At 38.6% G+C, this 72089-nt stretch overlaps 1 protein-coding gene across 1 annotated transcript; it reads left to right on the top strand.

Moving 5' to 3' along the window:
- The first annotated feature begins 25553 nt into the window (after positions 1 to 25553).
- LOC135714516 (protein Wnt-5-like) lies at positions 25554 to 58114 on the top strand. The gene is made up of 6 exons (XM_065237893.1): positions 25554 to 25730; positions 47468 to 47717; positions 47779 to 47958; positions 48030 to 48132; positions 48204 to 48371; positions 57841 to 58114. Exons 1-6 carry the CDS (start codon positions 25561 to 25563, stop codon positions 58026 to 58028), a joined length of 1059 nt encoding a protein of 352 aa, XP_065093965.1. The 5' UTR covers positions 25554 to 25560; the 3' UTR covers positions 58029 to 58114.
- Positions 58115 to 72089: the final 13975 nt, after the last annotated feature.

Below are 72089 nucleotides of genomic sequence, written 5' to 3'. Positions count from 1 at the left end.
AGGATGACATAAGAAATTTGCTTTACTGTCCAATCAGCAAAGTTGGAATTTCGTTTGATGACTGCTCCAGTAAAACATAACGAATACAAAAACTCGGTACTCTATTTTACTGAGTTTTAGTCATTATCCGCAAAGCTGTTATTTTACGATAAGTTCAGTACTTACTCTTACCATATTCAGTAGTTTGTCGCAAGAGCTACTGATTGTCAGTTGTTTTATTGAGAATAGCAGTATGTTCGGTAATTTTTGTGATTTACAGTTCGAAAACTTTAAAAAAAATTACCGAACACGGAAGCCGTGATTAAGTGTGTAATTCAACCATTTCCAGACAAGTCCCAGTTGATAGGATTACTTATGATCCTTAAACGATCGCTTACTTCAGAAGGATATTATTATTTAAAAATTCCAACTCCCGTTAAACAAAGATTAAACACTGTACAAAGTGCAAACCAATCTTTGATAGTGGTCAAAATTTGTGTACAAGCCGTTTGTTTTATACAGTTGAACTGTAACTATACTGTCCAAGGCATCGGGTAACTTCGGGGAATTCAAAACACGACCAAACCAAAATCTTGTAAATGGATGGTAATATTAAAGTTTGGTTGGCAATACGTGATAATTCGTTGTTTGTTATTATTTTTTTTTTTTTTTCGTTTTCCACGGTATCAAAAACGGATTGCTGTAATTTATGCTGATCATGCGCCCAAAAAAAGTTCGCGATATTTCACGAAGTTCACCAAGGGAAAAGTTCGCGAGTCATAGTGAGTTTTCACGAACTTTTCCATCACTGGTAGATTGATTTGTTAAATTATTTATGCAAGTTTTAGTTTGATAAATTTTTGTTCAACAATTTGAAAATACTGCTTTGGGGTGAAATTGATTAAGAATAATTGCCAAATATCAAGAGGACATTATGCAGGTATTTGATCAATTGAAAGTCTTTGGAATAATTTCTGATCATTAGAATTTGTTGCAAGAATATCTTAGAAGTATGATTTTACCTACAGAACAATAAGAGATCTCCAGAATAATGATTAATCAATCAGAAGAAAGGCCAGCATATCATAATAGAATTATGCAGGTATTTGATCAATTGAAGGTTTATGGAAGAATTTCTGGACAACCTGCCTTCCCTTTTTTTTGTGATCCAGTGGCAGCACTTGCTTAAACTCTACACTGGACCCTTTTTATTGATAAATTTTGCTTCTATGAGCCTCTATTTTAAATCAACACACAGACGTTCCTAGGGTGGCTATGGTGCCCGTTTGGTCACTGTTGTTTTTGTGCTGATCCAAATAGTTTTGATAATATTCTTTTTTTTTTAAAGGTTGATTTTTGTCCCAGTCTTGTCTTCTGTCGTCACTTATTTTGTCATTTTGTCTTGTGTATTAACCCCCACTTGTCTTGTTTATTGTGTCAAGTTGTGTCTATTGTCCTTCTCCATTTGTTTTTAAACTCGTTCTGTTGCTCAGTCATTACTAATTTCATTGATATATAAAAATAGTAATATCAATTACAGGATAATATGGTTGTTTCTCGATTACTTCTTCAAAGGGAAGCACCAGCTCCTGCAAACAATGCATCCGATCGTCGATCCGGCGCAACCGGCAGCTCGCGCACGCCTACCAACACCTAGGCGAGTAAGAGAGGTGACACAGTCGGAAGAAGTGTTAGTTTGTTTACTAAAATGAACCGCCCATTTTGTTATGGCAAGTTTTGCTATAAGAAATGCTCCTCGTGTTTATTAGCGAAATTCACATCAAAGATTGATTATTTGCGTAGGAATATCAGTTTGGCACGGCATTTGTGACCAGCATACACCTTCCGGTCGTATGAAACAGGTCAAAAACTGTCCAAATCCGCAGATAAAATTTTTTGTTTTGAATTTCTGTATGGCAAAATAGTGAACTTTTCGTGAACATTAACGGCAAAGAACTCACCAACACTGGGAGACCGTGAGTTCCTGCCCACCTGTCATTTCCCATCTCGTACCAACACCACTACCAGTTAGAGGAAATTCTCCCTATCTGATGATAGTGCTAGCATGCGTGGGCGAACCATCAGTTACGCCAAATCGACGACCAAACGCACCGTCTACAAAAGCCGATACGCTCCCTTGAAAAAGTTATCGAGATTTCTACTAATTAATGAATTATAGACAATTACCTCTCATGATCCTTGGCTCCACTATGATTTTAACTTACCACTTTTAGATTATTTATCAAATACCTCTCCGAGTATATAACGCCCCGATGCCTTGTTGATTTCTGATCTCATTTGGATTGGTCCTGAATTTGTTTGATATCCTGTTCGAAGTTATTCTTTTTCTTCTCCTTAGTCAATTGAAATCCCCGTGTCTCACGTCATATGATTCGCCATTCATAAAGATAATGGGTTAAAAGGGAGTAATACATACATAAAGGTAGATTAGTATTAGTTGTACTTGATCCAAACACTAGAAAGAAGATAGATGACTTAGTAGGAAAATAAAACGAATATATAACTAGTGCAATGGATAAGTGTTAGTTCCGGGATCATTTTAGTGTTAGTAGTTATGTTAGTTTTGATCCGTATTCAGTCCTGCCGGCCCCTCCAGCACTATTTGCAGCAATTGTGATAAGATTATGCGACACTGATACTACTACTATGTTAAATGTATGACTTGTCAATTTTCGCAACGCAATGTCTTTCAATAAATCACTCAATCACTTTGATGTCTGAAAATTTGCTCAAAAGGGTTTTGTTGACACATCATACCTTACCTAAAGCACAACAATCCTAATTCTTATTACAAACCTATCAACATATTTAACACATCTTTCCTAAAACTTTACTAGTTTGTAAGCGTCTGGTTGTAGATATGACTTTCGCTATTAACATTACCTGTAATTAACAAATACACTAAATAGGAAGATTTATTATACAACTTCAAAAGCTAGTCGTCTCCCTAAGCGGACCCCCCGCGTCCTATCTCTTATGTTAATTAACTTTCTGAATTCTCTAATTGAAGTTTATTTAATAAATAACTGAAATCTCTACCTACACAATCATAACCCATGCTTTTAAATTTAACGTGTTTCAAGTACTTCTGGCTTTGACATATATTAATTATATCTTTGTTCGTCCCAGGTGACACCTTCAAGTGACTAAAATGCTTCACTATTTTTGCTGAGATTTGTCATTGTCATTGACAGACTTTCGCACGACATTGACAAAATTGTTTTTCACATAGTCAAAAAAACCTTCGTCAAAAGCTCATTCATTTTTGTTTTGTCAATGACAAAGATTCACCTGGTACCTAAAAGTATAATTTCGTGCATTCTGTGTACCATGTACAAAAATGGTGTTTAACATTGTTTCCTGAGTAATACTTCAATGAAAACAACAATGAAAGCTTGTCACGCAAATAGAAGGAGCACCGTTCGCCACTTTCTGAAATATTTCAATAGTATAATTCCCTTGCAAACCCAAATAAATCTATCTGCGTAAAACTAAATAAATTAAGAGTGATTTGCGGCAAAACCCGCCAGTATCACACCCAACGTCAGTGCCTATACGTAAGCGTACTACGACGCGGCTCTCAATCGAAGGAGTAAGAAGTGTGATACTATCACTGCTAGACTAGATCTTTGGTTCTCTCATGCAGTGGTTTATCAGAGAGGGGAAGCTCAGTAATCCCCATTGCCTGCCCATGGCGCCATTCTATCGCGGCATGAGCCAGCAACGCCGGCCATAAACCTACCGTCTCCAACACTCCACTAAAAAGCATGAAATTAAGCCCGCCCACCAGCATCAAGGTGCAAAAACTAGCCAAGGAGAGGGAATTTCTGGACAACCGGCTTTCCTGCAAGAATATCTTAGAGAATTTCTTAGATTCATTTATTAATAATGTTAATATCATTAATATGAAATCTGTAGAATAATTATTAATCAATCAGAAGAATTACCAAAATACCCAAAGAAAATTATGCAGGTATTTGATGAATTGAAGGTTTTTGAAATAATTACTGATCAACTGACTATTTTTTTTTTTTCATTCCACTGCGTCCTAGCAAGAAGTACGGTCGACTTAGTTCGCGCTCCGCTATTTTGGAAGTTTTCTCGCTATTCGCTTGATTTAAATTGTCAGTTTTTTCTCGCTTAGAGTTCCCAGCTAAATAATTAACTAAAAGTGAGTTTTTTACTGAGAAGAAAGTGTGTTTTCGGCATCATCGGAAGGAAAATTGTTTTTACGATTGCCAATTCGCCAACCATTTTGCACACCATCGGTGCGTGGTAACGCATACCTGCACACGGATCATCGTCATCGAGTGTCAGCATCTGCCTCCGCATTTACACCGCTCATCTATCATCGTGTGTTCAGCTGAGTGCCGACCCTCATACAAGCACACACCAACGAAGACCGCCCGCACACGCTGATCGAAGATCATCCACGCTGCGCGTCGCTCCGCTGCTGCCGTTTAAACGCTCGGTGGTAGTAGTATAGGATTATCAGATAAGTTTTTGTTCTTGTTTCTCTCTTTCGCCCACAGTTAAATTTTAAGTTTGTGTTCTGTGTTTGTAGTTTTTTTTGTGTGTATTGTGTCCGAGTGATTACCGTTTCAGTGGTAGAGCGTTTTTCGCTCCCACTTACTTACTTACTTAAGTGTCCTGAGCGCCATCCCTGGCGCAAAGGGCCAACGTGAAAGATCTCCATCCTGGGCGATTGTTTGCTTTCGCCTTGACCTGGGCCCAGGTCAAATTCCGGTCGACTTGCTTAATCTCCTTGTTTAGGCTTCGCCGCCATGAGCCCCTGGGTCTGCCTCTGCTGCGATGTCCGGCTGGATTCCAATCCAGCGCTTGTTTGCAGATTTCATTTCCGCTCTTCCGTAGAGTGTGGCCAACCCACCTCCACTTACGTTCCCGAATTTCTGTCGATATCGGCTTCTGGTGACACCGTCGATGGAGCTCGGCATTCGAAATCCAGTTGTGAGGCCACCAAGCACGAATTATATACCGCAGGCATCGGTTGATGAACACCTGCAGCTTCTGTGTGATCTCCGCTGATACGCACCATGTTTCGCTAGCGTACAGCAGTACAGATTTCACGTTAGAGTTGAAAATTCGGATCTTCGTGCGGAGACTAATCTGATTTGACTTCCAGATGTTTCGTAAACTCGCAAAAGCAGCCCTTGCCTTCTTGATCCGTGCACCTATGTCACTCTTGGTTCCGCCGTCCGACGCTATCTGGCTGCCAAGATATTGGAAACTTTCAACCTTCTCCACTTCCTGACCAGCTACCGTAAAATTGGATGGATTTCCCGTGTTGATATCCAACGATTTAGTCTTGCTGACGTTGATGTTGAGACCTGCCGCTGAGGAGCGTTCGGCGAGATCGTCGAGCTTACTCTGCATGTCAGAACGCCGTTGTGATACTAAAGCAACGTCATCCGCCAAATCTAGGTCGTTTAGATGCTCCATTGTAATAGGCTGCCAGAGCAACCCACGGTTCGGCACACGGTCGATCGCACCAACCATTATCTCGTCGATTACGATGAGGAACAGTAGCGGTGATAGAATACATCCTTGCCTCACTCCAGCGACTACCCGAATAGGGTCAGATAGGGCTCCGTTGTGCAGCACCCTGCACGTGAAAGCCTCATACTGAGCTTCGATGAGGTTGACGATTTTATCCGGAACTCCCTTGCGCCTTAGGGCGCCCCACAGGTTTTCGTGGTTGAGTCGGTCGAAAGCTTTTTCGTAGTCAATGAAAACCAAGTAAAGGGACTCTTGGAATTCGTTGACCTGCTCCAAGATTATGCGGAGCGAGACAATATGGTCCACACAGGATCTTCCAGCACGGAATCCCGCCTGCTGCCGTCGGAGAGTCGCGTCGATCTTCTCCTGTATCCGGTTGAGGATAACTTTGCATAGAACTTTGAGAACACAACACAGTAACATAATGCCACGCCAGTTATCGCATACAGTTGGGTCCCCCTTCTTTGGGACCTTCACTAAGACGCCCTGCATCCAGTCAGCCGGAAAAGTCGCGGTGTCCCAGATATTGCAGAATAGTTGATGCAACATTTGTGCAGATAGCATGGGGTCAGCTTTGAGCATCTCTGCTGATATGCGATCGACCCCGGGAGCCTTGTTGGATTTCATGGTTCGGATAGCAGCTTCGATCTCCGGTAGGGATGGCGCCTCAGAATTGACGCGAGTGATGCGTCGCACTCTTGGCGGTTCATGCCGAGATGTTGATGGCTGGTTGACCGACGAAACTTGTAGAAGCTGTTCGAAGTGTTCAAACCAGCGTTTCAGCTGATCAGTGGGGTCGGTGAGCAACTGACCAGTCGCGTCCTTCACTGGCATCCTAGGATTCATCCTTGCTCCACTCAGGCGTCGTGAGATATCGTAGAGGAGACGGATATCGCCTGTTGCTGCGGCTTTCTCACCTTCATCGGCTGCTTCGCTCCCACTAGTACGGCAAAATGGACATTTTGTCGCAAGACGAAATGGACGTTTTGTCGGAAGATGACACCACTTTGCCACGCGATGGCAAGAAGGGTCGAAAACGTACGTCATCTCTCCCTGGTTCATCGTCTCAGTCTGGCAAAGGACAGGCTCAGATAAACCCCCGATCGCGAGCCTATCCAGATGACTCGACTGGCCCATGGGTTGTCTACTTTCAGCCCAGAAACAAACCTTTGAATGTAATGCAAATTACTAATGATCTGACGAAGCGATACTCGGCCGTGACTGAAATCACGAAGGTTAGGCACAATAAACTTCGTGTCTCCGTCTCTAACCTGAAGCAGGCTAACGAGATTGCTGCCTCCCAGCTCTTCACGCTCGAGTACAGAGTTTACATCCCAGCTCGTGATGTGGAGATCGAAGGTGTGGTCACCGAAGCGAGTCTGACCCCCGAGATCTTGGAGAAGCAGGCGGTTGGCCGTTTCAAGAACCGTTTGCTTCCTCCGGTGAAGATACTGGATGTCCAAAAACTGGGCTCAGTATCTGTCAGCGAGGGTAAAAAGAGTTTTACCCCCACAGACTCGTTCCGTGTGACCTTTTCTGGTTCAGCCCTTCCTCACTACATCGAGCTGGGAAAACTTCGACTACCTGTGCGTTTGTTCGTTCCCCGGGTCATGAACTGCCAAAACTGTAAGCAGTTGGGACATACGGCCTCCCACTGTGGCAGCAAGGCACGCTGTTCCAAATGCGGAGAGAAGCATGGGGATGACACCTGTGCAGCTACCGCACCAAAATGCGTGTACTGTAAGGGAACTCCTCATGGTATCTCGTCATGCCCGGTGTACAAACAACGCGGGGAGAAATTACAACGCTCACTTAAGGAACGTTCCCGGCAGTCTTTTGCAGAAATGCTTAAGACGGCCACGCCATCGACCAACGACAAAAATCCCTTTTCTCTTTTGTCAGATGACGAGACTGACTCTGACTTGGCTGAGGAGGGAACTTCTTTCTGTTTTTCAGCACGGAAACGAAAACGCATCCGTTCGCGGAAAGTTGAGAATGAAGAACCCCAAATCAGCTTGCCCAAATCAAGGAGTGGTGGAAAAAAGGAAGTTTCTACTCCTCCTGGATTCAGAAGAACTGACTATACCCAGGATTTTCCACCTCTCCCGGGGACATCCAAAACCCCTGATGTCCCATTTTTAAGAACAGAAGCCCCTTCTTCATCTGGGTTGTTCTCATTTGATAAAATTGTGGACGATATTCTCAAGTACCTGAATATTTCTGATCCTCTCAAAAGCATTGTTCTGGCAATGCTTCCTACTGTGAAGACCCTCTTGAAGCAATTGACATTGAAGTGGCCCCTCATTGCAGCAATCATTTCCTTCGATGGATAATTTTCCAAACGAGGTCGGGGATTTGATCACTATTTTACAGTGGAATTGTCGAAGTCTTATTCCTAAATTAGACTCTTTTAAGTTTTTAGTTCACAATAATGATTGTGATGCATTTGCTCTTTGTGAAACTTGGCTCTCTTCAGATATAGATCTTCCTTTTTATGATTTTAACATTATTCGACTGGATCGTGAGGATTCGCGTGGAGGAGGGGTACTTTTGGGGATCAAAAAGTGCCATTCTTTCTATAGAGTGAATCTTCCACAATTTACAGGTATTGAAGTTGTCACATGTCAGGCTATTATTAAAGGTAAGAGCCTTTGTATTGCTTCTGTTTATATTCCTCCTAGAGCCGTTGTTAATCGAAAACAACTTTCAGATATATGTTCAGTACTTCCTGCTCCACGGTTGATTATGGGAGATTTTAATTCCCACGGTACAGGCTGGGGGGAACTGTATGATGACAACCGTTCTACTTTTATATATGACCTCTGTGATAACTTCAATATGACAATTCTTAACAATGGAGAAGTAACACGTTTGGCTGGACCATCCTCGAATGGAAGTAAATTAGACCTCACACTTTGCTCTAACTCATTATCGTTGGATTGCACGTGGAATGTGATCCAGGATCCCCACGGTAGTGATCACTTGCCGATCAAAATTTCGATTGCCAGTGGGTTCAATCCGTCGGAATCCGTTAACGTCGCGTACGACCTCACCCGTAATATCGATTGGACAACGTTCAAGACCGCGATAGAGGAAGCCGTGTCGTCGGTAGAAGGGCTTCCACCGTTGGAGGAATATAACTTCCTCTCCAATCTGATCTTGGACAGCGCGCTTCGAGCCCAAACTCGGCCGGTTCCAGGAACGTCTTTGCGTAGGAAACCTCCTTCCCCTTGGTGGGACCACCAATGCACTGAGGTTTATCGTAAAAAGTCCGACGCGTTTAAGCTTTTCCGGAAACGTGGAACACCCGTGTATTTCGAAGCGTACTCGGCTCTTGAACGCGAACTCAAGAGCCTCATCAAAGCCAAGAAACGCGGATACTGGCGGCAATTCGTGGACGGATTATCGCGCGAAACGTCGATGAATACGCTTTGGAACGCGGCGCGAAGGATGCGTAACCGGTCTTCGAACAACGAGAGCGAGGAGTACTCAGATCGTTGGATTCTCAAGTTCGCACGAAAAGTATGTCCTGATTCCGTGCCGGCACAGAAGATTCCTCGCGAAACGACGAATTCTGTAGACGAGATCAGCCAGCCTTTTTCAATGCTGGAACTCTCACTCGCGCTCCTTTCGTGTGGCAATTCGGCTCCGGGGGCTGATAGAATCAAGTTCAACTTGTTGAAGAACCTCCCAGACGTCGCTAAGAGGCGCATGCTGAACTTGTTTTGTCAGTTCCTGGAGCTCAATATTGTTCCGGATGATTGGAGGCAAGTGAGAGTTATAGCCATTAAAAAGCCTGGAAAACCCGCTTCAGATCATAACTCGTATCGTCCCATCGCGATGTTATCGTGCATTCGAAAATTGTTGGAGAAAATGATCCTTTTTCGCTTGGACAAATGGGTTGAGACGAACCACCTACTCTCAGATACTCAATTTGGATTCCGTAGGGGCAAGGGAACGAACGACTGTCTCGCGTTGCTTTCCACTGAAATTCAGTTGGCTTTTGCTAATAAAGAGCAAATGGCTTCTGTATTCTTGGATATCAAGGGGGCTTTTGATTCAGTATCCGTTGAAGTCCTTTCAGACAAACTCCACGCTTGTGGCCTTTCTCCATTAATTAATAACTTTTTGTACAATTTGCTGTCAGAGAAACATATGAGCTTTTCTCATGGAAACTCTACAGCTTCACGATTTAGCTACATGGGTCTCCCCCAGGGCTCATGTTTAAGCCCCCTTTTGTATAATTTCTACGTCAGAGAAATTGACAATTGTCTAAGTGACAACTGCACGCTGAGACAACTTGCAGATGACGGCGTAGTGTCTATGACAGGACCCAAAGGGGTCGACCTGCAAGGACCCTTACAGGATACCTTAGACAATTTGTCTACTTGGGCTATTCAGCTAGGTATCGAATTCTCCACGGAGAAAACTGAGTTGGTCGTTTTTTCTAGGAAGCATAGCCCAGCACAACCAAAGCTTCAACTTTTGGGTAAACCGATCACTCATTCTATGTCCTTCAAATATCTTGGGGTCTGGTTCGATTCAAAATGCACCTGGAGATCCCACATTGAGTATCTGAGACGAAAATGCCAACAAAGGATCAATTTTCTCCGAACAATTACCGGAACGTGGTGGGGAGCCCATCCGCAAGATCTTCTAACGTTGTACCGGACAACGATTTTATCGGTTTTAGAATACGGTAGTTTTTGTTTCCAGTCGGCGGCTAAAACTCACATCATCAAACTGGAACGTATCCAGTATCGTTGTCTTCGTATCGCGTTAGGATGCATGCACTCGACTCATACGATGAGTCTAGAAGTGTTGGCGGGCATGTTGCCACTATCGGATCGGTTCTCGGAATTGTCCCTCAGGCTCCTCACCCGTTGCGAAGTTATGAACCCACTGGTAATCGAAAACTTTGAAAAGCTTCTTGAGCTGAACCCTCAAACTCGTTTTATGTCATTGTACTATGTGTACATAACACAGGATGTCAGCCCTTCACAGCATAATCCTCATCGTGTATGCTTCTCCGACTTCGGCAATTCAGTTAGTTTTGATTTATCTATGACGCGGGAGATTCGTGGGATCCCAGAACATCATCGTTCCATGATTGTTCCGTCAATTTACGCTGCAAAGTTTGGCCAAGTTGATTCCGCAAGATCGTTCTTCACAGATGGATCACTAATAGAGTCGTCCGCTGGTTTTGGTATTTTTAACGAATTTCATAGCGCCTCTCGAATGCTTCAAGCTCCTTGTTCCGTATATGTTGCTGAGCTGGCGGCAATACATTATACGCTAGAAACGATCGCCTCACTTGCACCAGATCATTATTTTATTTTTACGGATAGTCTCAGTTCTGTCGAGGCTATTCGCTCTATGAGGCCGGTAAAGCACTCCTCGTATTTTCTCATGAAAATACGAGAGTTTTTAAGTGCTTTATCTTTAAGATCTTTTGTCATCACCTTTGCATGGGTCCCATCTCATTGCTCGATTCCGGGCAATGAGATGGCTGACTCACTTGCTAAGGTGGGCGCTATGGAAGGCGATATTTACGATCGACAAATCGCCTACGATGAATTTTTCTTCATTTATCGTCAACAGTCACTCGTCAGCTGGCAGAATAAGTGGAGTGAAGGGAGTTTGGGACGATGGCTATATTCGATCATCCCTAAGGTGTCGAAGAGTTCTTGGTTCAAGGGGTTGGATGTGGGTCGAGACTTCATTCGTACGATGTCTCGCCTCATGTCCAATCACTATTCGTTAAACGCTCACTTGTTCCGTGTTGGGCTGAAGGACAGCAATCTCTGTGAATGTGGACAAGGTTACCAGGACGCAGATCACATTATTTGGTCTTGTGCTGAGCATCGCGGAGTCAGATCTGAACTGTACGATTCCCTTCGGGCTCGAGGTAGACAACCTAATGTTCCAGTTCGGGATATTTTGGCTAGACACGATCTGGAGTTTATGAAACTCATATATGTTTACTTTAAGAATATTAACATTAGATTGTAAGTTTTATTAACCTTGTGTTTAGTTTGTATTTTGTACGTGTGGGTTTTTTTTTATGTTTGTTTTCAAGATGAATAGAAATTAGTTCATGTTTTAGGATTAATTAAATATTTGTATCGTAAACCACATTTCAAACCTCCCTCTTCCTTTTCCCATCCAAAAAAAATTGTAAATCCCCATTAACCTCGAGACAACCGCGAGTATCCGGTCCAGCTCCTTTAACTTTAAATATAAGAAATCAATAATGTATAACAAAAATGATAACTCGGCTCTGTAAAGTTTATTCGATTGAGCCTGTACAAATAAAGTAATTAATAAAAAAAAAAAAAAACTGACTATTTTTTTTTTAAAGATTATTTTAGAGGCAAGATTAGTCCTATTTAAAAATTAGTGATCTCCAGAATAATTACTAGTCAACCAAAGAATTTCCAAAATACTCTAAAAATATTATGCAGGTATTTGATAAATTGAAGGTATTAGGAATGATTCCTGATCAACCGATTTTCTTGCAAGAATATCTTAGAGAATTGATTTGATTTTTCGAATAATTAGAATTTTCCAGCATAATTGCTAATCAATCAGAAGAATGGCCAAAATATCATGAGGATATTAAGCAGGTATTTGAAAAATTGAAGGTATTTTGAAAAATGCCTGATCAACCGACTTTCTTGCAAGAATACTTTTTTGAGAAATGATTTGATTTTTTTTATATAATTAGAAATCTCCAGAATAGTTTATAATCAATAGGGAGAATTTCTAAAATATCAAGAAGATATGTTGCGGGTATTTCATTAATTTAAGGTTTTTGGATTAATTCCTGATCAACTGACTTTTTTAAAAGAATATATTAGAGGCAAGATTGGTCCTATTGAAAAATAGTAATCTTCAGAATAATTACTAGTCAATCAGAAGAATTTCCAAAATACCCTGAAAATATTATGCAGGTATTTGATCAGTTGAAGGGCCTTGGAATAATTCTTGATAATCCAACTTTTATGCAAGAATATCTTAGATGCATTATTTAATTTATCGAACATTAGAAATATTTAGAATAAAACATTATCATCCAGAAGAATTGCCAAAATATTAAGAGAACATTATGCAGGTATTTGGCCAATTGAAGGTCTTTGGAATAACTGCATATGTGGACTTCAAAACATACCTGCGAACTTTAGAAATGTTCAACATGCTTCACTCAAATTTTGTGTATTTCTCGAGTTTCGATTTTTTTTTTAAACTTCAGCAAATATCAGAAATATTCAATGATTGTCAGAGATTATATGCAAACCTTTCAGAAACTTATCGTATTCTAGAGAAAAAAAAAGAATACAAGCAGCATTACCGGATAAAAATAAAAAAATATTGTGTGGCTTTGGTAGCTTCACTGAATGTTATTATTTTTCTAAAACTCACGGAAATCCTTCGAAATTTGCAGGAATTTTCTGAAGTTTGTATTTGTTTTCTAAATTTCTAAGATCGTCGTTCTATCGTTCTTAGGAGTTCTTTTAATTCTGCAGATTTTTCTGAAGTTTGCACATTTTCGTATAATGTATTCGTATATTTTCTGTGAAATTTGCCAAATTTCTTAGATGTTCGTAAAACTTGTAAGAAATGCGCGAGCTTCTAAGAAGTTCTTAGAAATATTCTATGAAATTTGCAGAACTACTTTGGATTCTCTCTCTTCCCAAAAACCCTGCCGCTAAAATTCAAAATTATAAATATTTTACCTAGATATCGTTTTTTTTAACAATTTCTATGGTTTGTCTCCCATTTTTCACTAGTCGGCAAAAATATCGATTCAGAACGATCGCGTTTATCCTAGTAGTGTTCGATTTTTTAATTACCCGTGAAACATTTCTGGGACTTTGATGTTTTATGAGAGCTCAGACTTAAAACCGTTATCTGAATTATGAGACTTGGGAAATTGATAACGACAATGCAAAGCATTTTATTTTAATTTTGTGAGCAGGAATGATAAAATAATGTATTATTGAGCCGGTGGGAGGCATTCACTTGCCCATGTCCCCAATATGCCTATGTCCTTACGACATGCATGTGTCGCAAAAGTACAGCTGTATTTAAATTTTAGAAGCACAAGTTAAACAGATACGTCCCTGAATTTTTGGCAGCTGACTCAGCATACATTTATCAATTATTGTATCAGTATTAGGCATATTTGGTGGATTTTACAAAAAGTTAGAAAAATTAAAGAAAAACTACTTTATCTTGAAAAACCTTATTTTCTTGAAATAAAATGATCATAACTTCTTTAAATTTTGCTCATTTTTAGTCGTAGTAAGGATCATTCATATGCCACTAATTTTACTAAAATTCGTCCACTAGATAAAAAGTTGAAAATCGAGCGTTTTACTAAAATACAGGCTCTTCCAATAAAGAACAAAACTATGGCAATAAATCAAAAAACATCTGTGCAACATCACATCACCAGCCATGGTTTAAAAGGATATTTATTCACCATGTTTCCAAAAATTGTCCTCTAGGGTGTAGGTACGATCAATTTTGAGATACACTGTAAGAGGCGCGGATGCTAGCCTCTTGACACCAGCATGCAGAAAGAGCTGTGCTGCACACTCCTCCATCTAAATAGCACCGCAGCTTAGCTACGAGTGCTATGAAATAAAAGGGGTATCGACTTATAAAGCCATACCTACTTCTCTCCCTTCCGCTCTCAGGATTAGAAGATTCGCTGTTTCTTTTTGTGTGTTCTTTTGGAACTGAGTAATATTCAATACCGCAATCGTGCACCTATTAGACTGCAACAGCCGAACGTACGAACGAATAGTCTTACCAGTTTGTTTCGTACTTTCAACATTCTTTTCAATTTTGATATTTTTTAATCGAATTCCTCTCAAAAAAGCTTTGATAGATAAGACTTTAATCTTTCATTTGGTATGTTGAAATCAAGAAAACACATTATTTAAGATTGATAAAATATAGCTATCCAAACTTGGCTATGATAAAAAAAATTGGTGGGGTTGTGTACAAGACACGGCCACATAGAACATAGAATGTTGAATAACTCACTTAGCAGTCGACCCTAGGTTTAATGGGGATTTTTCATAATTTTGGGAGCCCTATCTACCCTAAAAATATATAAAGCCCGGAACCAAACACCCTGTATTTGTGTTAATTTTTCCTTAATTTGTTTTCCGTCCATCTTGTATTCCGTACTGAATACCAATGCTACCGACGCCAGAGAAGCAGCTCCCACACTTGGACCCTACCTATCGACCCATGGACCGGGATCAACGGCTTTACTTCCCTTCCGAATGAAGGCGTGATCAGAGATTTTATGCCTCAGAAAATCCCGACGGCGCCGACTGGGATTGAGCCCAGGTCCTTTGGAATAAGAGGAAGTCACGCTAACCACTACACCACCGGTGCCGCTATATATAAAAGTTTGTTTACATTGTTTCTGCCTTAGAAATTCAGTTTTTTAACAGGTTTTCAATACCTGTGTGTCATACCATGTTCTGTTCATCACATTATTATAATATTTAAAAAAAAAATTAAAAAAGTCCATGTTAATAATCCGTCCGGAATTTGGTGCATTACGGTACTGTCTTCAAAGGCTCATTAACAAATGTCGAAGTCTTCAAAGAATACAGTTTAAGTTTGAAGTAGTTTTAATTAGGACATAATAGCTAGAAAAAAAAAGAATCCAAAGAATCAATTTAGGTTATAGTTAGGGTAGGTGTACCAGTTATGGCTATGCGTTCATAATATGGTGTGTTACAATTATAGCCTCTGGAATTAATAATTGGAACACACCATAATAGGAACATATAGCCATAACTGGTGCATATACCCTATACATTTTACAGCCAAGAAAGAGAGGAAAAATCTGACATAAATAAATCGAAGAATTAGTTGCGGTTCGTTAAAAAGTAAATGAAAAAGTTATTCTTGTTGCAGGAAGAAACACTGAGAAAAGGACTGGTGAGTGAGAAGGCGTTCCATCTATTAGGTTGACCGAGGAAACTCATTCTTGTCAGAGAATCTTTGTGTTAAATACAGTTCAAATTTCGTTACGAAATGTATGGTTGGATAATAAGCTTCCATATAGGTGGCATACCGACAGAACGAGTGTCGAGAAAAATAATAAAGCATAATTTATGACACATTCACGCTGGTAGAGATCGTATCGCAACATCAAAGGGAAAATATTTTATCGGAATGCCGACATTGTGATGCGGTAGTATTTTTATGCCCTGTGGCATTTTCTCCTTGTTCACACATAATCATGTTTGACCACCGATCAGCCCCAGTTTGTGTCAATCTGGTATATATGGCGGCATTGAATTAATCGTTTTCAATTATGCAAATCAGTGGCGGAAGGAGCAGTGATCTCTATGTTGACCGTGTTAGGCTAATTATTTATTAAATTTGCTATATGATGGTTGCAGGTATCCCTATTTGGCTAATAGATGCTCGTATTTGTCAAGAATTGGAAGTAAAATCAGACGAATAGAATATCAAAGCTTATTATTTGGCAATCGAATGCTAAACGATTTTATATTTATCAAGGTGGGAGATTGTTAATGTATTTGTTGAGTGCTCTTTACATAACATGAGTAAGTGTTCCAGTTATGACATTTGTGCTACATTAATTGGATTCAGAGGTTTTTGGTTTAAACCAAATTTGAAATATGTGTTCATGATATAATTTCCGTTGACGTATATTGGCCTCCCTTAGCTCAGTTCGTGAAGGTGCAGGGCGCAGCTATAAAGTTAAGTCTTGACCATGCTGCAGGCGGCTGGGTTTGATTCCCGGTCCGGTTTAGGAATGTTCCGGGTTAGAAAATATCTTGATTTTCCTGGACATAGAGCATCATTGTACTTGCTACACAATATACTACTGCAAAAATTGTACAGGCTTAAAAAGCTCTCAATTAACAAATGTTGAGCTTTGAGGCTCTTTGGAAAAATCATAAAGTAACATAAACCAGACTTTTAAGCACCAAAAGTTTAAAAGCGTCTTCTATTATTAAAAATATTAAACTTTAGTTTGGATCCAAAAAGCTTACTTTTTTATGAGGATACAAATATGCTGTGTGACGTTTCATCTTGCCCAATACATGAAAATTTTCATCTATTTTCCCCTAAAACATGTAAATGCATATATAAAATAACCATTCGTGGACTTTATCAAACCTTGATGATAAGACCCAATCTAAAATAAATTTAATTGGTCAAATGATTATAGGATTACCTCAATTGGTTTACCGCGTAATATCTGTGGGCAGCCATGGGAATTATTTACGTTCATTTTGTACATTTATTTGCCTCTAACTTTTTATGATGTATGAAGATTTTGCAATTTTTGATATTAGCTACAACTTTTGAATATAACTCAAATCTGTTTCTCTTATAGAGTGGGCAGAACTTGTTATTGTTTGTCAGTGAATGTTATTTACATTCTCTAAAAAACAATGGAGCGTTCTGTTCGGTCTTGTTCATTATGAGATACAGATTTGAGTTATTCATAAATGTTTTAGTTAATTACAAAACCTACAGAAGCTTCATAAATCATCTTACAAAATTATATTGTTGAAAAAAGTCAGAGGTTGATGAATGTACACGCTATTTTACAACTACCCAAATTCGGATAGAATCCCAAAAATAGGTAAACTATGTTGGGAGTTACAAGTTGACAAACGAACAAAGTCGATCAGATTCATGTAAATGTTGTCCACTTGTCAACTTATCACTCCCAACACAGTTTACCCATTTTTGGGTAGGTTCAGTTTTGTCCGATCTGGCTGGATATAGAGCAAATTAAAATACACACTCAGAAAAAAATCTAAACTAACTAGTTTAAAACTTTCACTAAATCGCTATTTGTCTAACTAGGTGACCCATAGCTCGGTATAAAAAGGGAGAATACGAACCTAGTATAAACTTGCTTATACATAGATAGCATAAAGTTAAATTATTTCATATATGCGTAAACGAGCATCCCTTAGCTCAGTCGGTAAAGGCGCAGCTACCATGCTGGAGGTGGCTGGGTTCGATTCCGGGTCCGGTCTAGAATTTTTTCGGGTTGGAAAATTTCTCGACCTGCCTGGGAAATAGGGTATGATTGTACTTGCCACACAATTATACTAATGTAGAAATGGTACAGGCATCGGAAGCTATCAATAAATATCTGTGGAAGTGCATCTAGAACACTAAGTTGAGAGCACGCAATAAGCTAATATGTGATAAGCAATACGTTAGGATGAAGAAGATGATGCGCAAACGTTAGTTATCTGGGTTTTGATATTGCTGTTGCTGTCCTGTTTTATTTTTTTTATATCAGTATCAAACAGAATGGTAAAAATTAGTTAAGAGTAATTAATACTTTATTTTCTCCGTAAAACCTGCCAAAGTAGAATGAATTCACCTGCTTAGCGTTTGTCGATATTGATGGATTCATTGCCAGGTTTCAATTTACCCGCATTTCAACTATTACCGGTATACCTTAACAAAATTTAATGACTTATTTCAACAAACAATATAGAAGGGAACCAGGAACATGATAGTAATGATGATGATGATGGTCCCACCTCTAACCCCTACAAAGGTTTGAGCTGGACGAGTTATCTTCAATATAATTAAATATAAACATTTTAACCAGGTTTGCAAACAAAATCGAGCTGGTTACAATTACAAATATAAATGTCCTGTTAAATATGCTATAGGCATCAACCAAAAACATTCAAAGGTGTGACTAGTTATCAAGAGTCCAAGTGTAGTCCTCGAAAATACTTCCATTTACACGTGACCTGGGATTTACACGTTTAAGCTTCCGCAGTGCCAGGACTATATCCAAGGAAACCCTTGGAAACCCAACCCTTTACTAATTCAAGGCTTTTGCCACAATTTCCACGTATTAGTCATTTATAACTGTATTCCGCCCGCGAAGCTCGCACCATTGAAGACTACTCAAAGCTATTTTTACTATTACTACTACAAAATCAAAAACTAAAAATCCATCATCACCATCGCGGAAAACAATGTAGTTTTTTGTATATGCTACACAAATTACTAAAATGTCTTTATGACAGTCTCAATACAAAATAATCCGTTAGAGATAAGTTTGTCAAGATACATGATTTATCCATTAATAAAAATTTAACTGCTCAATAAACAGCTTTTACATGTGAAATGCAGCGTCTCTTAAATTAAGTTTAGTTGCACGCTTGATGTGTCTGGGCATCGAATTGAAAACATTTATACCTTTGAAAAATAATGAATTTCGTGAAGCATTATTCAAAAGATGTGGTGTTCTTACTTCATCTACGTTTCTAGTGTTATATCTATGAAAATCAATGCTGTAAGCATTTTACTGTTTTGGTGCTTTATAAACTTACGAATAGCATACGAAATATACATCGCTCCACCGCTATTTGGTTATAAACTGGTTATGTTTGGATTATGTTTATATTTTACACTTGACAGCTTCCCTGGTATGTATGATATTCTGGAATACATTAAGTATCATAAATTATACTAGAGATGAACCAGCCTAAGGCTGAAAGTCTCGTTAATAAAGGAAAAAAAATCATAAATTAAGGGTGAATGTGAAAAAAACCGATTATTGAATAGTTAAGCCATCAAACAACTGTTCGTCTTACCCAGAATACTCCTACTAATTGCCTCTGCCTGTCGATTTCTCCGGAGACAATATAGCTTTTTATCTTTCTTGTTATTTCTGAGGTGATATAACAGCAACGCAAGTTATAAAAGATTCATAGCCTCTTGGTAATTTACAAAGGACCCGTTTCATCAATGTCATCACGTTATGAAAGGATCTCCGTCGCTTGGCTGACATGGCGACCTATATCAATCTCAACCAAAAGGAATATTAATAGAAAGTGTCGTGTTTGTACGCATATAGTTTTCTATCTTAAAGTAAATTGTCTATGTCTATGAATACGCTGAACCTCTAAAATGTGAGACGTTACTCTCGTCCTTACTACTAAACCGTTTGCATCTTTAAAGCTGTTTCTAAAAATTGGATGAATAAGAAAATTGGAATAATTTGTTGTTGCAACTTGTGATAATTGATTCAACCCTTTACTGCATAAGCCCGATTTTTTATGATGCGAATTGAAGATTTTGGGTAAAAATTAAATCTAATTTTTCAACAAATGTTTTGCCAATAGTGGGAAAAATAAACCATTTATTGACCATTTGTATAGGGTAAATGACGGCTTCGGCAATACCTTATTCTATTATCGTCAGGGGGTAAACAACATCCTTGAGAGCTCAATTTTGACATCTGAATACACTGTGTTTCAGAGCATCTATTGGCCAAATTTGAGTGCTCTAAGACTTTGTTTAACCCCGGACGATAATAGTTTAAGGTATTGCCGAGGCCGACATTTTCCCTAATTGTATTGTTCCCAAAAGATATTGCTGAATAAAAAAAACTGTTCTAGATTTGCCAGACCCGTGTGAAATTTCTCCCGATAAACTTTGTTGAAGCTCTGCAAATTTTGCAGAAAATCAGAAAAGCGTTGGAAAAATCGCAAAAATACAGCAAAGTTTCTATTACTTCAGGAATCTTCGATGGCGATGGCGAACACAATAGTTTTTTAAGTGCTACAATAATTATTAAAAAGACGATGTGACAGCATGGTGCCCAAGGACAAGAGCTCCGTCCAATTGAAAAATATTGGTCCATCGTCAAGCGAAACCTGAAGAAGATCAAAAAAAACTGTTGGAAGCGAGAATCAGGTTAAGGTAATCTAGCGTTCTGCGGCGATCTAAGTGGACGAGGTGACTGTATAGAATCTGATAGCAGCAGTTAAACGAAAGGCCCGGCAATTCGGATTCGGTCTACCGGAAGCTTAGCTGAATCTTTTTTTCAGTATTTTATAATTATAATTGAATTTAAAAAAATTAAAAAATACGATTTAAAAAAAATCAATCAATTTACAATTGAGGAATTCCACGAAGGTTCGCAAATCGATCCTGACCGATCATTTCCAATTACGCTGAAACTTTGCACAGTTGTTTCTTTTTAGTAAAGATGCCAATTTATGTTATCAGTTCTTCAAATTGAATCACGACTACTTTTTGAAAAGAGCCTGTGTAAAAATAGTACTAATGAGTTTAAAAATATATATTGCCAAAACGCTTTGTTCGATTGATTTGGTGTTCTCAGCAAAGTTGTAGATATTATTTTGGCAATTGTGTAAAAAATAAACACTGTAAAACATTTCGTTTGTTTCAATGAAAAAAAAATAAATTTATTATTAAAAACGTTAATTTCTCAAAAAGTACATTTTTGAATTTTCGTTTTAAGCCTCATTGAAGCTCATAATGTTTGCTACTAACTGGCAAAGTTTGGTGATGGTAAACTCAAAAACAAAAAATTATGGTTTTTTGAAAATTTCACGATTTTTACATTTTCATTAAAAACACATGTTTTTAACCGTGTATATTTATTCAAGAATCGCATTTTAACTTTGCACAACTTTCCCGAAGACACCATAGCAATCAAGCAAGCCGTTTTTGCAATGTATTAAAAGGTTTATTTTATAAGCGCTTTTCTACACAGGCCCTATTGGAAAAGTAGTCGGGGTTCGCTATTACAATTTGTAATAGTGAATCCCGACTACTTTTTTATTTTAAAATTTCAACTTAAATCCACAAAATACATTTTTCTGCTATTTTTTACTTTTTTTTTTATTCGGAAACCTTATGGACAGATGATACATAATTTATTTTCACTTACTTTCTATTTTTATTTACATCACTTCTTAAATACATCGAATATTTTGGCATCATTATCATTACAGTTTGAGTAACGTTTGGCTTTAATTTTATTTTCTGAAACAGGAATGAAAGAAGGAAACTTTTGAGTTCCTTGAATTATTTTTGCATTATTATATTGCTCGTTGAGGTGTGAAGCCATACTTTCGTATTCCTCTGTTGCGGCAAAACTAAATGATAATTTTGTTAATTCTTCTTCTTTTCGATTATTTGCCCAATTATAAAGCTCACTTGCATTTTTTTTTTTTGATGTTCACGTTCTTTGGCCAAACTTGCTCTAGTAGCCATGCGTTTTATTGTACCTCCAATAGCGTCACAAGGACCTTTCCCATGTGATGTTGCAAAGAAATGCCATTCGGCTTCAATTCCATACATTGATTTAAATTTACAAAAGCAAGCAAAAATTTTCCGGTTCTTGTACTGTGACGTGGCTCCATCGGACATAAAATAAATCTTGTTGATATTTTTACTTTGGTTAATGCGTAAAAAAAACTTATCATTTTAGAAATAAATAAGTTAACAGCCACTGAGTCATGCCTTAACTCTTCAGAAATTATAATAAAACTTTAATGTTTAACTTGCATATTTTCTCTAAAATATATAACAAATGGATGAATGGTAGCTTGTTGGACATTCTAGTGATGAGACTGAACTTCATCCTGTAACACAAAGCTGTAGTTTTCGGAAAAATCGCAAGTAACTAAAAATTCACCTTCTTGCAAATTATTTCGTGTAGTTTTCAAAAAATTAGATTGCTGTGTTTTTATGAAATCATGTGGTATCAAACTTGTCAATTTCAAGCAGAAAAATTAAACAAACTCGTCTGCAGGCTTTACAATAGTTTCTAAATCACATCTATCCGTGGTAACCCACTGTTCAAATGAAAGCTGATCAATGCATTTTTCCTCTAATTGTTTTAATAAAATGTTTTCTAATGCGGAAGAGTCTGGACAATCTTCACAACACCGTAGGTAGCAATATGTTGTCTTGTTTTCACAAAGTAGGCTGTCAGTGAACGTTTTTACATCATTTTAATGGTTAAGTTTTTCCAAACTGTGTAAAATTAGATTGATGTTTTCATGCGTTGTGCACACGCAAACATTGTGGGTTCCAGAGCTGGTTAAAAGTTTACATTGCTTAGGGCGGAGTTTTGCAAATGAAGAGAATCCAATTTTTACATTGCAGTGAATTTCATTGAATTGTTTATAAGCTTCTCTCAAAGTCATCATTAGTAATCTTTTTTGAATGGCTTGTCGTTTTCCTTCTTTCTGCACAGACACATAATCTTTTTGACCAGGCATTGCCCGGCTTATATCATCTTTAAAAAAATTATGACTGCCCATTTTATTTCATCACTTAAGGCTGTGCCATATTTTGCGGTTTTTGACGAATGACCTTCCTTTATCAACTTAGCCTCTGTTGCAATATATCTACTAGCATTAAATTGATCCATAACTTTTTGTCTTCTTCTTCTTCGCTTAAAATTATTGCATATGGCATATTAGCTTATTGCGTGCTCTCAACTTAGTGTTCTAGATGCACTTCCACAGTTATTAATTGAGAGCTTTCGATGCCTGTACCATTTTTGCATTGGTATAATTGTGTGGCAAATCCAATCATACTTATATGCCCAGGGGAGTCGAGAAATTTTCCAACCCGAAAAATTCCTAGACCGGACCGGGAATTGAACCCAGCCACCTCCAGCATGGTCTTGCTTTGTAGCTGCGCCTTTACCGACTGAGCTAAGGGAGGCCCATAACTTTTTGTGTTGACCATGAATAAGGCAATAACGATAAAATTAATTATTTTTCACTTCTTGCAGTGGATGCATTGGAAAACTCTTCCTTCATGTTTTGTAAAACTTCTTTGAGTTCATTCACTTCGTCAGCCTCAGGCTCGAAGTTGAAAAGATTTTTTCTAATACCTTCGTTGATTTCACAGTGCTTCTTTTCTACTTTTCCAATAGGGCCTGTGTAGAAAAGCGCTTATAAAATAAACATTTTAATACATTGCAAAAACGGCTTGCTTGACTGCTATGGTGTCTTGAAAAAAGTTGTGCAAAATTTAAATGCGATTCTTGAAAAAATATACACGGTTGAAAAACATGTATTTTTAATAAAAATGTAAAAATCGTGAAATTTTCAAGAAATCCTAACTTTTTTGTTTTTGAGTTTACCATCACCAAACTTTGCCAGTTTGTAGCAAACATTATGAGCTTCAATAAGGTTTAAAACGAAAATTTTCAAAAATGTACTTTTGAGAAATTAACTTTTTTAATAAGAAATATAATTTTTTCCATTGAAGCAAACGAAATTTTTTACAGTGTATATTTTCAACATTATTGCCAAAATAATATCCACAACTTTGCTGAAGACACCAAATCAATCCAACAAACCGTTTAAGCAATATATATTTTAAAACTCATTAGTATTATTTTTACACAGGCCCTGTTAGAAAAGTAGTCGTGATTCAATTTGAAGTACTGATTACACAAATTGGCATCTTTACTAAAAAAGAACAACTGTGCAAATTTTCATCAAATCGGAGCCGACAAATTAAAAAAAAATTAAAAAATTCGTCAATCTGTAGAAAATTGCTCAATTGTTTTACTAAATTTTGATCGTTACACCCTTTAGTGGCAAAACTGCTAAAAAACTGACATTAAGTTTATGAACTTTTGCCCATTGCTTTAACGAACTTTTGCCAGTTCGTTTTAAACACTCTTCCGAAAAAAAAATGTTCTTGCTACGAATTTACTCAAAATCCATCAAAGTTCAATAAGAAAAACTTGTAAACCTTGAATGAAGGATCCTATATTTGGAATTAGTTTGATTTCAAATGCTTGGAGTTTTGATAATTTTTTTTTTTTTTTCAACTAAAGTCGAACTTTTGGCACACCAAGTAGAGAGCATATGTTTTTTTTTTCCTTGATTTGTTTTCGGTCGATCTTGTTTTCCTTGTAACAATGCTACCGACGCCAGGGAGGCAGCTCCCACACCTGGACCCTACCTATCGACCCATCAACTCATGAACCGGGGACCAACGGCTTTACTTCCCCCAAAGATGATCACTTCCTCTTTCAATTCGATCACACAAATATCGAGGCAATAAACCATTAACTCCTTTAAAATTGAACACCATACAAAAGTAACCTATTCTTTGCTTCACCAACTCAACAACCATTGTTAAGCATCCAGCATTAAAGTTGAGATAGTGAATATATTACATCGCAAAATAAAACGCATTATTTTACTCTGCAAGTAATCTCTATATTTGTGATTCACTGACTAAAATAAATTGATGAAATTATGTTTGTTTTGTATAGGGTTTTTGATCTAATTTCCGTCTTACTAAGCACAACGCTCACTTTACCTCTCTTTTCTGAACGAGTTTTAACTAAAAATGGAATATTTCTGTCAAAGATGACTTTTAAATTTATTCACCTTTCCATACAAACCGTTGGATTTGACAAAGAGTCACATATTGTTGAGATATTGTATACAATATAATACTGCTTCTTGATTCTAAATTCGTTCTACGAGTTTCAATTCCGTTCAAACGCATTGAAACGCCATTAGATTTTCTTCGTCCTACGGATAAACGTAGAAAAAGGGGATTAGCTAGGAGCGCTTCTTTTGTTTTGAGATCAATGAGCGTAAATATTCATACAATGCGCTCTAACAAGATTTATGTTGTAGCTAATGAACTAACGCATCGGAACAAACCTATTTTTGATTTGTGCACGGTGAAATCATTGATATTATTGATCTTTTCTGATCGATAGAACGGAAATGGGCGATTACGACGAAGTAGCGCTCTACCCTAGCTGTATTTTACTGGCAATAGATCATACATCTTGGCAGTTTTAGTGATGACATTGTCAATGTGAAAGTGGAACTTAAGTTTGTCATCAATAATCACGCCAAGAAATTTAATCTCCCGAACGCGATCAATAATCTCATAATCAATTTCAAGCTCGAAAAAATGTAAATGTATATAAAAATGTACGGTGATGTTAACGGACAGTTGCTGTGCTAAGTAATTTAAAAATAATTATTTTTGTAACTATAATATAATGTATCTAATAACTATTATTTTTAGCACCTACTTGTGCCGGTATACATATACCCTTATTCTTAGTATGTGCGTATGTATACCGATATAATTTAATCCAACCAACTATCTGTGTAATATTTTTTTTATTCATTAAATCCGCAAAATTTATGTTTCATTACAGGTTCACCGGAGATGGCATTCGTCCATGCATTAGCAGCGGCTGCAGCTGCCAGTTTTATCGCCCGTGCCTGCCGTGATGGGCAGTTAGCATCGTGTGGGTGCTCTCGAAGCTCTCGACCCTCTCAGCTTCATGAAGATTGGACTTGGGGTGGCTGCGGAGATGACATGGAATTTGGCTACAAGTAAGTGCTAGTGGACGATAGCCAACTTTTCTGAATTTAATGTAATAATTTATGAGGACAATTTTCATCACTGATACGGAAATGTATATCAAAGCGATGTTGCGCTCTACCAGAAACACGATACACGGTAAAAACAAAGGGTTATCAAGCGGATCTATGAGAGAAAACTCAAGTTTGACTAAAAGGGGACTACGCAGCAAAAACTTACATGTAGCACACTGATGTATTGTGTGGCCTTAGTTGAAACATACTGCAAAAAAACATTAATTTTAAATCAAAATATTTGATAATATGTACATTCATTTGCATTGAATGTTACATGCATGTGTGTTTTTAAATGAAAGTCTAATATTCAATATAAATTGTTTTAATTTTCAACGAACAACGACAATTTTTTTTTAATAACGTGCAAATTTAATTCGATGAATTTCAAATCGTTATTAATGATTGTCACCCCAAAACCAGCGGCAAATAAAAAACAATAAAAACAAAACTTGAGCATGGGATTCGAACACTGATCCTTGGCGTTGTAGACTTATTACTTACTAACTAGACCAACTCCGCTTGATGAGAGTTTTATTATAAGTATCTATCATGTTCTTGCCAATGGCATGAAAATTATACTCTCGGACAACACCCCTTCGATCCGTCATAAAGACGTTTTGTAAGCAGCAAAGCGTACATTTTATTGCCAGGGTGTTATTTAAGAGATATGATATTCAACGCCTTATAAGACAACCTGCACCTTTTCAGTTGTATTAATTTATGAGATATCATAAAAAAGTATTTTCACCTTTCTTTATAACAAACCTCCGAAATTCTCATAAGAAACTGTCAATCACTGCGTGAAGAGACAGTTCGACTCAATGGCGTCGTCAATGTCCACGCCAATCTGGAAAGTACAGAATCTAAGATTTATTTTGTATACGACAAGTTTTAGAGTGAATTTAAAACAGTAAGATCCACGTTTAAAGAACATTTAAAGATAAAATAAAAGTAAAACTATTTTGGAAAAATTTTAAATCTAGGAAGTATGAATAAAACATCTTGAAACCTCATATAAAACGTGGGATGTTTTCTGCATCACAACAAGCCGTTCTAATTCTTTTTAAAAAAATGTTTTATTGGGAGAGATGATCTGCAAACCTTTTTTTTACAACTTTTATAACAGATGATACAATAATGTATTATTGAATTATTAGAGACGGTAGGTGGCTTTCACTAGCCCCTGCTCCCCCATGCCCATTTACAGCACTGGTTCTTTCGACATAGTATCCGAGAACCGGCACAGATGATGTGCGGTGATCGAAAGCAAAGAATGTATCTCAGCCTTTACAATAATATTCTAGCCAATTTCCGTGCGCGTATTGGACTGCAACAGCCGAACGATTGGGTGCCCATTATACTGATGCAAAATTTGAAATTTTCGCTCCACAGTGTTCAATCGGTTCCTATTTGGTTCTTAATTTGCCTTCCAAATTTTGAACTCATTTAGTAAGAAACTGACTTGGCACAAACCATTTGAAGTTTATATGGAAATTACTATGGAAAAACCAAATTTTGTGGTCACAACTATCTAATAATTCACCCTATTACTCTGCTCTTAAAATTGATAACTGTACTTGTAGTAAATTTTCACAGCTATAACTTTGTTCAAGACCATTTTCTGATAAAATGTTAGGATCAAAAGTTATTAATGATTCAAGTCACTATTGTCTGATGATAATGTTCAATCAACTGCTCAGCAGGCAACATTGGTGTTTCGGCGCGTAGTATAGAGCTAAAACATCATGGCTACTATGTCACACTGCAGAATACAGTGTTGTCCACAAAACAGTTGCTTGATCATGCCATAATATTATCAATCTTTTAAACAATTAATAACTATGAAGAGTTTTGATTGTGTTGGTGATTTCCTTTAAATTCCGTTATAATTGCTTATCTTAAAGCCAAGTACTCAACACCACTGAAGAATCCATCTTTTACCTACGAGTTATATACTAATCAACAGGTACTAAAAATCAGCAGGTATCCACTTCCATGTCACAATTTACCTAAATTCAGTATCCAACAGGTAGGGACATGCTACGATGTGTGCAATGTTGATGGATTATGTTTAAATATTTCTAAACTTTCAGCTACGTCTAGTTTCCAAGGTGAAGATTCACTCCGCAGGATATTAATGTTATCCTTTGTCAAATTGTGCCCCTTTGTAACGATATGTTCTGCAACCTTGGATTTAAATTCATTATGAAGTCCTGTATCCATATCTTTGTTAGCCTGACGAACACTTAAATGTTCTTCATTTGACCAGTTTTTTTAGTAATTTCAACATACTTTTCAATTTTAATGTAACTTTAATGGCCTGCTTCCACTAACCTGCACAAAAAATTATCCCTGGAATCCTGAAGCCACCAGATGCTATAATGATACAAGAAGAGGCCAAAAGGCAAGGCACACAAAACCTGTCAAATCTACTTGCAGATAGTCACAATCAACGATTCTACGAATCGCGAGCGTTCACTTAGAGTGAACGCTCACGAATCATAAAATCGCTGACTGTGACACTCTGAAATCGAAATTGATAGGCCTAATGTGTCAAACACCCGCCCTTCAATCTCCTCCCGTATCCAACAAGTACAAACCCCCATTACATCTTCTTATTATTTGCATTTCAAGTTTATTGTTCAGTGCATATTAGATTATTGCGTGATCTCAACTTAGTGTTCTAAATGCACTTCCACAGTTATTAATTGAGAGCTTTCGATGCCAATACTAATGCATGAATTTGTATATATCGATACTCTATGCCCAGGGAAGTCGAGAAAATTTCCAACCCGAAAGAAGCTATGAGTCCCCCATTACAACATCCAACGAATTCAAAATCCTGAACATCACTCCTCTATAGCAAGTGAGTGGAATCAACCCTGCACGCAACCTTTCTTCACGATACACTTTTTCTACCTATTTTTCTATTACGCCTGTGGACATGGGTTAGCTTCGAAACATCTAACCAAACTGAGAAATCTATCAGATAAAAAAAAAACAAAAACTTTAAACAGTTTAAAGGTAATTACAAGTAAAATAATTGATTATTTTACGCAAACACGAGCAAGTAATATTAAAATTTCTTGTATCGTATGCTAATGCTAATTAACTGTAACAAAAACAATATGCTAAAATAAACTAAAATTATAATAAAATGGTATGCAAAATTTACTAGAAGATCATTACTTTATTGGTGAGAAGTTTCTAATAAACTCTCCCAGTTCCTCTGAATAAAGAACAAATTTGATACATACTATAATCAAAATTGCTCAGTTTGCATGAAGCAGTGGATTTCATCAACGAAGTTTTATCAACAACCCAGAATTAATCGTTTGAGGCATACTGAAGCAGTATGAAGGTGATATGTGTCACTATCGGAAATCATCATCGTTGCAAACATAAAGAGATTAAACATAACCCTTTGGTTCAGTACCGTCATGTCCATGGGGAGGGCATTTTTTAAAAAGACTTCGATTATTCATTCTGGAATTATGCCTTTGACTATCATTAATTTAAGCAATGCATATGTTGGAAAGAACAAACATACATATTCCAAACAGTATCGATACAACGTAATTTAAAAAAGTTACAGGCATTTTTAAGTGTCCGTTTTATAAACTAAACAGTCCTTACCTTAAACATCCACCTGTGTTTTATCTAGTTCATTTATTTGGAAGGCTCAATCGCGTTGGCTTTACGGAGCCAGTAATTAATTTTTCATTGTTTTTAACAAAATTCACTTAATTCTATGTCTAGTAGGAGTTGGGCCGAATACTCGCGGTTTACCCGAGGTATTACTTAAAGAGGGGTACATTGTCGAAAGATAAGAAAAGGGGATCCCAGACAACCAGAAGTCGTATAACAATGTACACACAGTATCGTAAATTGCTACAGTTTAAGTCAAAATCGCATATAAGAATGGCATACCTCGCATTATGTTTAAGTTAAATCGTATAGAATGCAAATTTCCTACCGATATGCGATGACTCATTTTTCCGTCGTACTGTATCACAAATTAAATCGGATTACATCGTATGACTTTTCAAAATGAATTTGTTATTACAGATTAAATCGTATATGATGTTAAATCAACTCGTTTAAAATTAAATTAAAATATGCACGTATATGACCTCCACTTTTGTAAGCCATTTATTTGCATTCTATACGAATTGTTTGTTTGTATATATGTTTGTATATCACAAAAACAACTTTGAATATACGTGCATTCTGGTTGTCTGGGATGAGCTTGGGGGTAGGGTTTCTCATCAGAGCGATGTCGCCAGTATAAATGGTACACACCAAATCAAAATCGCTGAAAATCAGCAAAAATTTTCTGATTTTAGACTTGATGAAATATCAGCAAACTTTCCAGCAAAATAATGCTGCTGATGCTTCCAGCAATTTGAACTTATGTCAAAATTGCAACACTTTACTGAATCTTCAGTGAATTTGTATTTTGTTTGCTGAAGTTGCAGCATAAGAATAGATGACATCTCTACCAGCAGGATTTTCGTTTTGCAATTTATGAATAATATTATTAAAACACGGTTCATAGTATAACAAAGCATATGCGTATTTTATTGGTTTATTGGTTTTAAAAAAGAACTGGAGCACGTTTATTTTGCCGTCTACGTTCTGCAAACGAAACCTGCAAAACCATAAGTTTTTTTTTTATTAATAAAATAGCTCAACCAAATAATTCCTTGACATACCTCCTATCTGCCGTGAATTTATGGACAACAATTAACATTTCCGGTTCAACTTTTACACGAAACCTCAAAACTTTATATAATTTTAAAAAATACACATCGTGTCTGGAATCGCGGGAACGAAAAATAAAAACTTCAAAGACCAAGTTGAAGTTTGTTGTCAGTAGCGTAGACAGATTTGCGTGATCTGTCATTTGAGTGCTCGGCTTACTGATCATCAGCAAATAATCTGACATTTGCCTACTTTACTGGATTTCGGCAATAAAAATACTACTACTGAATTCTAGCAAACACTTATTTGACTGAACCCATTTCAGCATTTTTTTTTTTTTGCTGAAACTCAAAATGGAAATTTGGAGTTCGACCGGCTATGGGGACGACGATGATACTCATCGAAAACACCCACCATGAAGATGAATGAGAAAGATTTGGAATTACGGTTGTTGGATAGCCGACTTACCTCCTTCGATTTGGTGGTCAGTTGATCATCCGGGCCGACTCCAACTGCTGATGGTTTCCCTTGGGGAAGTGGAGTTGCGGGGAATTCACACATGTAGCTCGTATGGTTTGTATCGACCTATTGTATTCTTCCTTCCAAACACAAAACACTCGCGGGTTGGTGAAGCACAGTTTACAAAACTACTTTTATTACAACACACTATTTTTCTGTACACGCAAACAATTTACTACAAAAATACTTATCCAGTTCGTTTATTTGGAAATAGAATTAAGTGAACTTTGTTACAAACAGTTAACAATGAATTATCGGCTCCGTAAAGCTAACGCGATTGAGTTAGCTTTACGGAGCCGATAATTCATTGTTAACTGTTTGTAACAAAGTTCACTTAATTCTATGTCTAGTAGGGGTTGGGCCGAATACTCGCGGCTTACCCGAGGTTAGAAAGCCATTAGAAGGGTACATTGTCGAAGGATAGGATCAGGGGAGGAGCTTAGGGGTTGGTTTTCGTTGTCTCATCAGAGCGTTGTCGCCAGTATGAACGGTAGTTCGGTTCTAGATTCGTCTGGAGTTACAAAAATACTTAAAGGCTAACAAATTAAAATATTCATCCGATGGGATATCCAACTTTCCTATACGGTGACCGAAACCAACTAACTCTCGTCTCCCGATCTGGTCTTCGCTTGACCCGTGGCAATGTAGATCAAATCTTCCTCTCGCACTGTCCGTCCGTTCGGTCCAGCATCGCACTCGTCGTTCGATCATCACATCTGTTGCTCTCGATGCTCCGACCGTAGGTACAATGATCGCTGCTATCCCTTACGTGTGGACAATAGTCGCATCTCCACTTGTAGTCTATTCGCTTTGTTGGCTGCAGATCAGCTGTAGCAGCAACGGCGATAAGTATTCAGAGTTGTAGCTTTCTGGGTGCTTCACTCTCGTACAACGGTTATGTGAACTTTTTGAAAGATTAAAGTCTGATGCGTGCAGGGGCAAACTGTCTCTAGAAGGAGTAAAGCGGACTAACAACTCAAAAGTAGGTAAAATCAAAGAGACCTTTGAGTTTTTTTTTCTTACCGTGTAGGATTAGGCTACACCATCGAACTTGAGGTCACATAGCTGCTGAAGAGATGCAATAATTTCATATCCTAGATGACACTTCACGTCGGAAACACTTATGGTTTTTATGATACGCTCACATAAAGCCGTTAGAGGTTCAAATTTGTGTGCGAATAATGCGTTACCAAAATCATTCGCTATGTTTACTTTTACCCCTTCACCCTTCTATGTGTTGTGTGATATCAAATACAGTAATCCCTCCATTTATGCAGTGGGTGGTACCATACAAGCACCACTATTTCTTGATTGTCCTTCATGCAATTTAGCTGATTCTCTGTAGATTAGTTTACGGTTGACACTCATCACATACAAACAGCGGTAGGTGAACGGTACTTCCCATCGCGTAAATGGAAGGATTGCTGTATGCACCACAAGCTGCGATTCATGCTACGCATAAGCTGCTGCTGTTTATGCATACGAGTATACACGCATATGAACGGCAATGGCAATGTGTGCTCTTTCGAGAGGGCTGGGATCAGGATCATTGGTGTTACATTTGCTCGAGTGTGTTGATTTAACCGTCAGCGACATTCCCGCACCCGCACTAACAGAGAGAACTTTGCAAAAATATGACTTTGGGTGAGCATGAGAAAATCCTCGGTATACAGAAGCGCAATCCCACTTAAACGGGAAGATAAATACTCACCCTTCTTCACAATTTTACCAAAAAATCTTTTAAGTTTACACAAGTGTAATGCAAAGAACAAATTTTCCCAGACAAGGGTACATAAATTAAGCTGTGCTTTAATTTGTTTTTAATATTGCAAAAAAAAAATGATTCATTAGAACTTGTTATTTTGGGAATGAATTATTGAACTGATGAAATTAAAAATGTATGGAATAAATATTTTTCTTTTAATTTTCAAAAAGTTCGATGCATCCGAATTTCGTTTCATGTCTGCATACATTTAGTTGTTTTGATTCAAACCGCCCAAAAACGTATTTCTGGCTTTCAATGCTTCTTAGGGTCTGTTCACAAATTATGGAACGCCAAAAATTGTAATCATCCGTAACACAATTACCTATACCCTCCCCTACTATTATTTTTTTCGCAAGCAAGAAAAGGAATAAATGGCATTAATAATTGCTATCATAAAATGAAAATGCATTCATTCTTCTTCTACTTCGCATTTCAAGCTTATTGCATATCGCATATTAGCTTATTGCGTGCTCTCAACTTAGTGTTCTAGATGCACTTCCACAGTTATTAATTGACAGCTTTCGATGCCTGTACCATTTTTGCATTGGTAAAATTGTGTGGCAAGTCCAATCATACTTCTATGCCCAGGGAAGTCGAGAAATTTTCCAAACCGAAAAATTCTTAGATCGGACCGGGAATCGAACCCAGCCACCTCCAGCATGGTCTTGCTTTGTAGCTGCGCCTTTACCGACTGAGCTAAGGGAGGCCCCATGCATTCATACAGTTGGTAAAGAGTAGTATCACAAACGAAGTGACAGACGACTAACTGGCGAAGAAATCCATTTAATAATGTGGTTCACTGTAATAGAATTTTCTGAAGCTTGTGCCATCATCCACCAGATGGGTTAGTTTTTTTGTTTTGATTTGAACAAAGTTGATTTTGTGTACAATGATTCTTTAACAGTGTGCAAAGAGTGCGTATCATTTTGTCATTTTTTATGCATTTCAGTTTTGAGTAGAGTGAAAGAGATAGAACCAAAACATTCTAGTACATTTGGTGAAAATGCTAGTTCAATCTAGTAGTAGTGTTGCCATGTGGTACAATCCAGTAGTAGTGGTGTTGCCATGTGGTACACTGAAAAATTGCAAAGTTTTCGAGCCGCTCCGTCTGTCACTTCGTTTGTGGTAGTATCTACCTCTACTTTAAGACTAGAAGGTCCCGAAGTAATGTGCTCAACTTTTTGGCTCAGCTCTGGTACTCTCTTCGGTCCCAAGCTAATCGATGCACCCCTCAAAACATAGGAAAATCCACGAACCCCCCATTTTATCTGTCAAACTTTCATAGCGAATCAAAACAAACATAGGTTAGTACTAGAATTTCTACTAAAATGCGGTACGTTAATCGATTTGCTTGGGACCAATAGGCTTGTCAAGTAGTGAGCCAATTAAAAATCGTTAGTTTCCACCGGTTGGTAGTATGAAGCGTAATAAATATTTACTACTTTACTGTTTTAAGACACGCCTAAAAATAATAAGAAATAATTTCAAGTTGATTATAATATCCTAGAAAAGATTCAATGTTTCGAAACTTTCCGACGTTTTTTTGTTAAAAAATTATTGTTACGCGTTACTCTACCAAGCATCCCCTTCCCCTCCTCTCAGCAAAGTGTAACAAATTAGCCTTGACAACAGTGCCGAGTGGCGTTGCTTCACACAAATTTGGATAGTTCCTCATAGGATTTTGTTGTGGAATGAGAGAATAAGAAAAAGTCCGCCATATTTCACATATAGGCTGACAGTTTCACTTGCAATTTCCCCATAGGAGTAAAGAGTTACAGAGCTCTTGTCAACGCTCTTTATAACACTCCTGCTCTCCCCTTATTACGTTACGTAATGTGTGAACAGACCCTTACATCAGCGTTAATGTCTGCTCTCAACTTGTGTTCTTTGAAACACTTCCACTGTGACAGTTTCCAATGCCAACAATGCATGGATTTGCATATTGTCTGGCAAGTTTCCTTGACTTCCCGGGGCATAGAAGTATCATTGTGCTGACGAAAGTGCTATGCTCAGGGAAGTAAAGAAAAGTTCTAATTTGAAAGTTTTTTTTAGACATGACCGGGAATAGAACACCTGATTCCGGCTTGGTAATACCGTGCCTAGGCAATATGATGTAGAATGTAGAATTATTCCAAAATAATTCTAAGACAACTATTTTTTTTCTATTTTTTAGCAGTAAACCAATTACTCTGAAATATTGTACATGATGCTATGATAAACGATGCACAGTAGTCGAAAGCCTACCACAACCTATAGCAGGGTAAATGGCTCTAATGTTGGCCTACGGACCTAATATTGGGCCCATCGCTAAAAATTGGCTATTTATCAATTTTATCTAGATGAACGCGTCATTGGTACGTTACTAATGGATATTTTTGGTCGCTATTGAAAATTTAGTCGATTGCTGAATGTATGTATGGTCCCAAATAAGGGGCATTTAGGTCGACATTACATCCATTTCCATACAAGATTTGAAGCAATTTGGATCAAAATTATATTCATGGTGGTTTTTTTTCCAAATTGAGGCAGCCAATGGAGCACATCACTCCGAACAGTTTTATATAAGGTACACTGGGGCAAGTGGGACCTAAATATTTGATAGTTTAGCATTATGTGATTGTGTAATCTGCAATAAGTATTATTCCTAAATTCCTACAGCTTAGTAATTATCTGCCAGTATAATGGAACAATTTTGTGTACATAACAAAATTATTCAATTTAAAAAAAAAATATGAAAATGCTGAATACAAGGAAGCATTACTGCTCCTAAAATGTAATTTTTACAGGAATCATTAATTCTCATGATTACTGGTATGCTTAAAACTAGCTTCATTTTTTATGCTATTCAAACTGGAGTTAAATTTGCGAACAATATAGTCATGACTTTGAAATCTAGTAATGGATTTTAATTCATTAAATATTTTGAATTAGAATGCTCGATCTCTTAGAGATAATAAGGACGAGCTATTTAACTTTTTGAGAGTTCATAACGTGCATATTGCCGTTATAACTGAAACGTTCCTCAAAACTGACCATAAGGTTAAAAGGGACGCAAATCATTCATTTATTTAAATGATCATCATGATGGAGCCTGTGGTAGGGTTGCCATGATTATTCATAGACATATCAAACATAAAATTATTTCTTTCTTTTTGAAACTTTAGGAGTTTCTGTTGAAACAAAATTTAGACAACTTACGTTTATAGCTGTCTATTTGCCATTCCAATGCGTAGGCCAGCAAAAGAATTTTCTCAAGGGTGACCTTTAGAAACTAACCTTCATTATTGGTGATTTTAATGCAAAACACCGGTCATGAAATAATGTTCAAAGCAATTCCAATGTTAAGGTATCATTTTGCTCTAGCTTGCATATTAGCTTAGGCAATGGTACGAACTTGTTGTAAGTTTAATGTAATTTTAGGTTACTTACGTTTAGTTCCCTTTGTAAATTTCAACCTCAATCCAATCAATAGAGCAGCTGATAGTTTTAGCAGTAAGGCCTGGTAATCATATAAATAGTTTTAGCTAATAGTTTTTTTTTTTTTTTGTTTTTCCTCATATAAATTCATCGTCTTCATCTCTAGGAGCTTTCAGAGAAATTACTCTTACCGATTCTGGTAGCTACTTCAGTACATCGGGTGTAGCTCAGACGTAATGATGACAAAGGTATAAGGTTAGCTGTAGGTCCTAAATGTAAATAGTTGATATCTTTTAGTTATAAGTTTGAACTTATATATAACTCCTTACCAATTTGATCGTAGTTACTTTACACTAGTTTAGGTTTATACACTAGCTTTAAGTAATATAAATACACCTATTAATTAAGATTAACACTCTGTAGAAATTAGCATGCTTCTTGGCATGAAACCATCGTGTTTACACCTTTTTCCTTTTGTTCTACCGTTCTCTCAACTGTACTCACCAGACGTGACAATTACCTGTCACTTCGCTGTACTCGGAACCACCGCAGCAGCGCGCTACGCGTGATGCTGTCACCACCACAGTGTATGGGTTGAAGGTGTTCGCGCTGGCCTAATAGGGTGGACCAACACTCCCTCCAGAGTACGCCAACTTCCGGTGGGCTTACTACTCGACGCGCTGAACATCCAACACTGCTAACTTGGCTGCTGGACGTTCGTAGACACCGGTGAATGTTTGTACGATTGCGGATCGAACTTGACCGTCTTTACTAGAAATCGTACTGATGACCTTTCCTTTTGGCCAGCAGCTCCGGGGTATCTTAGGGTCGACGATAATTACAACATCTCCATTAGCGACCGGTTTAACAAACTGGAACCATTTGGACCGACGAGTGATTTCAGGAAGATAATCAGTTACCCACCGCTTCCAGAACAGGTTGGCCAGAATCTGAGAGGTGCACCAGTTCTGCTTCAGGGCGAGATGGCAGTCGTCACTCTTGACCAGTGGTTTCGTTCCGTTTGATGAACCGAGTAGGAAATGGTTCGGGGTGAGAGCCGGAGCAGAATCGTCGTCTGCCGGCACGTGCGTGAGTGGCCGGGAGTTTACTACGTTCTCTATTTCGGTTAGAGTGTTTCGCAGCACTTCGTCGGACGGTTTCTTAGTTATGCAGACAGCCATCAGGTTGCTCTTTACTGTTCGTATTAGCCGCTCCCAACTTCCACCCATGTGTGGTGCCAGCGGAGGATTGAACACCCACTCGGTCTCAGAACTAGTGAACTCCTTCATTATCTCGTCATGGTTGATCACTTCTTCAAGCTTCTTCAGCTCTCGATCCGCTCCGACGAAGTTAGTTCCCCGATCACTGTAGAATTTACGGGGTTTTCCGCGCCGAGCGACGAAATTGCGGATTGCCATGATGCAGGAACTAGTGGTCAGCGAATGAACTACTTCAATATGTATCGCTCGAACGGTCAAGCATGTGGCTAGCATTCCCCAGCGTTTCTCGACCCTCCTTCCAACGACGACTTCAATTGGGCCGAAGTAATCGACTCCCGTGTGTGTGAACGGGCGTGAAAATGCTGCTAGACGACCAGGAGGTAGGTCGGCCATAAATGGAGGATTTGGTGCTGCTTGTTCGATCTTGTATTTTTGGCAATCTCTGCGTGCTTGGTTGAAGCACGAGCGTATGCGGCCGATTTGGTATTTCTGCCGTAGTTCGTTTATCACTGTTTCGTGGTTTTGGTGGTGGTATTTCTTGTGGTAGTGTGATACAATTAAGGTAGTGACGTGGTGTTTGTGTGGTAAGATGATGGGTTTTTTTGCGTCTTCAGTGGTGTACTGGCAAGCGGCGATACGAGTTCTCATGCGCAGTATTCCATGTTCGTCAAGCCACGGTGTCAGCTTGTACAATGAACTGGATCTCGGGAGCACTGTTGTTGGTTCCCCTGCGTTTTGTGGTGTACCTCGGAGGATGATTAGTTCTTCAGGATAACCTTCCTGCTGTGCGAGCCGAATCAGGTATGCTTCAGCTGTGTAGAGTTCGTTTTGGATGAGAGGTCCCGTTTTAATCGGCTGCTTCCGTTGCTTGGAGCAGCAGTTTGTTGTGAACCGTAGCACACGTGCGACAACATTTCTCAATCGTTCCCAGCTGGAGTAGTCCGAGACGCAAACGATTGGTTTTGGGAGAGCGTAGTGGACTGAAAGATTTGCCACGAGTTCAGCGTCTGTCGGTTCGTTCCGGATTGCTGACTGTGGCCACTTGTCCTCGGTTGTCCAGAGAATGTCCGGTCCTTTAAACCACCTGCTCTCAGGAGATAGATCAGGCTGTACGTCCCACTTTGTACCATCATCCGCTACGTTCAACTTGCTTGGTACGTATCGCCATTCGTGCGCTTCTGTAGCTTCCAGAATCTCCGTGACTCTAAACCCGACAAATTGAGTGTACCGTCGATGATCGAAATTGATCCATCACAAAACATCTCTTGAGTCCGACCAGTAGAACTTTCTCGTGATGATTATAGACAGCGTCTCAATGATCGTATGAGTAAGCCGTGTCCCTATCACCGCTGCTTGCAGCTCCAGTCGAGGAATCGAAGTGAGCTTCAATGGTGCTACTCTGGCTTTAGAGGTGACGAGAGAGCAGTGGATCGTCCCATTCTTGACAAATCGAAGAAATGATACAGCTGCCATTCCATTTTTTCCGGCATCTACAAAGGTGTGGAGCTGTACTTCATCGGCTTCGATGAACGGATATCTGGTACTGTAGCACCGAGCAATCTGAACGTTCTCGACTTTGGGCAAGATTTTCAGCTTTTTGAGCCAATTCGCGAACGCATCTTCGCCAATTTCTTCGTCCCAGCTAATACCGGATCGCCAGATCTCTTGCAACAAGACTTTCAGGTAGGCTAGGAAGTGTGCGATCAGTCCAAGTGGGTCAAATATAGTCATGAGGACTCGTAGAACTTCACGCTTAGTGGGCCGTCGTTGACCTTTCAGCAGAGCTCCATCGTAACGATTCCAACCGACCTTGTAGGTGAATGTGTCAGACGTTGTATTCCACCACATGCCTAGGACCTTCTCAGTGGATAACTCTGACGATAGATCGAGACTCTTTTCCTCCGTGTTTTCTTCTTGCAGCGCTGATGTCACTTGTCTGGAATTGCTGATCCAGTTTCGGATCTCGAACCCACCTTGTGAGTGAACGTACCTAACGTCCTTCGCAGTCTGAATCGCATCTTCCTCGTTGGCAACGCTGATCAGCATGTCATCTACATAGCGTGACTTTGTGATGGCTTCGTATGCGGCTGGGTATTCATTCTTGAACCGCTCCGCGTTGACGTTCTTCACGTATTGAGCGCTACTCGGAGAACAGCACGCCCCAAAGGTCATGACTCGCATTGCGTACACTACGAGGTTTCCATTTCCATTCGTCCAAAAGAAGCACTGGTATCGTTGATCTTCCTCGCGGATTAGCACCTGGTGAAACATTTCACGGATATCTCCAGTTACTGCAATAGGATGCAGGCGAAACCGAAGCAGAATCGCAAAAAGAGAAGACAGTAGATCCGGTCCTTTCAGTAGAGCAGAATTCAGAGACTTTCCGTGAACTTTGGCAGCCGCGTCCCACACTATCCTCATTTTTCCAGGTTTGTTTGGATTTGTGACTGGGAATACTGGTAGGAACCATGTGTGAGCAGATTGCTGCTTAACTTCATCATCGGACAGCTTGCGAACGTATCCTTTTGCAGTATAGTCGGCAATCTTCAGCTGTAGTACTTCCGACAACTGCGGATCCTTCGCCATACGTTTTTCTAAGGACTGATGGCGACGTAGTGCCATTTCTCGACTATCGGGCAGACGGATGTCGTCATATCGCCAAAGCAGGCCTGTCTCATAACGCTCACCATTGAAACGTGTACGGGACTCCAAGAGTGATTGAGCTCGCTCATCTTCGGACGATTGAAGCACTTTAGCAGGCTTTATAACTCCGAGACTATCAAGGGTAAAGTACTCCTTCATGGCTTGATGTAGTTTTTCGTCGGATTCCTCGCTGCATGAGCGTACGTGGAATGTGTAATGGAACATATTCGGTGTCTCTTCGGAACACAATCCTCCGCAAACAGTCCACCCTAGTCGTGTCTTCATCGCGATCGGTTGGCCTAATTTACCTTCACGGCTCTTCAACGTCAGTCCCAGTTGAGCATGCTTCATTCCAATTAATATGCGTGGACGAGCGTCATGGTATGACTCAATTGGCAACCCTTTGAGGTGAGGGTACAAGTGCACTAGCTCGTCGAGATCTAGAGTTTGATGTGGCAGCATTAATTTATTCACTGTTCGCACATCCTCTAGATGGAACTTCTTAGCTTCGTGATGCCGTGGAGCAACGTTAAGCATGACAATACGGGAGTCCTTCTCGTAGTGTTGAGTTCCTCCAGTCCAACGTAGGCAGAGTGGACTCGAGGTTCCACTTAACTTCAACTCGTCAGCCAGTTCTTGATCCAGTAGCGTCAGCGCAGAGCCTTCATCTAGAAAGGCATAGGTATATACCTCCTTGCCAGGTCCTGAAAGTACCACCGGCAGATAACGGAACAACACAGAGCTAGATGTGGTCTGATGTGTGTTGCAGTTATGTCCAAAGTTGCCAGCTTCAGGTTGAGACGACTGTTGATTTCCGCTCGGAGATTGGATCTTCTCTTTCTGGTCGTTGTGTAGCAGTTCATGATGCCTGTATGTACATCCGTCCTTGCCGCATGGTTTCGCCTTGCAGTTTCCTGTGTGTTGGCGAAGGCACGTGCGACAAAGTTCGAATTCCCTGATTACGGCCCATCTGGAATCCCTAGAGAACTCTCGAAATCTCTTGCACTTGTCGGCAGATTTGCAGGTCCCTTTGCACACTAGACACATCTCCTTGATTGGTGCTGGTGTAGAATCTGCTACTGCTTTCGGAAACGTATTTGGCTTCGCGTCGTGACGAACTATAGTCTCAGAGTGTGCATTGAGATAGCCCTTTTTGCTTCTACGAATATCGTTGTGGCCAGGTTTTGCTTCCAGCGATACAGTAGGGAACGTTACCGAACTTGCGGCTTCTGCTAGATTGTACACCCATTCGCTGAAGGTCGCCAGGTTAACCGTTAGGTACGTTTTCCGATGTTGCGCCCATGTTAGCTTGATGGTCGATGTTTGCTGACGAGCTGGTGTAACAGGGTGACGTTATACATATACTCTTCCAAACCGCATGATTCAACTGTAGCGCAAAAGTTCTGCACGCTCACTGCGAAATCCACCAAAGTTTCCAGTCGATCTTCTCGAATTGGTGGCAGCGAGCTTATCTTCCCAATCAGTGAGTGAATGATGACTTCCGGTTGACCGTACAACATCCTCAGCGTATCCATAACTCCTTGTACGTTTCCTGGATGCATCAGTCTACACTTGACGGCTTCATAAGCTTTCTCCTTCAAACTCCTTTGCAGCCGCACCAAGTTCTCCTCTTCCGTAAATCCACACATAGCTGTCGTGCTACTAAACATGGATAAGAAGATCGGCCATTCTTCTGGATTGCCGGAGAACGTAGGCAAATCCTTCGAAACTGCTTTCCGTGCTGCAATCTGGGAGCGTGAAAGCTGGAACTGATCGTAGTCTTCTTCCACTATCGTGGAATTCCTCGACGATCTGTGACCACGTGTAGTACGCGGTGTGCCGTGAATAGATTGATTTGGATCCACTGCCGACCTGCTCGGGTGATTTATCTCGGGTTGAAGTTGCGTTGATTGAGGCAGAGCTTCCGGACTGAAATGTCCTGTCTGCCCACGTCCTGAATCCCGGCACTGGTTGCCCGTTCCACGGTTTTCTTGAAAAAGGTTGTGTTGCAGCGCAGGAGTCTGTCCGGAAGGCACTCGATACCCAGATTGTTTACGATTTGCTGCTAGTTCTTGTTCACGCAGACGTATTTCCTCTAGCAACTGCAATTCCTGCAATCGGTTGATGCGTTCCTCTTCCTGTTGTAAATGTTGCTGTTGCTCGCGCAGAAGTTTCTCCTGTTGGAACTGTTCTTGGCGTTGTTGCTGTTGGTACCGCCGGAATTCTTCTTCTTTCTGCAACTGTCTTTGACGTTGTTGCCGCAGATGTTCCTGCTGTGACTGCTGTTGTCGTTGCTGCTGTTCGACTAGTAGTTCTTGATGAAACTGTTCTTGCTGTTGTTGATGACAAACTTGGTTTTGTTGTTTGCGATGGTGAAGTTGTTCCTGTTGCATCTGTTTTTGTCGCTTTTCCTCTTGTAGAGCTTGTTGTTGAGCAACAGCATCGGATGAGCCCTTAACTGTCTTCAACTGCGTACAACTGGCAGTTTTAACCCATTCTTCCACCCGACGTCGAGAAATTATAGAACTGGAACTCCGACTCGACCCCTTTTCACTAGCCAAGTCCTGCAGAATCTTGTACTTCTTGGCTAGGAATTGTCTGTGTTGTTCTGCTTCTTGCAGTTCAGCTACTCGCCGAAGTTCTGCTTCTTCTTGTCTGCGACGCTCTGCTTGCCGTTCTTCAAACTCCCTTTCTTCCTGCAGCTTGAGTAGCTGTAACTGGGCACGAGTTCGTGCGGATCTCTGCGACGATGAACAGGACACTTCTGAAAATGCCTTCTCCAACAAGATTTCCGGAAGTCCATCCACTGACGGCACGAAGAGTTTCTCCTTCCGTTGAACGTTGCGATTATTCCACTGAAGAACAGGTTCTGGTTTCTCCAACGGCACTAGGTCTGACTGCTTTTTCGACGGATGTGATTCTGGAACTGAGCGATTATCGATGGATCTGGATTGTACTGGAGGTTCGGACTGAGTGGACTTGTTCTTACCACTGGATGAACGAATAGGCGTAGTTGTTGTGACTTCCTTGACCGACAAAGTGCGTTTAGATGTATGCTCCTTTCTGGTATCCTTCGGTGTTGATCGTTTGTCTGAAGAAATCGTAGTTCGCTGGATCCATTTTGCAGTCTTGCAGTTGGTACAGCTCCAGCTCTGGTTGATAATTTCATCTGTTACCCCAACACAATCGTAGTGATGCCATCCGTCACACTGATCACATTGCACCATTTCGTCGGTATCAGGTCCTCCACAGCTCCTACAGGTTTGTCCATCGGCGGTCTTCTCCGTCTCGTCCACCACTACCACATCATCACTACCATTCTCCGTATCACTGTCACTAACCACACCACTTTCTACCGGTTTGGGCTGCACACTCTTGCTACCATCGGACTTTGAACCGCGACATGACATGCTCGCGAACTGATCGGTATTCGTGATAAACGAAAATTATATAATGTTGAATTTAATTCAACGGGACGTTTCCAAAGTTATTATTCCCGCCCGGATACAAATGAATAAATAGAATCCAATTGTTGATATAGCGAGAATATAATTTTCCTAAGTAGTAGGTAGAATACATAATCTTCATTAGATTCCATTCGTATAATAGTTTTAGTTGTATGTTAGCGTTAAGGTATCATTTTGCTCTAGCTTGCATATTAGCTTAGGCAATGGTACGAACTTGTTGTAAGTTTAATGTAATTTTAGGTTACTTACGTTTAGTTCCCTTTGTAAATTTCAACCTCAATCCAATCAATAGAGCAGCTGATAGTTTTAGCAGTAAGGCCTGGTAATCATATAAATAGTTTTAGCTAATAGTTTTTTTTTTTTTTTGTTTTTCCTCATATAAATTCATCGTCTTCATCTCTAGGAGCTTTCAGAGAAATTACTCTTACCGATTCTGGTAGCTACTTCAGTACATCGGGTGTAGCTCAGACGTAATGATGACAAAGGTATAAGGTTAGCTGTAGGTCCTAAATGTAAATAGTTGATATCTTTTAGTTATAAGTTTGAACTTATATATAACTCCTTACCAATTTGATCGTAGTGACTTTACACTAGTTTAGGTTTATACACTAGCTTTAAGTAATATAAATACACCTATTAATTAAGATTAACACTCTGTAGAAATTAGCATGCTTCTTGGCATGAAACCATCGTGTTTACACCTTTTTCCTTTTGTTCTACCGTTCTCTCAACTGTACTCACCAGACGTGACAATTACCTGTCACTTCGCTGTACTCGGAACCACCGCAGCAGCGCGCTACGCGTGATGCTGTCACCACCACAGTGTATGGGTTGAAGGTGTTCGCGCTGGCCTAATAGGGTGGGCCAACACTATCATTCGGCCATAAATATTAGATATAAACGCTTAATATTTGGGATAAATTGCGCTCCCGAAATCTTCCAGAAGGTTATGGAGTCTATAGTTGCTGGCTTAGATGGAATCATAGTTTACTTAGACGACGTAATGGGTGTTGGACGAACGCAAGAAGAGCATGATTGTCGACTTGAAAATTTACTTGAAAGATTTGAGCAATATGACATTCTTCTTAACAAATCAAAATGTGTCCTAAATGCAACACGAATAGAGTTCCTAGGGCATGAACTTTCAAACAATGGTATTCGTCCTACCGAAAGCAAAATTGATGCTATCAGAAGCTCTAGGGAACCCAGAAACGTTTCGGAGCTTCGCAGTTTTCTCGGTTTAATTACGTACATTGGTCGATTTATTCCGCATCTAGCTGACAAAACAGAGCCTCTTAGAGATCTTTTACGAATGGGAAATATTTTCAAATGGACGGATACACACCAAAATGCTTTTAATAATATCAAATCAACTATTTGTCAAACCGACTTTCTCGGCTACTTTAATCCCAAAGACTTGTGTATAGTGATAGGATCAGTTCTCTTGCAGCAAAACACATCAAATGAAACAAGAATTATCACTTTTGCCAGTAAAGCCCTTACGGATGTAGAGAAAAAGTACTTCCACACTGAAAAAGAAGCTTTAGCGCTAGTTTGGGCTGTCGACAAATTCCATTTGTATTTGCTTGGTAAACGGTTCAGACTAGTAACAGACTGTAAACCATTGAAGTTTTTATTCAAGGAGCGTACAAAACCAAATTCAAGAGACTTCAAGCCTATAGTTTTGACGTCGTTTATGAGTATGGAGTAGTCGAGCGATCTGCGAGCGATTGAGCGCTGTTGATAGTACCGGTAATCAAGAAAGGTGGAACGAACGAGGGAACGAACGATGGAGAAACCAGCTTGAAAGTCCGAATGTGTTTGGACGCGAGAAAGTTCAACGATAAGACTCGGAGGGATGCCTACCCTCTGCCACATCAAGACAGAATACTTGGAAGGTTGGGATCTGCTCGTTATCTCACAACAATAGATCTGTCTAAGGCATTCTGGCAGATTCCGTTAGACCAAGAGTCGCGTGAATAAACGGCATTTCGGGTCTTCGACAGAGGGTTGTTATAATTCACTAGACTCCCTTTCGGCTTAGTCAATAGTCCAGCCATAATGTCACGGCTGATGGACCAGGTACTGGGATATGATGAGTTGAAACCGAAGGTGCTCGTAAACGTAAAATACATCGTTCTCGGGCTGAAGGGCCTAAACGCCAAGGAGAATTTCCCTTTCCTGATCGACAGAGGGCGGCCTTGCCGTCGTCAACCGGCTTCGTCAGAAGAAAGCGCCTGTGCATCGGAACCATCTCCAGAAACCGCTAGACCAACCCCGGTAAAACCAGCCCGCCATCGCACTACAGTCGACGCTCGGTCAGCCATGCTTCATCCGCCATTGCCGGAATTGTACCGAAATTTCACCGAGCGGTGGTACCGCCATATTGCCAACAAGATCGGCCTTTAACCGTCCGCCATCGACAGAATCATTCCGGAATCGCAGCGAGCGCTCGCTGGACTGCAGTCGTCGTAGTCGCCATCGTCGTCAAGGGTTTGTGCCAGAAAATTGATGACAACACCACACAATCCACACTATCGTTAATTGGGAAAAACACAGTGTTTAAGTTGATCCGCGCTGTGTTTCAGTTCATTTGAAAGCTTGAGTGCCTTTTCGACCGCGTAGCCCCTCCAGTTTGCTCAGTAGTGCACCGACTCTGAGACACAGTTCAAGGAGTCTCGTCCTGCTGAGTTGTTTTTGGGCAGAACATTATTTTCACCACCAACATTATGATTATCAGGCTTGTGTCTTTACCACTGGTCCATCAACGCTTAAGATAATGGGTATGCTAAAGGAAAACAAGAAGCGCTCATAGTAACCAAACTGACCGTTTCCAACTGTGATCTGGTGGTCACTTAGAAGCAACGACTGGATAAAATATCAATAATCACCATTTACTGCATTTGATATAGTATCAGAACAAATCAAGGCTTAATTTGATCAAATTTACACAGCAATCAATTTGACAAATCCGAATCTTCTAGCGGACCATTTCGGGACCATTTGGAGCCAAATACCAGCTAATATATCAGCGAACACCATTTTCGTACAACGCATATAATTGCAGAAAATGATGAAAGTCTTCTTTGATCAAACTATCGTAGCAAATTTTTTAAGGATTTTCCGGATCTTCCGGCCGGATATCTGAAAACCACTTAGGTCCAACGACCAGCTAATATATAAAAAATCACCATTTTATACTACATTACATATAGTATCAGAACAAATCCAGTCCTACTTTGATCAAATTTTCACAGAAATCATTCTTACGGATATTCCGTATTTTTCTGCTGGTCATGTGATGACCACTCAAGCCAATGACCAGCTAATACATCAAATATCACCATTTTACTTCATTTCCTATGGTTGCAAAGAATGACCAAGGCATACTTTGATCAAAAATACATAATAATTAAAATTAAATTTGATCCGGTTTACCGGATGGCCTTCCGATGGACACTCAGTATCTAGAACCAGGTTGTTGGTTGGTTTTGTTAGAATATTAATCTGCACTACTCATAGATGCCTGTTGCTGTGGATTTCCAGCATCACCTTGTTCTAGACGAATGGTACCTTTTCTTACCCCCACCCCAACACCATCCATGGATTGAAAAAAAATCTTGACTTGTCAACTGAAATGCCTGAGATACCTTTGAACCATATGCACAACAGATTGGCAACATGTGCGTTTTAAATCAGACGAGTCTTACAAGCTACACCTATCACTTCTTGCACCTGTTCACCGGTCAGGCATGATTGATTTTCACTGGTAAAAAATATCTTCACCATTCTTGTGAATACCAATCGCCTTGGCTCGTGAGATATTACAATAGAATAAACCTGACATGATTGCAGTCACGTTTGCAATAAATCTTTTCAACTTTTCTGAAATCTTGTCTTGATTTGTGTCATCTTTTTGAAATGTGATGATGAATGATTGAATTTTTTTTCTCCCAGATTTTCGCAAACATTTATCGACATCAAAGAGAAGGAGAGAAAACGTGGCACAAGAGGACTGGTATCCATCCCAGCTAAGTATCCGAAAATTGTCGAAAGGCTTCTCGAGACACTTAACGATACAAGCGAACATATCCTTAATGGTACGGATACTCTGTTCCGCCCGGAGGACTTACAGAAACTACAAGATAAAATAGCCAAAGAAATTTCCAGCTCGAATCTGGACCCAAAAGAAATGAACGAACTACAGGTATATTATTTTTATTGTGACGAAAACATTTCTTTATAGCCTTCATTTTATTTCGTTCTAGGAAAGGATAAATAAAGAAATAACTAACTCAGAAGTATTCAACCTAAAACATTTCAATATATACGACAAACTTAAGAAGATGTTCAAAAAGCCAGAGAAAACACTCAACGGAGTTAAATTCAGTGCATCAGCAAAAGCGCGCGCGTTGATGAACCTGCACAATAATGAAGCCGGTAGAAGAGTAAGTATACTTACTTCTGCATTTCAGAATCTTTATAGATCTTAATTACACATACAATTTCAATATATTAGGCTATTATCAAAAGATCTCGCATCATTTGCAAATGTCATGGTGTGTCTGGCTCTTGTAGTCTCATCACGTGTTGGCAACAGCTAACATCAATTCGAGAAATCGGTGAGTTCTACCAGTTTTAAGTTTTCAAACTGGTATCACAGAATATTTAATAATCAATCTTCTATTAACAGGTGATTTCCTACGTGAAAAATACGATGAAGCGACCCAAGTAAAAATAAACAAGCGCGGTCGGCTGCAAGTGAAGGATCCTAGATATAAAATTCCGACACCTTTGGATCTTGTTTACCTAGATGAAAGTCCTGACTGGTGTCGAAATAACAGACAATTAAAGTGGCCAGGTAAACAAATATCGACTTACTAGAAATTTAACCCAACATAAGGTATTTTTTCAAGCGAATAAAAAAGAAATTTTTACACTAATTGATTCGGATTTTAATTGTTATTCAAGGACATTTTAAAAATATCCAAGGAAATTGTTGATAAAAATCATGTTTCAATAAGTTTATTACGCGTTCACTCTACACACCAGAGCGACTGCTGGAAAGGTTAAAAGACAATTCTCAATATTTTATACTTCCAGGTTTTGAGAAACACTTAAAATGTATCGTTAATATTTTAAAATATTTTGAGATAAAAAAAAAATATATTCGAAAAAACCAATCTATCTGCATGCATTTCTATCCGTATGCAATTCTGTATTCTGTTTTTTTAAATCTTCAGATGTTGGATTGAAACAGCTGAGTTTTGTGAATTACATGTTTTTTTTAACGTTATGTGTGATTTTTTTTGTTTCAATTAATTTATGTAATGCTCAATCGCGTTAGCTTAACGGAGCTGATATTTCATTGTTTGTAGTTAATACCACCGACGTAGTTGCAGTTAATACCACATCGCGATGGGAAGCATTCGCTTACCTGTTCCTTACTACATAAGAGGTGCTTATGCTAGCCTCAACACCAATCATACAGCAACATACAGAAGTAGCTGAGCTGCGCACTTCTCCATCGAACTAGCTGAACTGCGAGTGCAATGCAATAAAAGGGATATCGACTAATTACAACTACCTAGGGTAAATTATGGCTTCGGCACCCATTGACTGTTTTCGGCAACCGAAATTGAAACGTTAATTTCGCAGTATTTTCCCATCAAAACTCTTCGCTGAATGTATTAAGCCGATTCCTTAACTTTTCAGCTTCAATCAGATTACATTTTTACGACTGTGCAATCCTGTTATGCCATATTTTTATTTAAATTAAATATACACACTACAAAATACGGCTGATTTAGAGTTGCCGATAATAGAACAGCTGATTAACACGCAGTTACCCGTTTTGATCAATTCTGTCGATTGGAATGGGTAGAACAGCAAGCAGCAGATAAATGTCAACAAACAAACCTGTCATGTATGTGTGTGACGCTGAGAAATCACTAATAGAAGTTCGGACGCTGCTTAGACTGACGAGAATACGTAAATTCCCCTACATACTTCTCTCCCTTCCGCTCTCAAGATTCTTCTGTTCGGTGTCTCTTGTTGTGTGTTCTACTGAAACAGAGAAATATTCAATACCGCAAAACATCGCCGCAGTGATATTTTCTTGCGGCGCAGTTGATGAGCGGTAATCGAAAGTTAAGAATGTATCTCAGCATTTACAATAATATGCTAGCCAATTTCCGCGCGCGTATTGAACTGCAACCACATATACAGATTTACCTGTAATCATACAAATTTTTCTCAATATGTTGATACAGATATATATTTTTCAAATCAGCGGGATATATTTTTAACTCTGGATTATATTTATTCATTCCGATAAATTATCAATTCTAACTTTTGAGCAGCTACGAGCACCTTACCCAAATAGCAATTTTTTGCTTAATGAAATATTATTTTATTATCATCGTTAATTTTGAACGGACTTCTGATGTTCAGATATTCTGATTTCTGATTGCTCGTTAGAAGAGATGTTTGTTAATCTTTCTTATTATTTAATTAACCATATCACATAGTGGCAAGTGCTATATCTAATTAATTTTTTTGATTTGTTGAATCGGGTAACAAGCCGGTGTAACAACCCACAAGCTAATTGATTACATTTTGTGACTCGATTAGACAAGTGGATATTTTTACATTTGAATATCTTAATATCAGAATTAAAGAATATTCTATGCTATTCACTAATCATCCAACTTAAATTTTTTTGATTTGACCAGTGCTGAGGTTTGTCACTGTCATTGGCAGACTTTCGCGCGATATTGACAAAACTGTTTTTCACATAGTCACTGACAGACTTGATCCTCAAAAAAAACCTTCGTCAAAATCTTATTCATTTTTTCGTTAATGATAAAGATTCAGCTGGTAACAAAAATGTAATTTCGTGTATTCTGAGTCACATTATTGTTATCCAAGCAGACCAGGACGTACATGCTTGTTCACTTTAACGGCTCCATGTAACTGTGTTGCTCAGGCCATTTAATTTCGATGCAAATTTACGAAAAAATCTACACATGTTCGTCACTGACAGCATTATCATTGACAATTGACATGTTTGCCTTGACGATGACTGTTAGTTCAAATGAGTGACCAAAGCAGAATTGTCAATGTCACCGTGCATCGTCGAGATTTTGCAGCACTGGTTGTGACAAAATACAATAAAGTTGATAAAACAGCTGGCAAATTACTGAGTATATTTAGGAATAGATGCGACCAACAACAAGCGGATCCAATACCCTTTCAATCTGCCAGAAGCTTAGATAATGTTGAAATTTAGTTCAATTAGAAGATTTTGAGAATTTGAGAAAATGGTGCATCGAGCATTAAAATTTAGTATGAACATTTAATTTAACATTAAAAATATAATGTTAAATTTTCATAATCTCGGACATAAAAAATTCATACACTAGTCAAATGTAATTGTTACTTCATTAGAGAAATTGCAAAAGACTGTAACCGTTTGGTCACAAATTCAAAGGTTTTTGTCATTTATATTATATATAGACCTTTTTGACGTTTAATCATCTTTCTCTATCTAGCACACATGGATGAATGGACGGTTTATTTTCCCACTAGTCTGTTTCCCTCTTGCTTGCACTCGTTCGCTTTAAATGGTACAGTAGTGTGTGCCGATTAAACGTCAAAAAGCTCTATTCAGAACCTTCACGTTTCTTGTGCAAGAACAGCAGTATACCACAGAAATGATAGTCAGTCCGCATCGTGCTCTCTTGCCGCGCGGATCTATTTGCTTTTTGCTGAAGGAAGTGTTATTACTACCTAAAGCTACAACAAATTTAAACAGCACTTTTCAGTGCTCAACCTGTAAAATTTCTACCTTGTTCAACTCTTATTTCTCTTCGATCCTTGTTTGGACCCTACCCGAGGTAATCCTTCTTGGATATCGATTTGGAAAATTCCTCTTCGATCCTTCAGATTGTTATAGTAATCTGCTTGGAATTCGATTTGGATAAAAAATTTCTGCCGCCATGGCACCTAAACGCAAAAAAGGGGCAAACTCTTGATCCCCCTTCTGATGAAATTAATTTGAGTAATCAATTTGATTTGCTCATGGATGATGAGAATGATCCATCATCCAAGAAAAATTTCTAGTAAACTTTCCCGGCTTAATGCCAAAAAGGAAAAGATTCCCCCTATCGTGATAACCACTTCCGATTTCCATGCTCTTAGCATGGAACTTTTGAATTTCGTGAAAGTTAAGTTTTCACTACAAATTGGACGTCCGGGTGAATGCCGTGTATTGGCTGAAACCTTGGACGGATTTAAATGTCCTCTCAAGTATCTTACTGAGAAGCAGCACAAATTTTTCACTTACGACACCAAAACTGAACGTGTGTTCAAGGTTGTCATGAAAGGACTGCCCAGTGGTAAATCCCTGGATCAGATCAAAGATGAACTGGCAAAATTACTTGGAGTTGTGCCACACCAATCAAAATGAAATCCCGCCCTGGCGATTCGCGCAACGGGATTTCTAATGATTTTTATTTAGTTCACTTCAAGTCTAGTGAACTAAACAACCTTAAGGCCTTAGAAAAAGCTAGCCTTATGCTCCATGTCCGAGTGAAGTGGGGACACTTCAGGAAGACTGGAGGAAATTTCCAAAACCTCACTCAGTGCCGTAAGTGCCAGCTAAATTGCTACATGCCAGCTAAATGCATGAATTGTGGTGATTCCTCTCACGCAAAGGACGACTGTCCTGTGAAGGAAGATCCTAAGAAATTTAAATGTTCAAATTGTGGTGAAAATCACAAATCCAATTTTTGGGAATGTAAGACTCGAAAAGCGATCCTACAATCTCGTTCTAAGCGACAGGTAGGAAACCCTCCACGTTTCCGAACAGGTACAAATTACTCTGCTGTTAACAACGGTCAGCGAGGAACAAATTCTACATTCGTACCCGTAGGTACAAATATCACCCCTGCTTCAAATTTTTCATCTGTACCTACTCCCCTCGCTGCTAACAATGTTCAGCGAGTGAATGGAGCTACCTATGCTGCTATTGCAGCGGGTAGAAATCAAAATACTAACCAACGTAATTCTATCGGAAATTTTGACAATTTTGACTTAGGAAGCATTACTGCCCCTAAAATGGATTTTTTACAGAAATCATTGATTGACATGATTTCTGATATGCTTAAATCAAACTCCATGTTTGATGCTATTCAAACTGGAGTAAAATTTTCAAATAATATTGTCATGACTTTAAAATTCAGTAATGAATTTTAAAGCTTTAAATATTTTAAATTGGAATGCTCGATCTCTTAGAGATAATGAAGACGAGCTATTTAACTTTTTGAGAGTTCATAACGTGCATATTGCCGTTATAACTGAAACGTTTCTTAAACCTGGCCATAAGGTTAAGAAGGACTCAAATTATTTCCTGTATAGAACTGATCGTCCTGATGGACCCTGTGGTGGCGTTGCCATCATTGTTCATAGACGAATCAAACATAAAATTCTTTCTTCATTTGAAACCAAAGTTTTTGAAACTTTGGGAGTTTCTGTTGAAACAAAATTTGGACAACTTACGTTTATAGCTGCCTATTTGCCATTCCAATGCGTAGGCCAGCAAAAGAATTTTCTCAATGGTGACCTTCAGAAACTTACCCGTCATAGGTCTAAATTCTTCATTATTGCTGATTTAAATGCAAAACACCGCTCATGGAATAATGCTTAAAGCAATTCCAATGGTAATATTCTGTTTGATGATTGTTCTGCAGGTTATTACACTATTCAATATCCAAACAGCCCAACATGCTTTTCTTCAGCAAGAAATCCGTCAACTATTGATTTGGTCTTAACTGATTCATGTCAACTTTGTAGCCAATTGGTTACCCATGCTGACTTCGGTTCTGATCACCTTCCAGTAACTTTTGAAATATCCCAAGAAATAATTTGTAATCCCAACAGCTCTACTTTCAATTACCATAGAGCTGATTGGGAGCAATATCGAACATTTATGGAATATAACTTCGATCCAAACATTCGTTTGCAAACCAAAGATGAAATTAATTATGCTCTTGAATCTCTGACTTCTTCTATAGTTGAAGCAAGAGCTGCCTCAGTACGAAAATGCGAGGTTAAATTCGATTCAATTATAATAGACGACGATCTTCTTAAACATGTCCGTAGGAGACAATATCAAAGAACACGCAATCCTGCCATGAAAGTTATCTGGCGGGATTTGCAAAAAAAAACAAATTAAAAACGATTCTCTGCCTTAAGGAACAAAATAAATGAAAATAATGTTTCTAAATTAGACCCGAGTTCCAAACCCTTTTGGAAACTCACAAAATTTTTGAAAAAACCTCAAAAGCCTATTCCAGCGCTTAAAGAAGGTGGTAAAATTTTGATCACAAATTTGGAAAAATCTCAGAAACTTGCGAATCAATTCGAGAGTTCCCATAATTTCAGTTTGGGTCTTACTAGTCCTATTGAGAATCAGGTTGCTCGGGATTATCTGAATATTTTCTCCCGGGAAAATATTTTTGATGATCCCTGGGGGAGTGATTTGGACGAAGTAGATCTTTAACTAAAAAGTTTCATAATATGAAAGCTCCAGGTGATGATGGAATTTTCTATATCCTCATCAAAAAACTCCTAGAGAGTACCTTGTCTTTCTTGGTAAAATTATTTAACAGATGTTTCCATTTGGCATACTTTCCTGATAAATGGAAAAATGCAAAAGTTGTTCCAATTTTGAAGCCGGATAAAAATCCAGCTGAAGCTTCTAGCTACCGTTCAATAAGTTTGCTTTCTTCAATAAGTAAACCTTTTGAAAAGATAATTTTGAATAGAATGATGCTTCACATCAATACGAACTCAATTTTTGCAGATGAGCAGTTTGGATTTCGCCATGGGCATTCAATTAATCGGCCTCCCTTAGCTCAGTCGGTAAATGCGCAGCTACAAAGCAAGACCATGCTGGAGGTGGCTGGGTTCGATTCCCGGTTCGGTTTGGAAATTTTTCGGGTTGGAAAATTTCTCGACTTTCCTGGGCATAGAAGTATGATTGGACATGCCACACAATCATATCAATGCAAAAATGGTACAGGCATCGAAAGCTCTCAATTAACAACTTTGGAAGTGCATCTAGAAGACTAAGTTGAGAGCACGCAATAAGCTAATATGCGATATGCAATAAGCTTGAAATGCGAAGAAGAAGAAGACGATTCAACTACTCATCAACTCTTAAGAGTTACCAATTTAATTCGTTCAAACAAATCTGAATGCCACTCAACTGGAGTTGCTCTTCTAGACATAGAAAAAGCATTCGACAGTGTTTGGCATGAAGGTTTGATTGCTAAATTGAAACATTTTAATTTTCCACTTTACATTATGAAATAAGTTCAAAATTATTTAACTGACAGAACTTTGCAGGTAAATTATCAAAATTCCAAATCTAATAGACTACCTGTTAGAGCAAGAGTTCCTCAGGGTAGCATTCTTGGGCCTATATTGTATAACATTTTCACTTCTGACCTCCCTGATTTGCCTCAGGGTTGCCACAAATCTTTGTTCCCTGATGACACAGGCATTTCCGCTAAAGGAAGAAGTCTTCGTGTTATTTGCAGCAGACTGCAGAAAAGTTTAGATATTTTCTCTTCTTATTTACAAAAATGGAAGATTTCTCCCAACGCTTCCAAAACTCAACTTATAATATTTCCACATAAGCCTAGAGCGTCCTTTTTGAAACCTAGTAGTAGTCACATAGTTACTATGAACGAAGTTCCAATTTCCTGGTCGAACCAAGTGAAATATCTTAGATTAGTACTTGACCAAAAATTAACTTTTAAAGATCACATTGAGGGCATTCAAGCCAAATGTAACAAATATATAAAAAGTTTGTATAATCTTATAAACAGAAAATCCAAACTTTGCCTGACGAATAAACTTCTAATATTTAAACAAGTTTTTAGACCGGCCATCCTTTACACTGTGCTAATATGGTCTTGTCAACAATCCTCAATTGCAACGATTAATTCTCTTTATACTTAGATAAGATTTAGTTTTAGTTTTAAGTTTTAAGATATCAATTGTTATACTGACATGCAGGTTTAAAAAACCTGTTTAAAATACTGAATTACCAAGACAGGAACAATGTAAAAACACTTAGATATATATCATAACAATTAAGGCTGGTAAGTTACTGTAGTAACTGGAGCACCTAGGTTAATATGAAATGTAATTTATTTTGAATTTGGAACAAATAAAGAGTTAAAAAAAACAGAACTGAAAGGGTTCTGTACCGCTGTGAAAATGTTGTACCGTTACGTTATGTCCACCATAGAGCTACAAACAACTATACAAAACAAGGCTGACGGGCTGAAGGAAAATTGGAAGAAAGAACGGCCATTGCCCAAAATCGGCCTCTTTTAATATCGAGCGTCCGTGTGCTAAGACGCATTTTAATTAGCTAAGAGCAGTGGTTCCTGTTTTTGAACGTGAACCAGGACTCCCCCTAGCAACGTTTAACGTTCAGGTAACTAAATATTTGCATTTAACGTCCTGAATACCCTGCACCAAAAAACCGTAAATTAATTACGTATTCGTCCGACAGGACCTCTTTTATGTTGGACCTTAAAAAGGTCATCCGTCAGCACACGGCCGGCTCGTGAAATTGGAAACAGTTTCCGAGCCTAATTGTCAAGGACCGAAACATTATTATCTGGCCAAACGTAGGCTATAATCGCAAAGGAGTTTTCCCTTCTCGGCTTGACCAAGGTGGCCTTGCCACGGTCGACCGATCGTGCCAACAAAGGACGACGCCTGTCATCCCACCGTCCAGCAACGCCCGCTGGCCTGTCATCCGCTCGCTTCGCCAATCTGGTGAGAGTTCCGGCCGCACAGTAGGACAGGAGTCACTGTGTCGGCCATCCTGATTCACCATCAACGGCAGCAGCGGTATGTACCGGTACAGTGAACAACGCGATTAGGCTACACGACAAATACATACACGAAATTATGAACACAGAACAACACGCACATAATAGGGTAGAGCACTACTTCGTCGTAATCGCCCATTTCTGTTCTATCGACCAGAAAAGATCAATAATATCAATGATTTCACTGTGCACACATAAATAATAGGTTTGCTCCGATGCGTTAGTTCCTGCAACATAAATCCTGTTAGAGCGCATTGTATGAACATGCACGCTTATAGTTCTAAAAAAAAGAAGCGCTCCTAGCGAATCCCCTTTTTCTACGTTTATCCGTAGGAAGAAGAAAATCTACTGGCGTTTCAATGCGTTAGGACGGAATTAAAACTCGTAGAACGAATTTAGAATCAAGAAGCAGTATTAGATTTTAAACAATATCTCAACAATGTGTGACTCTTTATCAAATCTAACGGTACGTATGGAAAGGTGAATAAATTTAAAAGTCATCTTTGACAGAAATATTCATTTTTTTTGTTTAAAATCGTTCATAAAAGAGAGGGAAAGCGCGGGTTGTGCTTTGTAGGACGGAAATCAGATCAAAAACCCTACAGAAAGTGGCGAATAAATGCAGTTAAAGAAAAGTGAAAGTTCTTCGTTTTTGTATCACGAAACCCTCTGATTACTCGGTAGCTAGCCGACCCTGGGTGTTCCGGAGCTTGCTCTTGTCGCCTGAGTCAACCGGGTGCTGTATGTTCGATCTTCGAGTAGGTAGTTGGTGAGTGCTGAGTTCTACCATCAGTTATAAGACAAACGTACGAACGAATAGGATGCCCAATAGGTGAATTTTAAGAAAACGTCACTAGTATTCATGTATGTTTTAAATAAATATTTACGAAGAAACCTTAAAACCTACAAGATTACTTCCAAGGACAAAAATCTTTTGAACTGTATGGAGAATGTTCTGTAAAACAAATAAATAAACAGTAATGAAAATTTTCAACTTCAAAACACGTAATTTGCAAAGTTTAAGGTACTTCCAACATCATTTTCAATTTTTATGTATCATAATTAACATTAATCGAGGTTCTCTCAAAAGAGCTTCAACAGATAAAACTTCAATCTTTCATTTAGTTTGATTAAATCAGAAATACACATTAAGATTGAAACTAACCAAATTTAGCTCTGAAAAAAACATTGAATGCTGCCCTTAGCAGTCATTTCCAACCTTATGTTTCATTGGGATTTTTTCATAACTGAAAATACATAAAACTCAAAACCAAACACCCTGCATTGAATTGGATCCACTTTTTGATAGATTGAAATTCTATCCGCAAGACTATAAATATATTCATTACACTATAAAAAAAATAATGTTCAGTAAGATATTCCTTAACCTTTGATTCATTTGATTCCTTACAGGCACTCATGGCCGTGTTTGTAATAAAACTTCATCCGGATTAGACGGCTGTGCTATTCTCTGCTGTGGACGAGGTTACAATACAAAAAAAATCGTAGTTAAGGAACGATGCAACTGTAAATTTCAGTGGTGCTGCCAGGTCAAGTGTGATATATGTACCAGGCATATAGAAGAGTACACGTGTAAATAAATACCTTAAGAATACCTATACATTAAATTGCGTGAATTTTCGGTGATATAATAAATGCGAGAATGCACTAACACTTTGGTTGAGCATATTAACACATGATGGTACGAGTGCTGTACTGCCTATAATTGCATATCAGTCCCATATGGATTTTCGTCAATTTTGAGATAACACAATGCTATCCACTATTATCAACTGGCATCTACTTCCATATTTTGTGATAACGGACCATGATTATGAAAAATGTGAAATCAACATCAAGACAGTTTGTCCCATCAAGCAAAAAAATCGCATCAGGTCCATCCTTAAATTAAATCCATAGTTCAAGTTAAGGTTCTGCTATTCGAATTGCTATATTTTTCGTTGATATAACAAAAAAATATTTTAACTAGAAAAACGATTTTTCAAATATTTAAGTACATTGGAATTGCACTTCCTAACTTCGATGGCCATTTCTCAATGCTTATTTTTCCATATGGGACTGATATGCGATTATAGGCAGTGTACTCAATTAACCAATTACTGCCATCTAGGTAATAGAATACAGGAATGCAGTGCTCGAACAACCATGACATTGACTGTCCAGGGTATAATGATTTCTTACCAATTCTCTGTATCAAGTTTCTGAGGCCCACTTAAAAAAAATTAGTGACATTTTTCACGCAAATAACAATACAAACCAGAACACATGTCAATGAGAAAAGTGACAAAGCGGCATCCATTAAGGCCACGTCCACGTAACACATTTATTTGTTGACCCACTGCCTCCCCTTTGTAACAAAACGTAAAGCGAAAAATAACCCCCTCTATTTATTACGTAACGCTCATAAAGCTCTTTTCCGCACTCATTTCCTGAAATTCAGATTTTGCAATAAATTTTTGATTTGGTTATAATTTGTTTATTTCAAGGTAAATTAACATATTCAAAACAAAAACAAAAGTTCATGGAGTTCCTGCGTTCCAAAAGTTTAACGAAAGCAATAAACTCAAGATAGAAAATTGAAACACATTCATTGTACTAGCAAGATTTAGTGATGACATTAGTTTTTTCAAACTTTACATAAGAGCAACAAATAATCGTCATTTTGATTGTTTTCTCTGTGTTACATAACGCAAAGCTATACTTAAAGGTGACACCCTCCCGTCCTATAAGCGTTACGTAATTTATGGACGCCGCCCAATGTGAATTTAACGTCTCTTGTATTCTAACCTGGTTTCTTAAGCTGTTCTCATACAACAGCCAGTATGACGTCACACTTGCAGTTGCATAAGGTCAGCGTTCGAATAAAAGAGACGACAAATTAATTTTGCCAGACCTCCTCTTCTTGACAAGCAGCCAGCGCAGTGTCGAAATAAAAGATCATCGACGTAAATGAATCATTCAATTAACTTTAGAAAAGAGCGATAGGACTTGACTGTAATTTTATGTATGTGTGTATTGCGAAATGTGTCAAGATAATATTTATTTATTTGAGCATAGTGTGAATGTATTACGAAAGGTTGGTAAAAGCTATCCCAAAGTGATTAAATTGTTTGACATGTGCTATATTAGTAACTATATGTGGTTAAATCTGATCTGACTCATTTGTATTTAAAAACAAGAACATATCTTAAATTGTCCAATTGACCACTTTGTCAAGCAGTTTTGGCGTGACTTTCTACCAGCGATTTCACAAAACTGGACCAACTAAGTTCTATTCGTTTATGAAAGCACAAATGTTGGCTCAAAATCTCAAAATAATATTTTACTTCAAAGTTCGAGTGGTAGCAAACGTCACTTCAACTGCTCGAATAAAGTGGTTAATTTCTTCAGAAAAATAAGCAAAAGTACTCGAAAGTTGAGTTAATGTATGTTCAAATCAGGTATAAGTTGTATGAAGTATTTGTCAATCAGTATATATTATTTTAACACTAGTTCGTATCTTGTTTGTGACAAATTTCTTAATCCATCATATGAAATTAATACAATACCCTTTGTCAAATCAAAATTGAAATTATTAATTTTATTGTAAAACCTGTACATAAAATACAACGGTTTGTGTTTCAAAACAGTATTATTAGATACTTCAAAGCACGAATTTTGCTAGCTATCTATTCATTAAGTTTATATTAGAAAATTAATTGCAACTTTCCATATAAATAGTTGAACGAATATTTATTATAGATGTAAATTAAACACAATCAGACTGCATGTAAACACAAATACATACATAATGTACACAACAGCTAAATCAAAGTATTGTTTTTGGTAGAAATGTTTACAATTTTACAACTATTTAGATATGAGCAGACTTATCCTTTGAATATGTTCATTACCAATCTCAGCCAACGTGTATGTAGAATACTGTTAAGACAACTACAATTTTATTATAAAGGCTGACTAAAAGTTAATTGGTACGCACAAAATTATCTGAAATTCGTGATTCAATAAGTTTAAAAAGTCAATGTATGGTTGCTTTACAGTAGTTTTATTAAAACCTCAAAGCTACGGCATAATATTGTAACATTTCTCTATTTCGAACGAAATCTCGAACCTTCCTCTTTATGGAGCCTATCAGCGCCCGCATAGTGGAAACGGACACGGAATCAGCGCATTTCTTCCATTTTGCCCGCATTTGATGGATATCCTTGACCGCTTCTTTGAAATTGCCAGTATTTTTTCGATTGGTCGAAATTCCGGGTGATTCGGAGGATTCATTAGCTTGGGGACGAAATCAATCTTGCTGGACAAGGAGCATAACGCTCCAGAACCACCTTGCAGTAGTGGCAGCTGGCCAAATCGGGTCAAAAATTACTTTGCCCCTATGCTTGCGGATAGACGGCAATACACGCTTTTTCAGGCATTCTTCGATGTAAACTTAGGATGTCATCGTCGAGGATGTGACGAATGGTTCCGTTTTCAGAATCTTTCTTGAATCTTCCCGGCAAATCCCGACGTCCAGTCGCGATGTAAAACTTTTGACTGGGAAGCAGCTTAAAATCGAATTTGACGTATGGCTCGTCATAGCTCAAAGTGCAGTCCTTGTGTTTCGTCAAAACACGGTCGTACAAGAGCCTTGCACTTGCCTTGATGTTCCGCACCGTTTGAAAGTTGCCGTTGTACCAACAATCAATACGAAACTAACGATTTTAAATTGGCTCACTACTTGACTAGCCTATTGGTCCCAAGCAGACGATTAACGTACCCCATTCTAGTCGAAATTCTAGTACTACGCAATGTTTGTTTTGATTCGCTATGAAATTTTGACAGATAAAATGAGGGGTTATTGGTTTTTCTTATGTTTCGAGGGCTGAATCGATTAGCTTGGGACCGAAGAGAGTACCAGAGCTGAGCCAAAAAGTTGAGCACGTTATTTCGGGACCATCTAGTCTTAGAGTTACCTCTATGGTTGTACAGCTCGGATCGAAAGACCGGGGTTTGCTTCATCGCACCTCAACACCTTGCTGCGCAACTGACGATCCCTGGTTTCAGTTTTTTTGTAGGTCCGCCGATTCCTTTCCACACTCTGGGTTTCCTTGTAGGTTTTGAGCACTCGACAAACTGTTGTTTTTGGCATTTTCAGCACTTTAGCCAGCTAGGAACCGGACCACTCCGGATTTTCCAGGTGTTTGTGTACAATATTTTTTCTTCTTCGAGTTCCATTTGACGTTATTTCTGAACGCGATCGACTACTTTGATCAAACTTGCACCAGTTGTTCTGTATAGAAGTGTAGACAAACCACTGTCAAAGATTTTCAATTCCCAACACTAGAGGCGTGCTACTGGCGTGCGAGGGGTATACCAATTTACTTTCTGTCAGCATTTAGTCTATTTATTTCTGAAGCACAATAGGTATATCAGTTGATACTAACCTATATTGAAATCTGTACAGTGTGTCTGGAACTAGATGAATAATATCTTTTGAAAAGTAACAATGAGGCGATGTATAATGAGACAGGAAACAAAAATGTATTCATATTACTTCGGAGCACTTCATAATAAAGTCACACAATAATCAATATTACGATTTATGTGATTGTACGTAATTTTCCGAAAAACCAATTCTTAAAAAAGTAATCCCCAAATATCAAATTACTGTATTTCGCTACATGTCGGATTTTGATTAGTAAATTAAAGAACTGTCAAAACTTTACTAAAAATACAAGGTGAGTACATATAGGAGTCAAATTCATGTGAGTACGTGTCAAATTCATGATTCAGCCATGTTGGAGTTTGGAATAGAGGAGCGACCGAGTTTGTATACAATTTCCTCTAAACCCACTCCCTCCCGCGATAAAGTTACAAAGCTACATCACCATTCTATACCCACCACGTAAAAATTAAAACTCTTGGTTTGCGTTGACATTAGACTGATGCAAAATTTAAAATTTTCGTTCCACTGTGCTTAAACGGTTCCAAATTGGATCCTGATTAGCCTCCCAAAATTTGAAATTATTAAGTAAGAAACTGACTTGGCACAAACCATTTGAAGTTTACATAGAAATTACTATGGGAAAACCAAAAACAATATGCAATATGGAAAAAGGCTGGAAGACAGTGAACAAAAAGTTTGGGTTTCCCATAATAATATCCATATAAACTTTAATTGGTTTTGTGCCAATTTAGTTTCTCATCAAATGAGTATAAATTTTGGGAGGCTAATCAGGACCCGATTTGGAACCGTTTGAGTACTGTGGAGCGAACATTTCAAATTTTGCATCAGTCTAGTGGGCATACTTCGGTTCGTGGGAAAAGGACCTAACAAGTTGTTTACAATAGTTGACAGATCATTTTCAAATGTTTCGCGAGCATTATTCATGTGTTCATCTTAATGGAATATAAATTTGTTATTCATTTCTACTTGAGATAAAAAATCCTACAAGAAGAGAGGGAAAGCGAATTCTCTCACCACAGCGATAGGCATAAGCAACTGTAACAGACCGCGCGGATTCAAATGTTTTATATATCGCTAAATAGATAGGACAGTGTGATACAATGCAGTAGTAGTAGTTACCTCTATGCCCCGTAACGTGGGTAGATCACCTTTTCGTGGTACGTTACGGGATGTAAGATCTACCACCGATTCCTAGTCCTGACTACTTCAAACTAGGGGAACAGGATTTTTCAGTAATCCAAGGAACACATCTTAGTCCTTGTTACTTTTTATGCCTTGTTGATAGTGACAAGACTCGGCTTTGTCTACCGAGGATGATCTTGAAACAAGGCAAAAAAATGAGTTAGTTGTCTTCATCTATGTGATTCCTAATCTTCTATCCGTTGTTCCCTAGTTCCTGACTACTTCAAACTAGGGGAACAGGATTTTTCAGTAATCCAAGGAACCCATCTTAGTCCTTGTTACTTTTTATGCCTTGTTGATAGTGACAAGACTCGGCTTTGTCTACCGAGGATGATCTTGAAACAAGGCAAAAAAATGAGTTAGTTGTCTTCATCTATGTGATTCCTAATCTTCTCTTCGTTGTTACCTAGTTTGAAGTGGTTAAGACTAGGGTTCTGATGCATGGTCATTATCGGTGTCATACCTTAATTTTGTTGCTAAGGAATTCAATTTTGACTGACAAAGGGGCGCGCCTTTGGAGGGTGTTTCAACACTCCGAAGGGTATAAATAGCGGGACCTTTCAATTAGAGTCGGATCCTTGCGATAAATGCAAGAGTGGCAACTGTAAAAAAATCGAATACTTCATCATTTCTCAACAGCGATGGAGTAATACGACATGCACTAAACTAAGGACACGGGATATACTACAATAGATCAATTTACTGGTCGCAGTAGTGTTAGGTCCCGAACAGAGGAAAAAAAAAAGTTACCTCTATGGTAGTAGCAACAATCAATACGAAACTAACGATTTTAAATTGGCTCACTACTTGACTAGCCTATTGGTCCCAAGCAGACGATTAACGTACCCCATTCTAGTCGAAATTCTAGTACTACGCAATGTTTGTTTTGATTCGCTATGAAAGTTTGACAGATAAAATGAGGGGTTATTGGTTTTTCTTATGTTTCGAGGGCTGAATCGATTAGCTTGGGACCGAAGAGAGTACCAGAGCTGAGCCAAAAAGTTGAGCACGTTATTTCGGGACCTCTAGTCTTAGAGTTACCTCTATGGTTGTACAGCTCGGATCGAAAGACCGGGGTTTGCTTCATCGCACCTCAACACCTTGCTGCGCAACTGACGATCCCTGGTTTCAGTTTTTTGTAGGTCCGCTGATTCCTTTCCACACTCTGGGTTTCCTTGTAGGTTTTGAGCACTCGACAAACTGTTGTTTTTGGCATTTTCAGCACTTTAGCCAGCTAGGAACCGGACCACTCCGGATTTTCCAGGTGTTTGTGTACAATATTTTTTCTTCTTCGAGTTCCATTTGACGTTATTTCTGAACGCGATCGACTACTTTGATCAAACTTGCACCAGTTGTTCTGTATAGAAGTGTAGACAAACCACTGTCAAAGATTTTCAATTCCCAACACTAGAGGCGTGCTACCGGCGTGCGAGGGGTATACCAATTTACTTTTTGTCAGCATTTAGTCTATTTATTTCTGAAGCACAATAGGTATATCAGTTGATACTAACCTATATTGAAATCTGTACAGTGTGTCTGGAACTAGATGAATAATATCTTTTGAAAAGTAACAATGAGGCGATGTATAATAAGACAGGAAACAAAAATGTATTCATATTAATTCGGAGCACTTCATAATAAAGTCACACAATAATCAATATTACGATTTATGTGATTGTACGTAATTTTCCGAAAAACCAATTCTTAAAAAAGTAATCCCCAAATATCAAATCACTGTATTTCGCTACATGTCGGATTTTGATTAGTAAATTAAAGAACTGTCAAAATTTTACTAAAAATACAAGGTGAGTACATATACACGCAGAAAAAAATATTTTAAAAGTAATAATATTTGACGTAAAATCAATAAGAATTTCATTTTGTTTTGGCTGCAAAAAGAAATCATTATTGTTTCAACAATCCAGTATTTTTGTTTCTAAAAACCCATGGATTGTTAAATCAAAAAGAAAATCTTTTAGAATTTACAAGAGCTTTCATGGTTTTGACGTAAGCTGTCAAAATTGTTTTTAAAAGAGATTTCTTGTTGATTCAATCATATTTATTTTATAAAGTCTGACAATTCACGCAGTAGAAATAAAAATGTGTTTATTGATGTAAAAATAATAATATTATGGCAATTTTTTTTATGTTTCATTTTCATTTTGAAACTAAATTGCAGAAATTGTAATTGAATTTCTGAGGCATAAAATAAAAGCCCCCGGTTCATGAGTTGATGGGTCGATATGTAGGGTCCAGATGTGGGAGCTGCCTTCCTGGCGTCGGGAGCATTGGTACTCAGTACGGAAAACAAGATCGACGGAAAAAAAATAAAGGAAAAAAAACAACAGAAAAATTGATTATATTTATCAACTGCAGCTCGAATTGCAGCATACTTACTTAACTCAAGTCTCAAGATTTTCGAAAATCTTGCACTTATTTCCCGAAATTTACAATTAAAATCAATACTTACGTGGACCGCGTAAGTATTGTTATTGTTTACATTTTTGTCCGGGTGAAAACGAGGGAATGGTTGGTAGTTATTTTTGCTTTCATGGCCCAGAGAATGGACACAGAAAATAATTAAAATTAACTATTGTTGGCTTAATAATAGAATATTGTTATTTTTACAATAGTTGCATTTGAAAAGTGGCTATTTAAAACAAAAAGAATCCTATTTTGAATTTATATGAATAAGTATTATTGAAACAACAAAAAGCAATATAATTTCAACTGGAATTGTTTGCTTAAATACAATTAAAGGTTTTTTTGGTTCAATGCAAACAATTTTCTGTCCGTGTAGGAGTCAAATTCATGTGAGTACGTGTCAAATTCATGATTCAGCCATGTTGGAGTTTGGAATAGAGGAGCGACCGAGTTTGTATACAATTTCCTCTAAACCCACTCCCTCCCGCGATAAAGTTACAAAGCTACATCACCATTCTATACCCACCACGTAAAAATTAAAACTCTTGGTTTGCGTGGACATTAGACTGATGCAAAATTTAAAATTTTCGCTCCACTGTGCTTAAACGGTTCCAAATTGGATCCTGATTAGCCTCCCAAAATTTGAAATTATTAAGTAAGAAACTGACTTGGCACAAACCATTTGAAGTTTACATAGAAATTACTATGGGAAAACCAAAAACAATATGGAAAAAAGCTGGAAGACAGTGAACAAAAAGTTTGGGTTTCCCATAATAATATCCATATAAACTTTAATTGGTTTTGTGCCAATTTAGTTTCATATCAAATGAGCATAAATTTTGGGAGGCTAATCAGGACCCGATTTGGAACCGTTTGAGTACTGTGTTATTATTTATTACAGTTCCTAGTCCTATCAGGCCTGTTTCAAGAATAACCACCTTGGTGGGATTGGTTTGTTTTACATTTGAAAAAGGAGACTATTTAAAACTACTATTTACAACTACTATATACACCTAATCTACTATATACAAATTGCTTATCAAAGCATTTTCTGATATATTACATTTTTGTGCAAATTTAGTCTTAATTTCGTTCATTCTGGAATCTATTTTGGCAATGCCTGCCTCTTCGTGTAAATTTGTTATTCTAGTGTCGAAAGGACGATAAAGTACCATCCTCAGCACTCTATTCTGAGCGACCTGGATTTTGTTCCTGTGAGTCTGTGCACATGATTCCCACACCAGAGCTGCTTAGAGGATTGCAGGTGCTATGATTTGTTTGTAGACAGCCAGTTTTTTCACCCTTGAGAGAGGTGAGATCTGCGGCAAATCAGTGGATACAGACACCTAACCAAGGCAGAACACTTGACTACAGTTTTCTCTACATGCGAACGGAAGAGGAGCTTTTCATCGAACAACATCCCGAGATAGGTTACTTCGGCAGACTACTCAACCCTTGTGCCATCCATGATTACAGTACAAGAGGGAGCCGGTTTTAGTTTGGGCGATTTCCGATGGAAGAACATGATTGTTTTAGTTTTGGAGGCATTGATTTAAATTTTTCACGTGGTGGCATAATCAGCAAAGGCGTTAAGGCATCGTTGAAGTTTGTTCATTATTTCGCGAGGCATCCTTCCTTTGGCGGCTATTGCGGTATCATCTGCGAACAGGAAAAACACGCATCCGTCTCCGAGCAGTGAGCAGACTGCCTTGCGGGACTCCTGCTGGGATGGAAAACGTGTCTGAAAGTCAACCATTCAACGATACCTTGAACGACCTTTGCTGGAGGTAGTTACGGGAGATTTTAACCAGATGTAATGGGAAGTTGAAGATACAAAGCTTGTACACAAGTTCGTCATGCCAAACATTGTCAAACGCCTTTTCGACGTCTAGCAAGGCCATGGCTGTGGACTTGGATATAGCTTTGTTACTTCAGATGTTATTCATCACCCGTTCTAGCTGATGATTGGTGGAGTGCCCCTTTCTGAACCCGAACTGTTCCGGTAGGAGAATGTTGTTTTCCTCGACAAATTTGAGATAGCGGTTAGAAGAGACTGCACTTTCATGCTGAGTCTCTGCAAGATCAAGTTGAATATACCGTCAAACCGGGGAGCCTTCATGTTCTTGATGCATTTCAGCGCTGAGCAAATCTGTTGTACTGCAATCGTTTCTACCCGAGGCACGGCACAAGGGGAGGCATCTAGGTTTTGAACGCATTGTGCTACCTGATCATCGAGTGGACTTTGGATAGTCGAGCCAAGCAAATGCGATGAAGCGACATGCTTGCCGATCGCATTTGCTTTCTCCTGTGGGGTGATTAAAAGCCGATTGTCATCATTTTCGACTCTGAGAGGTGGAACGGGGTTAGGATGAGTTTTCAGGACCTTGGCTACATTCCAGAATGGTCTGGAGCGGTCGTCCAGATTCTGGACAACACGCCCGAAACTTTCATTTCGGAGTGAGTCTATTTTGGAAGCAATCTGCCTGTTCAGATCGGCCATTTCACGTTGTGTAGTACACGATAGCTCGTTCTTATTATGTATTTTGTTCGTTCGGCTATGACAGCCTCGGATGGTCATTCGTAACGTTCCTCGTTCATACAACAAGCAGTCCGTCAAACTGCCGATTTGTTGCTGCTGTCTTTGAAATTTTGTTCGTATGTCGTACACTACCAGTGTGCGAAGCTCGTTCGGTTCCCAAGTAACATTTCAAGTTTAATAGAGATTTTAAAGCATGCTACAAGGCTTAATCATGGGCTACAGAGCACTCATAAAACCAAAATTGTTACTTGGGTTGCTATCACGTTCGTGCTGCCCATTGCAAAATTTTCATCCGATATTTTTTTAAAACGCGCGGTCTTGAGCAGATCAGACATTCCGACGAATGGTTGAGCTATTTTATTAATAAAAAAAACCTTATGGTTTTGCAGGTTTCGTTTGCAGAACGTAGACGGCAAAATAAACGTGCTCCAGTTCTTTTTTAAAACCAATAAACCAATAAAATACGCATATGCTTTGTTATACTATGAACCGTGTTTTAATAATATTATTCATAAATTGCAAAACGAAAATCCTGCTGGTAGAGCTGTCATCTATTCTTATGCTGCAACTTCAGCAAACAAAATACAAATTCACTGAAGATTCAGTAAAGTGTTGCAATTTTGACATAAGTTCAAATTGCTGGAAGCATCAGCAGCATTATTTTGCTGGAAAGTTTGCTGATATTTCATCAAGTCTAAAATCAGAAAATTTTTGCTGATTTTCAGCGATTTTGATTTGGTGTGTACCATTCATACTGGCGACATCGCTCTGATGAGAAACCCTACCCCCAAGCTCATCCCAGACAACCAGAATGCACGTATATTCAAAGTTGTTTTTGTGATATACAAACATATATACAAACAAACAATTCGTATAGAATACAAATAAATGGCTTACAAAACTGGAGGCCATATACGTGCATATTTTAATTTAATTTTAAACGAGTTGATTTAACATCATATACGATTTAATCTGTAATAACAAATTCATTTTGAAAAGTCATACGATGTAATCCGATTTAATTTGTGATACAGTACGACGGAAAAATGAGTCATCGCATATCGGTCGGAAATTTGCATTCTATACGATTTAACTTAAACATAATGCGAGGTATGCCATTCTTATATGCGATTTTGACTTAAACTGTAGCAATTTACGATACTGTGTGTACATTGTTATACGACTTCTGGTTGTCTGGGATCCCCTTTTCTTATCTTTCGACAATGTACCCCTCTTTAAGTAATACCTCGGGTAAACCGCGAGTATTCGGCCAACTCCTACTAGACATAGAATTAAGTGAATTTTGTTAAAAACAATGAAAAATTAATTACTGGCTCCGTAAAGCCAACGCGATTGAGCCTTCCAAATAAATGAACTAGATAAAACACAGGTGGATGTTTAAGGTAAGGACTGTTTAGTTTATAAAACGGACACTTAAAAATGCCTGTAACTTTTTTAAATTACGTTGTATCGATACTGTTTGGAATATGTATGTTTGTTCTTTCCAACATATGCATTGCTTAAATTAATGATAGTCAAAGGCATAATTCCAGAATGAATAATCGAAGTCTTTTTAAAAAATGCCCTCCCCATGGACATGACGGTACTGAACCAAAGGGTTATGTTTAATCTCTTTATGTTTGCAACGATGATGATTTCCGATAGTGACACATATTACCTTCATACTGCTTCAGTATGCCTCAAACGATTAATTCTGGGTTGTTAATAAAACTTCGTTGAAAACCTACCCCACATCAACCTGACTTCTGCCAAACCCCACCCCGATGTTGACCCAACATATGCACAGAATTGACCCGATAGTTTGCCGACGTCGATCATAAATTGACCTTACATTGATCTGACATCGGGCTGACATGTCTGTTCGGGATCATTTATCTGGGTTTCTTCCATACTCAATTGTCTTGTGACAGCCTTTTCGTGACAGCCACTTGGGTAAGCTAATATCCCGTTCACATTACAGCCTATATCACGTAATATAGGCTGTCTTGCAATGAGCACTTATACATAGGATTTCCAGTGAAAAATAAATGCATGAGTGCTCATTGAAAGGTAGCGTATATCACGTGATATGCGCTGTAATGTGAACGGGGTATAAGCATAGAGGTAACTCTAAGACCACTGGGTCCCGAAGAAAATCATTATTATTTTTGGCTCATTCAGTACCAGAACAACGGTCCCAAGCAGTCCCAAGCTATTTCACTCACCCCTGCATGTTCTGCATGAATCCACACACCCCTGATGTTATCTGTCAAACTTTCATAGCGAATCAAAACAAACATAGTGTAGTAATAGAATTTCAACTAGAATAGGGTACGTTAATCGTTTTCTTGGGACCAATAGGCTACTAAAGTGGTGAGCCAATTCAAAATCGTTAGTTTCGTATTGATTGTTGGTATAAGGGATATCGTCGGTTTGTGAAGGCTGTCATGACGACAGAAACATTGAAAAACTGGTCATAAATAAATGTATAAATACAGCCCATTCGGTTCACTACGTTCCAAGCACGATGCTTTTAGCAAAGCAGGTATAGATGCGACTGTTCTAATACAAATTTCATCCGTTCGAGCGTGCGCTGTTGCCAATACACTTCGAATTCAGATCTGAACGTACGGTAGCAAGCGGTAGTAAAGCACACAAAGCAACATTCAATTCAGATATAAACCAACTGTCGCGAGAAGGCTGTACTATTTGGAACTCTGGTCGTGGTAACAGTCGCGAGTTTTCGCTTTGACTAGCAACGTTCTCACCTCTCTTGTGGCAGTCGCTAATTCGGCGGTAGTGGAGCAACCATTGAATGGCTCCACTCACCCGTTGAAAAACAAAAGGTCATGGGTCGCCAAAGTTTGGATGCAATCGCATCTGTTCAAAATGCCCCGAAAAGGCCTTGCCAAAATGCTGGTGCCAGCAACCACACGGAAAGGTTGCTTCAGAGTAATCCGTTCTTGACACTCCCCGCACGGAGAACAAATTCGTTAAGTTAAGATAACAATCCTAATAGTTACTGTCACATGGAAAAATATTGTTGTTTGAAAGAAACCTATAGTTATTCCAACATGAATTTGACCGTCATCTCAATCATATCTACCTAATAGATTCAACTGTTCATCTTATACTCAATTCAACTATAACTTTGATCAATTATAACAACCGTCAAATGTAATGTATTTATTTAATTTGGTTTCAAGTGATCATCATAAATCCACATACCTTTAACTTGTGATGCGTAGAGTAGGCGACACGCAGATGATCACGGTTCTAATCTAAGTTGAATCTTCTTGTTCACTTTTTTATTATTTTGCATTTGTGTTTTTGAGATCGATAAAGAAGCAACACAAACTTCCTTAATATGTCGATAATGAAGAGCAGTTTGTTTAATAAACATTGTACAATTTTGCTTTCCTAACAATAGTTTTCTTGAATCAACTAAAGCATAGTTGTATTTTGAAGTTTGATGTTAGTTCATCTACTGAAAAATATAGTTGAGCTAACCGAGGAGCCAACTAAGGACTTTAGTTGTTGCCCTCTATATATAGTCAAATCAACTATAGTTTCGGGTTATCTCTTAAACAATTGAACAATACAGTTATTTTGACCGGAAAAATAATTGCGTCTGCTATAATTTGTTCTCCGTGCGAAGAAGCAGATATAGATTCAGTTGAGAAACGGTAAATGTGCCCCCACTGTTCACCTCGATGAAGGAACTCGCGTTGCTCAGGAATGAACTGGCTAAAAATAAAAATCCATCCGCTGTTCAAGCTGTGCAGCACGGGGATCAAAATCTTGTGCTTGACGCTGGCGGACTACAAAGCTGTCGGCACATTTCTTCAGCTGAACCGGTTTGAGTTCTTCACTCACGACGCTGAAAACAAACCACTGAAAATGGTGATCCGTGGTCATCCAAATCACCCTGTGGCGGAAATTAAAGCGGAATTGGAGTGCCTTCATCTGCAACCAATCAACATTTTTACCAAACGAGACGTGATGAAACTGGTGCTTTCTGGGATCAGTTGTAGCTGGTGCACT

This window comes from Ochlerotatus camptorhynchus, unplaced genomic scaffold (genome assembly GCF_037179485.1).
Source record: "Ochlerotatus camptorhynchus isolate MF236.1 unplaced genomic scaffold, CSIRO-AGI_Acam_v1.1 ptg000657l, whole genome shotgun sequence".
NCBI classification, from domain to species: domain Eukaryota; kingdom Metazoa; phylum Arthropoda; class Insecta; order Diptera; family Culicidae; genus Ochlerotatus; species Ochlerotatus camptorhynchus.
The sequence above is the reverse complement of the archived record's forward strand: the minus strand, read 5'-3'. Positions and strand labels throughout refer to the sequence as shown.

Coding starts and splice junctions, on each gene's coding strand:
- LOC135714516 (XM_065237893.1), top strand. CDS start 25,561: ATGGCATTCGTCCATGCATTAGCAGCGGCTGCAGCTGCCAGTTTTATC. Junction 47,718..47,778: donor AAGAAATGAACGAACTACAG/GTATATTATTTT, acceptor ATTTCGTTCTAG/GAAAGGATAAATAAAGAAAT. Junction 48,133..48,203: donor AACATCAATTCGAGAAATCG/GTGAGTTCTACC, acceptor TTCTATTAACAG/GTGATTTCCTACGTGAAAAA.